The sequence below is a fragment of the Manis pentadactyla genome, chromosome 5 (assembly GCF_030020395.1).
Source record: "Manis pentadactyla isolate mManPen7 chromosome 5, mManPen7.hap1, whole genome shotgun sequence".
Taxonomy (NCBI): Eukaryota; Metazoa; Chordata; class Mammalia; order Pholidota; family Manidae; genus Manis; species Manis pentadactyla.
Window position 1 is genome coordinate 104,389,323 of NC_080023.1, and position 72,089 is coordinate 104,461,411.

General features: G+C 40.7%; 2 protein-coding genes across 2 annotated transcripts; both read right to left on the minus strand.

The window, feature by feature from the left end:
• Positions 1-31,993: 31,993 nt before the first annotated feature.
• Positions 31,994-37,091, minus strand: LOC130683971 (rho GTPase-activating protein 20-like). Its single transcript, XM_057503259.1, has 4 exons — positions 36,875-37,091; positions 34,064-34,176; positions 33,339-33,528; positions 31,994-32,119 (listed from the first exon to the last, which is right to left on the minus strand). The coding sequence occupies exons 1-4, from the start codon at positions 37,031-37,033 to the stop codon at positions 31,994-31,996; spliced, it is 588 nt and encodes a 195-aa protein (XP_057359242.1). The 5' UTR covers positions 37,034-37,091.
• Positions 37,092-39,015: 1,924 nt separating this feature from the next.
• Positions 39,016-49,856, minus strand: LOC130683972 (rho GTPase-activating protein 20-like). Its single transcript, XM_057503260.1, has 8 exons — positions 49,772-49,856; positions 49,574-49,699; positions 46,915-47,090; positions 45,427-45,588; positions 42,759-42,871; positions 42,035-42,224; positions 41,213-41,321; positions 39,016-39,101 (listed from the first exon to the last, which is right to left on the minus strand). Exons 1-8 carry the CDS (start codon positions 49,854-49,856, stop codon positions 39,016-39,018), a joined length of 1,047 nt encoding a protein of 348 aa, XP_057359243.1.
• Positions 49,857-72,089: the final 22,233 nt, after the last annotated feature.

Genomic DNA, 72,089 nt, shown 5'->3' on the forward strand with positions numbered 1-72,089 from the left:
TCTATAATTCCATAATTTATTGTCCAGTTTACTGGTTTATGGTGTTTATCATTGTTTTCTTTATTAAGGTCTTACTGATATACACTCTTATGAAGTTTTCTCATGAAAAACAATGTGGTTACTACATTCACCCATATTATCAAGTCCCCCCCCCACCCCATTGCAGTCACTGTCCATCAGGGTAGTAAGATGCCACAGAGTCACTATTTTCCTTCTCTGTGCTACACTGTTTGTCCTGTGATCCCCCACACACACCATGTGTGCCAATCATAATACCCCTCAATCCCCTTCTCCCTCTCTCCCCACCTGCCCTCCCACACCCATCCCCTTTGGTAGCCACTAGTCCCTTCTTGGAGTCTCTGAGTCTGCTGCTATTTTAAAACAGCTATTGTTTTCATTTGTCTCCATATACTGCTTGATCTCTGTTTAATTTGGTCATTGATCCATTGATTATTTAGGAGTATGTTGTTAAGCCTTCATGTGTTTGTGTGCCTTTTTGTTTTCTTTGTGCAATTTCTTTCCAGATTTATACCTTTTTGATCTGAGGAGTTTGTTGGTACAATTTCAATCTTTTTTAATTTACTTAGGCCTTTTTTGTGGCCTAAGTATGTGGTGTATTTGAAGGGGACTTAATTTTTACCCCCAGAAGTTAATTTTATTTTTAGACCCCCCCCCTTAGCGTAAGTGCTGCCATTTCAAGGATCCTACCTCAGCCAATCAGTGCTTCGGCTCTCTATTCACCAGTCAGCAAGAAGCCCACCAACCACCCTTAGACCCTGCCAGTCGACCAGAGCTACGACCTCTCACCCCACCAATTACCCCTATGCCCAGCCAATCGGCCAAGACCACACCTCTCACCCCACCAACCGCCCCTAGATCCCCAATAAAACCTTTGTACTTTTGAAACTCACTCTCTTTCTCTGCCATCTTGCCACTGCCCTGGTGCAGATGAGAGATTGAGTTCGAGCTAGCTCGAATAAAGGCTCTTTGCTTTTGCATCGGTGTTGGCTCCTTGGTGGTCTTCTGGGATTTGCGACTTTGGGCACAACAGTATTCTGGAAAATGTTCCATGTGCACTGGGGAAGAATGTGTATCCTGCTGTTTTTGGATGTAGAGTTCTGTAGATGTCTTTTAGGCCCGTGTGTTCTATTGTGTTGTTCAGTGCCTCTGTGTCCTTACTTATTTTCTGTCTAGATGATCTGTCCTTTGGAGTGAGTGGTATGTTGAAGTCTCCTAAAATAAATGCATTGCATTCTATTTGTTCTATTTAATTCAGTTAGTATTTGTTTCACATATGTAGGTAGGTGTTCCTGTGTTGGGTGCATAGATATTTATATCCTCTTGTTGGACTGACCCCTTTATCATGATGTAATGTCCTTCTTTGTCTGTTGTGACTTTCTTTGTTTTGAAGTCTATTTTGTCTGATACAAGTGCTGCAACTCCTTCTTTTTCCTCCCTATTAGTTGCATGAAATATCTTTTTCCATCCCTTCACTTCTAGTCTGTGTATGTCTTGGGGTTTAAAGTGAGTCTCTTGTAGGCAGTATATAGATGGGTCTTGTTTTTTTATCCATTCTGTGACTCTGTGTCTTTTAATTCTTGCATCCAGACCATTTACATTAGGGTGATTATTGATAGATATATATTTATTGCCATTACCAACTTTAGATTTGTGGTTACCAAAAGTTCAAGTTTAACCTCCTTACTATCTAAGTTAGGTCAACCTTAACTCACTTAGTATGCTATTAGAAACACAATCTAAAGGTTCTTTTTTTTCTCCTCCTTTTTCTTCCTCTTCATTCTTTGTATATTAGGTATCATATTCTGTACTCTTTGTCTATCCCTTGACTGACTTTGGGGGGTAGATGATTTAATTTTGCATCTGCTTAGTATTAATTGTTCTACTTTCCTTACTGTGGTTTTATTTTCTCTGGTGACAGCTGTTTAGCCTTAGGAACACTTCCATCTAGAGCAGTCCGTCCAAAATACACTGTAGAGATGGTTTGCGGGAGGTAAATTCTCTCAGCTTTTGCTCATCGGGAAACTGTTTGATTCCTCCTTCAAATTTAAATGATAGTCTTGCCAGATAAGGTAAAGTATTCTTGTTTCAAGGTCCTTCTGCTTCATTGCATTAAGTACATTATGCCACTCCCTTCTGGCCTGTAAGGTTTCTGCTGAGAAGTCTGATAATAGCCTGATGGGCTTTCCTTTGCATGTGATCCTATTTCTTTCACTCTCTGGCTGCTTTTAATAGTCTGTCCTCATTCTTGATCTTTGCCATTTTAATTAGTATATGTCTTGGTGTTGTCTTTCTTGGGTGACCCAGCACAATAATTTTGATGTTTAGGACTGTGATTTCTACAAAAAAAAAAAAAAAAAAAAATTGCATATATGCCAGTTTGGGGCCGGAAGGGGCCTGCAGAGGCTACCTTTCCTCGCTCCAGTGAGTGGAAACGGGGCCTGGGATCTGGGAGCGTTGGGTCTAGGCCCCGGATGACGCCCCATTGCAAACCCGGCCTGGTCCAACAGGCCTTGCCTGGATCGGACCATCAGACCGGCACAGGCCAGTTTGAGGCAGCCAGCTGGGCATGCGCAGGCCCCGGGGCTCTCCCAGGCCGGGAGGCCGGAGTCTTCAGTGAGGGGAAAGCAGCATGTAGGCTCCCACACATGCCTGCTGGGAGCACGGTCTCTGCGGCAGGCGGGAAGGCACCCGGTCCTTCTCCATATCAGAAAGTAAGGAGGCGTCAGGCGGGAGACCGCCTGGATGGGAGCCTGCCTGTGAGTAAACACCCGGCGCCCTCCATGCCAGCACCCAGGCCGCTGCTCTCGACTGCCTGCGCCGCGGAACCAAGGACGCCTACCGCCCACCGCCCAAGCCCACCTGCCTTCGTGCCCACGTCCGGCCCACCGCCTTCCGTGACCCCGGTGAGTCGCCTCCCAGGCCAGGGAGGAAGGGATGGGAGCGGGGTGCAGAATCCGAGGGGTCTTGGGAATTCCGCAGTGACAGGGTTTTAATAAAAATTGGCCATTCTAAATGGTGTGAGCTGATATCTCATTGTAGTTCTCATTTGCATTTCCCTGATGATTAGTGATGTGGAGCATCTTTTCATGTCTATTGTTGGCCATTTGTATTTCTTCTTTGGAGAAATGTCTGTTCAGGTCCTCCACCCATTTTTTAATTGGGTTATTTTTTGGGTGTCGAGGCATATAAGTTCTTTACATAGTTTAGATGTTTACCTCTTAACAGATACCTAATTTACAAATATATTGTCCCGTATAGTAGATTGCCTTTTCATTTTGCTGATGGTTTCCTTTGTGGTGCAGAAAAGCTTTGAAGTTTGATGTAGTCCCACTTGTTTATCTTTACTTCTGTTTCCCCTGCCCAGAGAGATGTATCCAGAAAGAAATTTATCATGTTTATGTTCATTAGAGCCTTGCCTATGTTTTCTTCTTAGAGTATTACGGTTACATGTCTTGCATTGAGGTTTTTAATCCATTTCGAGTTTACTTTTGTGTATGGTGTAAGGAAACGATCCATTTTCATTCTTTTTGCACAGTATTGTTTGCTGTCCAGTTTTCCCAGGAAAACATTTATTGAAGAGAGTGTCTTTTTCCCCATTGTGTATTCTTGCCTCTTTTGTCAATGACAAATTGACCATATAGGCCTGGGTTTATTTCTGGGTTTTCTATTTTGTTCCATTGGTCTTGGTATTTGTTTTTTTTTCTTACCAGTACCACTCTATTTTCATTACTGTACCCTTATAGTACATTTTGAAATCAGGGGCTGTGATATCTGCAGTATTGTTGTTATTTCTCAAGATTGCTTTGGCTATTCAGGGTCTTTTGTGCTCCCATACAAATTTTAGGATTAGTTGCACTAGTTACGTGAAAAATGCTGTTCACATTTTGATACGCATTTCTTTGAACCTGTAGATTGCTTTGAGCATTATGGCCATTTTGAGAATATTAATTTTCCCTTTCCATGAACATGGAATTATTTTCCTTTATCATGTCATCTTCAATTTCTCTCAGCAATGTTTTAAATTGATGTACTATAAGAATACTGGTCTTTCACCTCTTTGTTTACATTTAGTCCTGGGTATCTTATTCTTCTTAATTCAATTGTAAATGGGATTGTTTTATTAATTTCTCTTTCGTCTATTTCATTGTTTGTATGTAGAAATGCAATGGATTTCTGTAATTGATTTTTGTATCCTGTGACTTTACTAAATTCATTTATTCTAATTTTTGGTGGAGTCTTCAGGGTTTTCTATGTATAGTATCATGTCATCTGCAAATAGTGACACTTTTACTTTCTCCTCACCAATTTGGATGCCTTTTGTTTCTTTTTTCTTATTGCTGTGTCTGGAGGATTTCTGACACTATGTTGAATGGAAGTGCTAAATGCAAGCATTTTTATGTTGTTCCTGATCTTAGACAAAAGGCTTTTAGGTTTTTGCCACCGAATATACTGTTGGATGTGGATTTGTCATATATGACAATAAAAATGTATGTCATATATGTTTTTCTTATGTTGTTTTGTTTTTTTCATGAGTGGATGTGGAATTTTGTCAAATGCTTTTTCAGCATTTCTTGAGATTTTTACACTTCCTTTTGTTAATATAGTATATCCCATTGATTGATTTTTGGGTATTGCACTAGCTCTTCATCGCTGTAATAAATCCTACTTGATGAGGTGAATGATCTTTTTAATGTATTTTTGAATTTCATTTGCTAATATGTTGTTGAAGATTTTTTGCATCTGTGTTCATCAGTTATATTGGTCTTTAATTTTCTTTTTTTCTTGTACTGTGTTTGCCTCGTTTTGGTACAAGGGTGGTGCTAGTTTATAGAATGAATTTGAAAACTCCTTGCTCTTTAATTTTTTGGAATAGTTTGAATAGGAGAGGTCAACTCCTGTTTAAATGTTTGGTAGAATTCAGCTGAGAAGCCATCTGGTCCTAGAGTTTTGTTTGTTGATAGTTTTCTGATTACCAATTCAATTTTATTACTAATTGTTCAAATTTTCAGTTTGTTTCTGGTTCAGTCTTGAAAGAGTGTATGTTTCTAGGAATCCGTTTCTTCTAAATTGTCCAGTTTGTTGACATAATTTCCATAATACTGTTGTCTTTTAATCATTGTGTTTTTGTGGTGTCAGTTGTAGTTTCTTTTTCATTTCCGATTTTATTTATTTTGAGTTCGGTCTCTTTTTCTCTTGATGAGTCTAGCTAAAGATTTATCAGTTTTTATCTTTTCAAAGAACCAGGTCTTAGTTAACATTTATCTTTTCTATTGTATTTTAAGTGTATTGCATTTATTTCCACTCAGATCTATTATTTCCATATACGAATTAGGCTTTGCTGTTCTTTTTCTCGTTCCTTTAGGTGTCAGGTTAGATTGTTCATTTGAAATATTTGTTGATTCTTGAAGTAGGCTGTATTGCTATAAACTTCCCTGTTAGGACTGCGTTGCCTGCATCCACAGATTTTGAACCAATTTATTTCTATTTTCATTATTCTCCAAGTATTTCTTGATTTCTTCTTTGATTTCTTTTATGACACATTGGTTGTTTAGGCACACGCTATTCAGCCTCCGCATGTTTAAGTTTGTAACATATTTGTTCTCATGATTAATTTCCAGTTTCATACCTTTGCAGTTGGAAAAGATGCTGGATGTGTTTTCAGTCCTCTTAAATTTATTGAGATTTTCTTTTTGTCCTAACCTGATCTAATCTAGAGGATGTTCCACGTGTGCTTGAAAAGAATGTGCATTCTACTGCTTTTGGATGTAATGCTCTGAGTATACCTGTAAATTCCACTTGGTTTACTGTGTTATTCAAATCCATTGTTTCCTTACTGATTTTGTGTCTGGATGATCTATCCATTGATGTAAGTGGAGCGCTAAGTCCCCTATTATTATTATTATACTGTCAGTCTGCCCTTTCATGGCTGGTAATACTGTTTTACATATATTTAATGCTGCTGTGCTGGGTGTACAGAAATTTACAATTGTTACATCTTCTTGCTGGATTGTGCCCTGAATCATTATATATTGTCGTACCTTGCCTCCTGTTACAGTCTTTGTTTTAAAGTCTATTTTGTCTGATGTAAGTATTGCTACTACAGCTCAGTTTTTTTTTTCATTCCTGTTTGTATGGAGTGCCTTTTTCCATCCCTTCAGTTTCAGTCTATGCGTCTTTAGGTCTAAAGTGAGTCTCTTGTAGGCGGCAAATAGGTGAGTGTTGTTATTTTATCCATTCACATACTGCTTTCTCTTTGATGTATTTGGTGCACAGTTGTTCTGAGCCTCTCTCTCAAATGCCATCATTTTTACCTTACTGCAAAGTTATTTTGGAATCAACTGAAATATTTCAAGGTTTCCAACAATGGTATTTAGGGCTCACAATTATAATTAGTAAGATAAAAATATTTATGCATAGTTTTATAGTCCCTTTCTCCTGTGATTATTTTAAAGAATGTAAAAAGTGTCAATGTAATTTTTCAAAGGAATATTTCAACTTTCAACATATCTGTCTTTTATGGTTTTAATGCCTAAAAAGGTATTCTTGACTCCAGAGGAATTTTGCTCTTTGGCTATTAGGAAGTGAATTATCCTACGTATATGTACTGACTTCAGCTCTTTTGAGAATCAGAGTAATAGTAATTATACTTTTCTTGAGTGCTTACTATCTGCTAATCCCTGGAATAATCACTTTACGTGCATTATCTTATTTAATTTTCACAGCTACCCCTTGAGATAGTTATTATCCCCATTTTTTAGGTGAAGTAACTGAGGTTGAGGGATTAAGAGCAGAGAGTTGATAAACAGCAAAACTGTGACTAATCCAAGCCTTCTGAATTCAGGTCCCAGCACTTGTGTGAGAATGTAAAATCCCCTTTAGGAGATAGCTTGCCAGCATTGTTTGTTTGCATCTGTGGTCAGGGAGGAGTTCCTGCATGGACTGATACCAAGGTTGAGAATGGAAGAGAAAACCTGCTTTAGTGATTGAGGACCTGGGTGCTGGACACACAGTTCTGGGGCTGGTATCTCTGCTCTGTTACTTGTTACATCTCTCTATGCTTTAGTTTCTTGGTCTGTATAATGGAGAATATATTATTACGTAAGTCTCTGAGCATGGGATGAGGTTATCCATGTAAAGTGGTTTGCACAATGCTGAGGAAGCGATAGGAACCCAAAAAAGGTTAGTTTAAGACACTGGTAAAATTTGCTGGAAAATGAGAAACTTAGCTATACATACACTGGATTGGTTAGAAAGGCAAGGGAATTCCTAGCCCGCTGCCTATTTCTGCATATCCCACAATATCCCATGAGAAAATATCTGAATGGTCTTTTTGTGGCTATGGGTGAGAGAGGTTTCTTTCTGCTTTGGATAGCCCAGATGTCATTAAGCCTTGCTTCCAAGAAAATAAAGTACCAGTGAGTAGGTGTTTATGAAATGATAAAAGAAACTACATTAGACAGAATATATAAATCAGACTTGGTCCTAGCCCTCAATAAACCAAGGAAGGGACAAGCTAGCCATGGATGCTATAAACAGAGGTGTGCACAGGCATTGCACAAATGTACTCTTGGGGCTGAGGTCTGGGATTCTGGCTAGTGACTAAAAGGAAATACTTGAGGACGGTGTTCTGGATGATGATGATGAAATAGTTGTTATGTGCAACAGATGGGAATCATCTATTGTGGGAACAAAAAGCTGTTCTCCGCGCATAGGATATTTATGGCAAAATGTCTGGAATATGCGTTGCAATGCAAGAAAAACAATGATCTTTTTTTTTTTTAACACAAATGTAGGTTGGCTAAAATATAAAATGAGATGAGAGTGGTTGGATGTAGTAGAAGCATAGGGTGAAGGTTGCTAAAGGATATGGTATGGAACCCCATATCCTTGCTATTCACAATACGGACGGTCTACCAGCAGCACTAGCTAGCATCTTCTGGCAGCTTGTTAGAACTGTAGACTCTGGGAATCCACTGCTTTCTTACTAAATCAAAATCTGAGTTTAATAAGAATTCCAGGTATTCATGCAAGCTTGAAAGACACTGCTCTAAATCAGTGGTTCTCAAGGGGTTCCAGACCAGCAGCATTAGCATCACCAGGGAACTTGTTGAAATTACAGATTCTCAGGCCTCATCCTACACCGACTGAATCAGAAACTGTCGTGTTGGAACCTAGTAATCTGTGTTTTAGAATCCTCCAAATGATTCTAATCCATGTTAAAGCTTGAGAACCATTGCCGTACATGATTCTTCTCATTGGGGAAGATGGAAACACATACTTGAACCCCACATGGGCTGTCAGATGGGGAGTCTCAACTTTGTACAGTAGCATCACTTTTTAAAAATACTCATGGCAAACCACAGGACACACCAATTTAATCAGAATCTCTAGGATGTGGATTTAAAATGGTCCAATTCTAATATACACCTTAGGTTGAAAGATGACTATTTTAAGTCATCATCAAATCCACTAGCCAGTGCTACCAAAAAGTGGGATTCTAGTGTCCTTTTGCTTTGTACTGACACAGTGGCCTGATGTGTTCTGAGTACTTGTTGGGAGATACGTCTCATGACTCTCTCATGCTTCTCACAGCTTGCTGGGTGTACCATGAATGCAAGGTCATCACTACTTTTGACCTGGACCATTCTTAGGGCTTTCGTTTTCAGGGAGCACCTTGAGAAATGAAGTATGTTCTCTCTGAGACAAAGGGCAGGCTTGCTTACTTCTTGCTGTAAAATGGTGGGCTCTGCAACATCGGTGTTTTTCCTGGTAACACCACCTACTGTGTATGTGAGCACCCATCGGACCCCTCCTGCACATCACCATATTAGGACTCACAAAGCAAGGGAAGCAGATGCCCCTGCTGCTTCCTGGGATGAATAAAATGTCCTTTATTCCTGACTCAGGAGTCCCATATCTTCTACCATTGTTTATGAAGTAGGTTCAGGTGACCTTCCTAACTGGTAATTGGGTAAAATCTCACACCTGTAGTAATGCATACCAATCTAGTCCCAATACGCTGGTCTCTTCTGTTATACCTTGCTCTTTAGACAAGAGTTGAGTATTATAGAGACCTGGATTTGATACTCATAGATTTCATTCTTGCCTATGTCTGTGATTCTTCCTGTGACATAGTGAGTTGTAAGAAATATATATTTGTTTGTTCTTATGACCAAATATATATTTTCCAGGTATATTTGGTCTTCATCCACAGTTCCTGAAAACACTAAAGAGTCTTAAAGGCGAAACAGGTGGTTTGTCATGTTAATGAGAGACTTTTAGACACCCACCCTAGGGCAGGGGCTGGAAGCTGAATCAGCCAATGGCCAATAATTCAGTCAATCACGACTAGGCAGCGAAGCCGTCACAGAACCCATGAGAGGAGCTCTCTCACTCTCTGTGCTCTGCTCGGTTGGATCCTGCTCCTTGGTCCGTGAGAGCTTCTATGCTTGAGGAACCAGAGCACCTCCACGTGCCACTGAGCCAGACCCCAAACTCCACAAGGATAGAAGCTCTTTTATTTGGGACCTTGCCTTATGTCTCTCTTCATCTGGCTGTTAACTTGTATCTTTTATGATATCCTTTATTAAGCTGGTAAATGTGTTTTCCTGAGTTTTGTGAGCCGCTCTAGCAAATTAATGGAACCTAAGGGGCAGGTTGTGGGAAACTCCACAGTCTGTAGCCAGTAGGCCAGAAGCACAGGGAACTTGCCTGGGGCTTGTGACCGGTGTCTGGAGTGGGGGGTGGAGGGCAGTCTTTTAGGACGGAGCCTTTAAACTGGGAATCTGGTGCTGTCTTCCAGGCAGATAGCATCAGAATTGAGTTAACTTATCCAACACCGTGCTGGTGTTCAAGAATTCCTTGGTGTAAATACATGTGGGAAGACCCCTTCCCACATACCCACACACACTGGAATTGGGTCTGGGTACCCAAATGAAGTTACACTGCTGTTACTGCTGTGTGTAATATTTTTAATGTTACACATATGTGCAGGGAAAAAAATACACCATGACATTTGGTGTCAGAGATGTTGCACTCCCTTTTGTAGCTATTAGCTTCAATGCACTCAGGAATGGGCTCTCGTAATGGCAACCTTACTCCAGAGACTTTCTGGTTATCAGTATCTGCCTGTGGTATCTGCCAGTATCACTCTCTGGAGATGCTGTCATCTTCCCCAGGGATACAGATAACATCAGTATCTGCTTATGAACCAGACCAACCTAGGCCCAAAAGAGGAGTAAAATTTACTGTGTTAAAAGCACATAAATCTTTTTGGTTGTAAATAATAATAATACACATTTGCATAACATGTTACAGCCAGGAAGGTATTTTCATAAAAATCATTTTATGTATTTGTATTTCATATTTAATAACCTTGCATGAAATAAACTCATTATTTATTGCTTTGAACACATAAATGAATATACTCAAGAACTGAGAAATAGATGAAGGATAGGGAAAAGAAAATTCTGTTTGTGGACATAGGCATGTAACTTAACTCTCTGATAAAAAGTACTTTAATTATATTAACCATCTATGAGTAAAATTGTAATATTTCCAGAATCTCTCACCTGGCCTTAGTCCATCTCCATATCAGTAGGTGTTTCCATGGGGAGCTAGGGCATAGCTGGACCGGAGAGATTGGGTGGGGTCCCTTTTAGCAGTGGGTCGTGGGAGACACCAGAGAGCAGAAGTGGACAACGACTTGTAAGCAATACATGGGTTCCTTCCAATTTATTTATCCCTTTGACTGATTTTGGTTTCAAAGGTAATTTGCCCCGGGCTGGGAGAGTATTTTCCCACCAGAGTTAGACCATCCTTTATCATCACCATCTTTGTAATTATAATCATCATCATCATCATTTGTATTAAGTGAATTCACATAGTATTTTGTTAGAATGGTTAATTTTCTTCCCCGTAAAGAGCTCCGCACTAAAACAGCAAAAGTATATTATCAAGTCAGTCAGCAGCCTTTATTATCTCTGTTAATTCACGTATGGCTTGTTTTATCCTCCTTTAGTGCCTTCCCGTCCTGTCTCTTTGAATTTGGACAGTTCATCCTTCCAATCACTTACTGAGAACACACATCCAGAAGGAATGAGGAGTGATTTGCAGTCTGAGGGCGGAATGACTGCTCTCCGTTCCTCCTTCCTCTCAGGGAGACACTGCCGGGCTTGCTTACTGTAACTTTTGGCCACTCCGCTAAATCACATCTGGGGTGGTTTCTTGATGCTTGGGGCTAAAGTAGGGAAATGAAAGGAGATTTGAGGAAATACGAATCTTCAGTCAGCCTTCTCTGTCATACAGCAATAAGAGGGTTTGAAGAGAATGGACAAGGTAAAGAGCACCTGACTTTTATAGGGTATCTCTCTGATTCATTCCTGCTTCTGCCCTTGGGTGAAATTGGGTATTGTAAAGGGGTACTACAATTACAGGATTACTGTTAATCATAAATACAGAGAGTAGAGAAGTTAAAAAATTTGGTTAATAAACATTCTTAAGTCTCCCTTTATTGTCAGTACTAGAATTTTGCTTCCCACAAATAAGTTGAGGAAATATGCGAGATCTGCCCTCTGTTTTTTACAGAGCCGGGAGAAAAGCAGTGGTCACTGAATGGGCTCACAGGGAGGCCAGCTGGGAACCCTGTCATGAGCTGCGCAGTGTAGGAGGTTTGCTTCTATTCAGGAAAGAAAGACCGTGGCCCAGCATTTTCTATCCAGGAACACCTCACAGGTTTTCACATAAAAATGACAAAATCTTTAGCTATTTTCAGGCAATATGCTTTGCTGTTTTGTTGTTACATATAGAAAACAGCAAGACTTTATAGCACATACTGGGTGAGAAGCTCACTAAATTCTGTACAACTAAGAACAAACCTCAAGAGCTACAGAAATTACTTATGGGGAATCTTTACCAAAAACTGAAACTTAGAACAATGGCAGTTAAATAATCTAAGCATACTTGGTACTTATTTCAATTCCTGATTTAAACAACCACCACAAAATTCTAGGGAGTCTCATGAAATATGAATAGTGTGGAATACAGAGGAAATTAATTTACAGTAAAACACCTGGGCGATAAAAAAAAATAAGTAAAAGCGATTCTTCGATTTAGAAAACGTTTTCTTATCCCCCACCTTAAGTTGAGAGTATAATAACTTGTTCCTTAGCTTGAAAGAATGGAAGGAATGGGCAGAAGTACACAATATTTTTTATAAGATTTTCGCCTGTACTTAATCATACTCTTGAAAACTTTATTATATATTTTTCTCACTCCATAGCTTGGATTCAGTCACTGTCAGTGTTTTAACACGGGAGACCAAGTAAAGAATTCCTTTTTAGTATTTTAGATAAAAGAATTGAGTGAAACCAGCTGATAATTTCAATGAAGATTTGTACCTATAATGGTCAGGAGTCATCCCCAACCCTCTCCTGAAAGTAGGTTTGGAGCCCGAAAAGGCTGTTCCTCCCTGGCTGTGCTGCTGCTTAGAGGTTTTCTCAGAGCAAGTTGTATCTGCCTGTGGTTGAAAGTCTGTTCTCATTATGCTAGTTATTCATATCATCTAATTGCTTTTTCAAGGGATCGATTTCACATGATATTGTGCCATAAGGATGTCTCTGTTTCAGATATTTTAAACACTTCTTATGTCCTCAATGCATAATAAAGCATGACTTCCTGTTCACTTTTGATAGTTTCTGACATATTTACATTAGAACTCATAGTGATTCTAATAATTTTACTTAAATTTGTGTAAAACCCTTGTAACTTTTATAGGGAAAAGAAGGGTGATCAAAATATGATGCTCCATGTTAAAGTATGCTAACTGAAAAAAAGTTTGAATTAAAGATATTTACAGGACATCAAGATCATATTCACCAGCAAAGTGCTATGTTGTGTTTTAATTTTTAAAAAGTGACAAAGTAGAATTTTAGAATAAAAACTGAGAACTGATGTCTGAGGAAGAAGACACATTTTAACTTTATATGTAGGAAATATATTCTGACATATGTGAAGAATATCTTTTTAATGTTTGATTTTTGGAGAGAAGACAACTTTATTCAATAATATAGTAAAAGACTGGAGAGAGAGGGACCAAAATATATTTGGTTTAAGCTTTTGCCTAAAGACATATTTGAGTATTCTATTATTTAATTTTAACGGGTAAACTTAAAAAAATGTGTAGCATCTCCATTAATACCTGTTTCATTCTAATAACATGTTTTCGCTATCAGTATTTGTTTTTCAGTATACTCTTAGTGAGTATCAAGTATGCACGGTTTGTGCTAGGTTTTCAATGAGATTGCTTCCAAAGATGAATATGACAAGATGCCTGTCCTCAGGAGAGAGAGAAAAATACATAAACTTTTAATTCTAGCTGTGTAACTCGAATAGCAAATCTCAAATTATTTTGATATCAGGACTTCTTTAGGACTCTCAAAAATTATTGAGGATCCCAGAGAACGTTTTTTTTAGTACTCCTTATGATGCCGGGGTTCTTGTTCGCAGAGTTGACGAATGAACTTAGCAAACACTCAAGGTAGAAGAGTGAGGGAGAGACTTTTATTTAGAGATAAAGTGAGATGACAGAGCTCCTGGCTCACTCCAGGAGGGGACAAGAGAACCCATTGTTGTGCTTTGTCTCGGGATTTTATAGGCAGTTGAGGATTTTTGGGAACGTGATAAAGAGCTTAGGGGTGTGGACTTGTTGTCTTAGAATGTTCATCCTTGATGAGACATTAAGTGCCTTTTCTCATCAGTCCTCCAGGTAATTCTGCAAAATTAACATAAGAAATTTACTGCAGATTTCTTGCCCAGAATAGCAGCTTTTCTTGGTCTGGAAGCATATCAATCATCAATCAAGTCTGCCTGCCCTGCCCTCAAGGTGGGCTGAATTATTGTCTGTTTGCTAAAGAGTTTAAAAGGCAACCTAAGAGGGAATCTTTCTTGCTTTTACTGTGCTGTTTATGGCTGGGCTTGCTTGCCACTGTTAGGTGCCTAGGTTGCAAATCACCTTATGAGGTCTAAGGGAGGAAAAACAGCATATAGGCCTGGGCCTTCTAGCATGCTAATGTGAATCTTACACATGATTACAAATGATTAGCATAATAAAAACGTGGGCTATGCTGAGATACTTTATCTGGGAAATACGAACTGATCTCACTTAAGAATGACTCTAGAGCTTAATGTTTAACACGGAGTTTTGGTAGTGGGTTTCTTTGCATGTAGTTACATTGCTCTGACTGTGATGGTCTTGCCTTGCCTATTCTGGGGGCGTCACTATACTCTGTCTAAGCCCACAGTCCCTGTCTCCCTTTTATCTATCAATATTTACCACATTGGATATGAAGCAAATTTAAAATACCAACATACAATAATAATACATTCCTTTAATGTCAGAATAATTTTATCTCATGACCTGTAATCTTGGGAAAACTCTACTCTATGTACACTTGTGACAGCATAAGATTGATGAGGGAAGATAATATCTTATCACTATTAAGAAAATATTCTTGACTTTGTGAAACCTCTGAAAGAGTCTTTAGGAACCCCAGAGACCACACTCTTGCAGTCAGTGCAACAGAAAACAAAATGTTTGGAGTTACAGTGATGTGTAATTAAAATCCCATGAGGATACAGAAGGGGATAGGAATTTATATTAGCTATTGTTAAGAATTATTAATTAATACCACATTATCAATATTGTTCTCCATTGAGTCGAGATTACAATGAAAACCAAATAAAATAATTAACAATAGGAGTTTTTGCCAAGTAGCTCAGTTCATGAAACGACGGCATTCCCCTGCCACCTGGTGGCAGTGTATCCTAGTGAGGGATTGAAGAGGTTTGGAATGGTGCACAATTAAAATATATCCTAATTTAGATCTGGAATTTTTGAATGTGGACTCCACCCATCAAACATGGTACAATACACCTGTGTGGGTAAAACTGTAATATTTCCAGAATATCCCCAGTGTGGCCAGTGAAAAAGCCAGATGGCTCCTGGTGTATGACCGCAGACTACAGGGAATTGAATAAAGTCACACCCCCTTTGCCTGCTGCCGTCCCCTCTATAGCAGACATTCTGGACACCCTCAGCCATGAGCTGGGAACATATCCTTATGTAGTAGAACTTGCTAATGCTTTCTTCTCTCTTGACATACCACAGGAAAGCCATGAATAGTTTGCCTTCATGTGGGAGGCTGGCAGTGGACATTCACTGTCCTTCTACAGGGGTACCTCCACAGTACCACCATCTGTCAGGGACTGGTAGCCCAGGACGTGGCCACATGGAAGAAACTGCAAACGGTGTGGCTGTATCACTACATTGATGATATTACGCTCACATATAATTCTGTATCAGATTTAGAAGGGGCAGTTTCTAGGCTATTGCAACATCTACAGGAAAAAGGATGGGCAGTAAACAGCCCCAAAGTTCAGGGACCTGGTTTGTCTGTAAAATTCTTGGGGGTTGTCTGGTCAGGTAAGACTAAAGTTATTCCTGAAGCAGTCATAGACAAGATCCAGGCTTTCCCCACCCCTGTCGCTGTTGCAGTCTTACAAGAGTTTTTAGGCCTTTGCGGCTACTGGAGAGTGTTTATCCCGCACTTGGCACAAATTCTGAAGCCCTTATACCGGTTGGTATGAAAGGGCATCCGGTGGGACTGGGATGAGACATGTGCAGCTGCTTTTACTGCTGCCAAGGAGGCAGTCAAGGCCGTGCAGGCCTTGAATGTGATGGACTCATCAAGGCCCTGTGAGCTAGATGTTCATGTAACCAAAGATGGTTATGGATGGGGTCTTTGGCCACAGCTTGATTGGACATGCTAACCTGTTGGTTTCTGGTCACTACTATGGAAAGGAGCAGAGGTCCAGTACAACTTTATAAGAGAAGCAACTGCCTGCTGTGTGCTATGCCTTGCTGGCTATGGAGCCCATCACTGGAACAGCTCTGACCAAGGTAATAAGTACCTATCCCATTGCAAGGTGGGTTCAAGACTGGAACCAAAGGCCACAGAGTGGCGTGGCACTGATGCCTACACTGGCCAAATGGGGCACATATTTACACCAGCACTGTGCCCTCTCTACCAGCCCCATTAAGTGGAGAACTCCAGTGCTTACTGGGGCCAGTGACCTATTCCAATGGAAAGCAGGAAGAACTTGCTTTTGAGCCATTGGTAGCTGAGAGTCCTTATCAGGAGGGAACAGCCCCTATACCTGAAGATGCTTGTTATACAGACAGCTCTAGTCGTGGGCATCCCCCAAAGTGGAGGGCTGTTGCTTTCCATTAAGACTGAGACCATATGGATGGAGGTTGGAGAGGGGAAGAAGAGCCAGTGGGCTGAGTTATGGGCAGATGTGCCTCATGATCACCTAGGAGCCTTCCCCCATAGTCATCTGCACTGACAGATGGTCTGCCTATTGGGGCTTGACCTGTGGCTACCGACATGGTATCATGCCAACTGGATGGTCGGTTATTATTCCCTTTGGGGGCAAGAGTTGTGGCAAGACCTGTGGGCCTCTGGTCAGACTGAGACAGTTACCGCATATCATGTGACTGGCCGTTTGCCTTTGGCATTCCCAGGGAATGATGAATCAGACACATTGGCCCAGGCGCATTGACTAGAAGGAAAGCGTGCCTCTGATGTAGCCCAATGATTACGTCAGTGTTAGTTGCATGCAGGACAGAAGACAGTGTGGTCTGTAGCCCATCGCTGGAGCTTGCCATTGACCTTTGAAGAAGTCAGCAGAACCCGGAAGCAGTGCCTGGGTGCTCTGAGAAGAACTTGCACCGAGTCACACAGCATCATGGGACGATATTAAGGGGATCAATACCCCTTGTCAGGTGGCAGATAGGCTATATTGAGCCTCTGCCCATATCAGAAGGACATCGGTATGCCATGACTTGTGTGGACACGGCTACTGGACTATTGGTTGCTTTTCCTTCATGTCATGCAGATCAGCAAACCACCAGGAGGGGCCTAGGGCGTCTCTTTGCAGCCTATGGCTGGCTGCAGGTGATTGAGAGTGATCTGGGCACCCACTTTACTGGACATGCATTACAAGGATGGGTGCAGCAATTAGGAATAAAGTGGAAATTTCATGTACTATATAACCCTACTGGGGCAGGCATGATAGAGAGGGACAGTGGTTTGTTGAAATCTGGTGTGAAGTTGGACACCAATAGTCTATGGGGCTGATCAGTTTGCCTACGGACAGTACCACAGCATTTGAATAGGAAGCCCCGAAAAGGAGCCTTGAGCCCTGTGGACATGCTAACACATATTGCTGCCTTTCCTGTACAATTGTATGTGCAAACCAAAGAAGAGATATTGAAGCCAGGATGTGGCCAGGAGAGCGACATCCTGCTGTCAACCCCTACTGAATTAAACCCCGGAGATACTGTTAAATGGACATGGCCCTGAACATTCCGAAACATGGACCAGCGATGGCTGGCCCACCCGGCACCTTGACGAAAAGGCCTGGAAGCTGGTCTCATGTGTGTTCAAGGAGTAACAGCAGAGTGGCCCACAAATATCAAGACAGTATTCTCAAAATGTCCAGGCATCACTAGCATCATATGGGTAAGTTTTATTTGATCTTTATGGCCAGTGCATATACCTCCCATAGCCCTATATATTGACCCATCTGTAACTCCCACAGCGAGAGGGGTGAAAATCTGGTATACTAGACGAGAATGAGATTCCATTCCTGCCACTTTTTTATCACAGGACCACTCTCTTGCATGTATCCTACCTGATGGACAAGAATTTGCCTATGCTGGCATCATTAAAACATGTGTCTTACTGCCCTTAAGGTTATTTTCTTCTACAGCCCCTGTGGCCTGGATGCGCCTCCTGGCTGCAGCTGCCACGTGACCATTGCTCTGAACCCTCTACCTCTTCAGCGACTGCCCGCCCATGGAATGGGGGAGCTGTGGACTTAATCTACATAGGACTTTGAACCTAGCTGAGTCCTCCAGCTTGAGGATTATCATGATTTTATTGCTGCTGCTTTTGTATGTCATTAGTCTGGTCATGATGGTCCAGTCCTCACTGAGGGACCACTGCAGAAGAGGGGAAACGAGTAGATTGTAAGGCAAGATTTCTGGAGGGGTGGCCTGTGGGTAAAATTGTAATATTTCCAGAATATCTTGCCTGGCTTTAGTGCATTTTCATATCAACAGGTGTTCCTCAGGGGTGGAGAGTCATTCATCTCCATATCAATGGGTAATTACCTGGGCAACCAAGGGCTTATCTGAACCTGAGACCTTAGGGGCAAGTCTTGTTTACTTCTGCCTGAGCAGGAAAGAGAGGGCCGCGGACTGCAGTTTGTAAGCAGTGAAAAAGGTTTTAAACTTCATTTGTCCCTTTGACTGATTTTGCTTTTAGAGGTACATTGCCCCAGGGTTTCCTCTCCCTAGAGTTACAACCTTGAACCTCTGAAACATGCCAACTTTCATTAACAGTTCATCAATGCAATAAAAGCAATTAGGTTAAAATATACCTATGTTTTAAAGAACTGATAATTAGGCAGGATTTTCATAGTGCTTTGAATATAGTTGGTGCTCTGTCCTTCAGGGTGGCAAAAAGAGGAGCTTGCTTTGTGTTTCTCTAATGCATTTTCTCACAGCCTATGAACAAAAGAGATGGGTGTACAACATTTAGGTTTTGTGGACTCAGTCTTGGAGAGTTGAGAATATGCCCTAGAAGAGATCAGGATAATGGGCTCATCGATCCGCGCTCGGTTCTAACACGTGAGGAAGACATGCTGCCCCAGCAAGCACAGTACATCGGCACACAGATAGCTGGACAGAGAATTAAGGGAGCAATGGAGGGCCAAACGAACTTTGAGCCTGAGAAATATGGTAGGGTGATATGGATTGACTCCTCAGGTTGCTCCCCTTTTTTGGTTTAAAACATTATGTTCTCTGTATTATATTTTTCAATAGGACGTTAAGAATAGATTTTATCCTTTTACTGAGGTAACTTTGAGCTTTTGTGAAACAGGAACTTGATAATTTAAGATTTTTATAAGCTTTTTGCAAGCCTCCCAATGTTTAGAAGTACAATCTAGCATGGTGAGTACATACTCATCAACCTGTGAGTCCATAATCAGCTTTACAAAATACCTAAGCATGGATGGCTTTATGACAATACATTTCCCAATACTTCCTTATATAGTTTTTCCCCAAAATTGATGTGCCAGGAAACCACACTGAGTTCCCAAAACCCAAGTCCCACCTCATAAAGGATATGCAAATTCCTCATCCTCGTCTTACATCTTATTAAGGTGAATGGCCTGAATGGCAAATCAATCTAGGTGTCTATCAAAGGGGAAGGCTTTGTAATGATTAATCACAGCAGCGCGAATGTAGGGGGCTTGAGTCTTTTTAAAATTTATACGTATTTCTGTTAAGGATAAAACCTAGTGGTAAATCTGGTATATTTTCCTCTTAATAATGTGATGAGTTCAGATACGTGGTGTAGAGAGTAAGGGAGTAATATCAATTTTTCTTTAATCAAGTTTGCTTCTTTAGTCTCCTCTATTTCCAAAAATTCATGGCTACTGAGGAAGAGTACGCTGAGGAAAAAAGAAGGAGCATCAGTAACAAATATTAAATGCTTGCAAATGAACTTTTTTAAATGTTTAAGTAATGGAATTCCTTTTCCACTATTCTCAGTAATAATTCTCTAGTATTGGACAGCACCAAAGAACAGCTCAAGTATATAAAGTAGGAAAGCTTTTCTTAAAAATGTAATTCAGTATTTTCTGGAAATAGCAAACTTTAAAAAATATTTTGGGAAAAATCTCCAGATAAAACTTTAATGTGATCTCTTTCAAAGTCACTGTATATTTTTCACTAAAGTAATTAAAATCTTTTTTAAGTCATGTTGTTAAAGATTTATTCTAATTAACGTTAATCCTCATCTTACTCGATAATTAAAAAATATATTTTCTATGTCCTTTTGACAAAGGATAAAATATACTCCAGCTCTCACATCAGTTGCCACCTGAAGGAGGCCAGCACCAAGACCTAGCAGGGTAGGAGCAAGGGGTAAAACTACTCTTAGGTCTCATTGGCTGAACACAAGGGAAGGTAAAAGGGCCTTGCAGTTCAGCCCCCACAGCATGGAATAGTGCAAAAGGGTGAAATGAGGATCCAGAAGTGTTGGAAAATACCCAGAAACTGAGAAAATGATGGTGTATCATAATTTAGGTCCTTTAGAAAGTGTCTCCACAGGTAAAGATGAAAGACTCCTTGAGGAGCAATGCTCTGTAGTGCTGTACACAGTCGTGACTGCTTTTGTCCCAGATTATGTTTTGAAGGATGTTTGTGTAGCAGACAGCCTTAGAAGGTAGGAATGTCAGCACCCTGGTTGCAGAAGACAGATTTGTTTTCTGACCAAGATGGTAATGGTAATACTTTCCTGTGGGGATGAGGTTTGACAGGTTTTGTACCAATGCCTTTAAAATAGCGAAAGTTCCCAAGCTCATGGTTTCTCAGCTATAACACAGATCTGCTGTGTGTGCAGTACCCCCATGTGAGCTGGTGAGCACGGGAAGCCAATGTAAACAGAGAGCTAACACTGCCTGCTGTGCTGTCAGTGATGTCGTCCTTTGTCTCTGACAGAGGAGCCTGGTGTCTTCTCTCAGCACGTGTGAAATTGTGGCAGTTCACTTAGGAGCTCACAAGCAGGGTAAAAAGTCAATCAAGCCTTCTACAGTTCTTGAGAAGCCTAACACTGTACTTGGGACGTATAAGACTAAGGCAGTGAAAGTAGGGGGAAAGGACGGGTGAGGCTGGGAAACCTGTCTTGCTGTGCTGATTACCACACTGAATCACAGCAAGACACTAGCAGTCACAATTTCATCGTCGTGTAGCAAAAAGAAAAGTACCTTTTGGGCTTTTCTGGAAGAATTAAAAGAGGAACTTCTACTCAGAGTAGCTCATAAACGAGAGAGAGAGAGGAGAGGTCGTCCTCTCCTCAGCCCCTCCCAGGGCCTCTTCCCACTGGCCCAGGCTTGCCTCTGTCGTCATCAGCCCTCCCAGCCCTCAGGGCTGTGCCCTTGGTGGCTCCTCAGAGAACCAGGCGCCAGGCCTGGGAGTACAGTGTTTCATCCAAATATGAAAGTAAAGGACTGACTTTGTGTAAATAAATTGGTGACCAAAACCAAATGGATGAGGTGGACAAGAGAATTTGAAGAAGGTACATATGATTTATATTTCAAAATAATGCATAAAAATACATCTGCAAGTCAAACAGGTCTTAATTTTTTTGCTTTCTATAAAATTGAATGGGAACCTAATTGAGTTTTCAGCTGTTTACTTGAAACAATAAAAAGGACCCCTTAGTAACAGCTTATTAAGTGACTCTACTTTTTTGCTCATGAATCTGGAAGAGTTCAAAGAAATGGGTGTCAGTGTTTGCTATCTACTTATTTGTATGAATTAAGTTACTTAGTATTTCCAACTCTAAAAATAAAAAACTGGCATTTGTTCATGAGTAATCTTGTCTATTCATAAATAGTTGAACTAGTTGGGAAAAAGTAGCCATTTGTCTCATTAAGATTTATACTTCTAATAAAATTAAATGTTTAATGATTAGTTACCAAAATTTGTAACATGTTCATTCTATTACTTAGAAATTAATAATAGTTGTAATGATAACTCAACCCAGAAGAAAATTTAAAACATTTGAAGTCTTTTGGTCACTAGGAAGAAAACATTTCAAATTGCTTTGCATACTTCTGGTATAGAAGAGAATGACAAAATGATCAATTAAAGGCTTCCAATATAAAATATTTTATATTTTTGTAAAATTCCATGGCATGGAATTACATGTTCAAATAAAAAACCGAAATATGTTAATTTTTATCATTTCGCAACAGCGTATATCATGTATTTTGGGGGAATGGGTATCACATATTTATGATATTTAAACTCTATTAGACACTATTAAAGGAGCAAAGTAACTTTTATTCTCAATATTGGAGAAGTTCCATCTACTTAATGATCTGAGAAAATATTTTACGCCAACTAAAAATGTGTGAGGGAGTATATAGCTTTTTAAAAAAAATTTTAGGTGTAAGTGCATAAAATAGTTTGAAGATGTTTAGTCCACTAACCATGAAGGCCAAGTCAGATGTCATGTGAGTAAACCGCAGATAAGAGAGGTGAGAGATGTAGTCCAGTGTCACCTCAGTTATTCTGTGATAGAGGTGATAGAAGCTAAAATTACCTAATTTTTTAAATGCAAAAATGTTTTAAATTATAAATGTAAATATGTGTGCATAGTAAAGAGACAATAAAATAGACCACACACAAGATGTAATGCTACAAACTTTAGAATTATTGACTAATTTTACTTTTTTCTTTACATTCCTGTCTTTCACACATTTTCTAAAGTAAGCATGTGTAACTTAATAAGTTAAAGTACACGTGCATGCCATATTTCATCAGATCTAAGACACAACTGATTGGGAGACACCATTATCTTAGTATGTTCCAATAAGAAGAAATGCCATCCTTTGGAACTATGATATGATGTTAAATGCCATTCATTATAAAATAACTCAGAATTTCAGAAATGTTAGCAAGTGAAAAAATTGGCCTTTTTGAATATATGAGTATAGCATATAGGTACGTGTAAAATACAACTTTTTTCATATTCTGATGAAGTATAACTTACATATATTAACATCAGTTCTTGTTAATGTACAGTTCTGTGAATTTTGACAAAAGCAGAGAGTCATATAAGCAGCCACCTTGCCACCAAAAGCAGAAATGTACACCAAGATGTAAAACAGTTCGTTATCCTCTTGAATTTCTCCGTGCTCCTTTGTAGTCAGCCCCTCCCTGTACACCCAGGTCCTGGCAACTACCAATCTGTTGTACATACTATGGTTTTGCTTTTTCCCAAATGTCATATGAATGAAATAATGTGTAGCCTTTCGAGTCTAGCTTCTTCCACTTAGCATAATAAATTTGAGTTTATGTATATTCTTGAGTGTATCCAAGTTCATTTCTTTTTCTTGCTCTGTATATTCCATTGTGTTGGTGAAATACAATTGCTCAGTCATTCACCAGTAGAAAGACATTTAGGTTTGTTTATTTAGAGATCATGAATGAAGCTAGCTGCCGTTAACATTTATCTACAGCTTTTGTCCAAACATAGGTTTTATTTCACTTGGGTAAATCTGAGCAGTCTGGTTGCTGGGTAATATGCTGATTACATATTTAACACTATAAGAAACAGACAACCTCCTTTCCAAAATGGCTGCACCCTTTTTGCGTTCCTGCCAGCAGTGTATGAGAATTCCTGTTGCTCCACGTTCTTGCCAGTAGCGTTAGGTATTTTCAGGTTTTGTCGTTATTTCCATTTGGACAGTTTGGTGATAGCTCAAGGTGGTTTCTTAATGACTAATTAGGTACAACATCTGTTCATGTGCCTGTTTCCCATGTGTATATTTTCTTTTGTGAAATGTCTGTTCGAATCTTTTGACCATTAAGAAAGTGTGCATGTTTATCACTGAGTTTTGGGAACCCTTTATATGTTCTGGGTACACTTCTTTAATTAGATTGTGATTTGCATGTGCAGGAAGGTCCCACCTGCTGCTAACGGTGCTGTGCCAGGAGCAGCTCTGATCTAGCACAGTGCCTCTCAAACTCTCACATCCACAGAACCCCCTGGAGGGGACCCGGTAGGTTTGGGGTAGACCTGGGATTCTGCATTTCTAACCAGTGTCCAGAGATCTGATGCTTCTGTGAGCAGTTTGTGCAGGAAAGACCTCAAAAAAACACAGGATTCCAAGAAAGGATTACTCTTCAGCCGATACCGATGGATGAAAGATAAAGCATAGAGAATAATGGCATGAAGGGCAAAAAGAGAAAAATAATTGTACAGAGGGAATAATATAAGCAGAGATATAGAGAACTGAATCATGTCAGTTTAAAGGAAAAAGGCAATTAAAGATGTTTAGAGTAGGCGGTGAGACTGTACAGGTAGGCCGAAATCACAACATAAGAGACATCTTTGGGCTTTTCCTTTGGAGGGGTTGGTGCACATTGAGATATTTTAATCAAGGGAGTAATGGGATTAGATTGTCAGTCTAGGTACATGTGTCTGGGAGCAGAATGAAGGAGAGACCATAGAAGAGAGTGGAGGCTGGAATACTGGTTATTGCAGTGTGCACTGAGAGATGAAGGGTGCTTGAATTAAGGCAAATATAATTGTGTGGAAAAAGAGGAGCCAGAGTAAGAGATGTTTCAGAACTATCAACATGCTGAAGTAAAAATCCAACGTAGGGGAGAGAGGAGGAGGAACTGGGTGGTGCCTTTCACCAGGATAAAGAATGTATGTTTCAGAACTAAGTTTTGTGCAGAAGATGATGAGGTTCATCAGCTATGGTAAGGCTGAGGGACTTATATATACATCTGCAAATGACTGAAAGGCATTTGTAAGAGTATGGAGAACAGAGTGACAAATGGATTGAAGACATAAACTTGGGAGTAATCTGATTCTTTTTAATTTTATTCCTTGTGGTAAGAATACTTAACATGAGATCTACCCTCTTTTAACAAATTTTTGAGTGTACAGTAATAGTTTTGTTAACTACAGGCAGTGTGTTGTACAGCACATCCCTAGAATTTATTCATCCTGCATAAGTAAAACTTTATACCCATTTAATAACAACTCCCCATTTTCCTTTCCTCCTAGCCCCTGCCAACCACCATTCTGTTGGGGTGATGTTTGTTTTTCTCGGTTCTTGTCCCTGCCACAACAAAGAATTGAAGGGCAGAGACACAGTAGTGAAGCAGAATGAAAGGTTTATTCGAATATACTGTAAGGGAGGAACCGGCTAGAGTCAAGGTATATAAAGGCAGGTTTACTTGCTTATCTAGAGAAGGACAGAGAGTAAAGACTTACACTTAAAATCTGGAAAGTGGAATGGAACAGCATAGTGTCGAAGGTATCACTGGCAGAGCGCAGAGACAAAGTGTAATAAGTTGAACAGTAAAAAGTCTTTTGAAAATACACACTCCATGGAAGGGCAGTGTGGGCAACCTCAGAGAGAAGAAGGTACACTTAAGGGCTTAGGGTTCTGTCTTGTAAGGCTTTCAAGAATGGGATACAGGTAAAGGGTCAGGGGGCGTAGGCTTGTCAGGAGGTCTCATCTCATGATTCTCTCTGATGAGAGACACTATGTCATTGTCTATAACCCGTCCTCTAGGTAATTCTGTAGGACAAACCTTTGTTCCTTTCTAAGATAGTGGCTACTCCCAAGAATTTCAAACACATCAGTTAGAACTGTTTGTCTTGCCTTAAGATAAGTCTCTCCTGTTCTTATTATGCTCATCTCATCATGTTTTAGGAAAATTGCTCATAATGCTTGTCCCTCGTCTCTGTCATATTTCACCTGCATTAGCTAGAGGAAGTCTCAAGACCAGCACAGATTCAGAGCATGTGGAATGAACTCACATTGCAAAGGGCCTGAGTCCTTTCTAGCTCTCTGGCTTAATCTGCTTAACTCCCTGCGTTCTTGGTGGGCCCCACCCTCTTTTCATCCTGCTCATCTGTCTTTCTGCCTAACAACTCTACTTTCTGCTTCTGTGACTGACTATTTTAGACATCTCATATAAGTGGAATCACACAGTATTTGTCCTCCTTTGACTGGCTTATTTCACATTCATCAAAATTTTCTCCAGTTCATCCATGTTGTTGTATATGGCAGGACTTCTTTCTTGTTTTAAGGCTGAATAATATTCCATTGTATGTATGTACCACATTTTCTTGACCATTCATTTGTTGATGGACATTTAGATTGTTCCTATAACCTGGCTATTGTGAAAAATACTACAGTGAACATGAAAGTGTAAATATTACATCAGGATCTGATTTCTTCTGGATACATGTCTAGAAGTGAAATTGCTGAATAATATGGCAGTTGTATTTACATTTTTTTGAGGAACCATCGTACAATTTTCCATGATGGCTGCACCATTTCACATTTCCTCCAACAGTGTACCAGGGTGCGTACTTCTCTACAAGATCTCCAACACTTGTTATTCTTTATCTTTTTGATAATGGCCATCCTAGTGGGTGTGACGTGTTATCTAATTGTGGTTTTAATTTGCATTTCCCTGGTGATTAATGACCTTCGAGCACCTTTTCTTGACCTGTTAGCCATTTTGTATGTCTTCTTTTGAGAAATGTCTATTGAAGTCCTTTGCCCATTCTTTCTTCAGGCTGTTTGCATTTTTGCTATTGAGTTGTAGGAGTGGAGCAACCTGGTTCTGAGTAGTAGCTGAATTGAAGTTTCTTGAGAATATCTCCAGGGAGTGCCAAATGGCAAAGAAAACAAACAGCCAAAGAGAGTATCAAAGAGACACTCACGTTTAGCAGATAGAAGGAGGAGGGAATCCAGGGAAGGAAAGTGAGATACCTACCCCAATAGAGTAAACTATTGTAATTTGAAATGCAGCAAAGATTCACTATCAGACTGAAGGAGTTGATTTAAAATGATTTCTTTCAGTGTTTAACCAAATGTTTGATATTATTCAGTGGTGAGGCCATCTGGTTCAGGGGTTTTGTTCTTAGGTAGTTTTTTGATTACCAATTTCATTTTGTTCCTGGTAATTGGTCTGTTCAGATTTCTCTTTCTTTCTAGGTCAGCCTTGGAAGATTGTATTTTTCTAGAAATCTGTTCATTTCTTTTAGGTTATCCAGTTTGTTATCATATAATTTTTCATAGTATTCTCTAATAATTCTTGTATTTCTGTGGTGTCCGTAGTGATTTTTTCATTCTCATTTCTATTTTTGTTTATGTGTGCAGGCTCTCTTTATCTCTTGATAAGTCTGGCTAGGGATTTATCTATTTTGTTTATTTTCTCAAAGAATCAACTCCTACTTTCATTGATTCTTTCTATTGTTTTATTTTTCTTGATTTTATTTATTTGTGCTCTGATCCTTACTATGTCCCTCCTTCTAGTGACTTTGGGCCTCATTTGTTCTTCTTTTTCCAGTTTCATTAATTGTGAGTTTAGATTGTTCATATGGGATTGTTCTTCTTTCCTGAGGTAGGCCTGTATTGCAATATACTTTCCTCTTAGCATGGCCTTCACTGCATACCTCAGACTTTGCATTGTTGAATTATTGCTGTCATTTGTTTCTATATATTACTTGATCTTTGTTTTTTTTTTTTGGTCATTGATCCATTGATTATTTAGGAGCATGTTTAGCCTCCATGTGTTTGTGAGTTTTTTTTTTCATTTTCTTTGCGTAATATATTTCTAGTTTCATGCCTCTGTGTTCTGAGAAGCTGGTTGGTACAACTTCAGTCTTTTTGAATTTACTGAGTTTCTTTTTGTGCGCTACTATATGGTTTATTCTTGAAAATGTTCCATGTGCACTTGAGATGAATGTGTATCCTGTTGCTTTTGGATGGACTATTGTGTAGATATCCATTAGGTCCATCTGTTCTAGTATGTTGTTTAGTGCCTCTATCTCTTTGCTTACTTTGTTTCTGGTTGCTCTGTCCTTTGGATTGAGTGGTGTGTTGAAGTCTCCTAAAATGAATTCATTGCATTCTGTTTCCCCCTTCAATTCTGTTAGTATTTGTTTCACATATGTAGGTGATTCTGTTTTGGGAGCATAGATATTTATGATAGTTATATCCTCTGGCTGGACTGACCCTTTTATGATTATGTAATGTCCTTTGTCTCTTGTGACTTTCTTTGTTTTGAAGTCTATTTTGTCTGATAAAAGCACTGCAACTCCTGCTTTCTTCTCACTATTAGTTGCATGAAATATCTTTTTCCATCCCTTTACTTTCAGTCTGTGTACGTCTTTGGGTTTGAAGTGAGTCTCTTGTCGGCAGCATATAGATGGCTCTTGTTTTTTTTTGTCCATTCAGTAACTCTATGTCTTTTGATTGGTTCATTCAGACCATTTACATTGAGGGTGATTATCGATAGGTATGTACTTATTGCCATTGCCTGCTTTAGATGCATGGTTAATCAGAGGTTGAAGGGTAATTCCCTTACTATCTAACAGTCTAATTTTACTCACTGCATATTCTATTATAAACACAACCTAAAGGTTGTTTTTATTCCTCCTTTTTCTTCCTCCTTCATTCTTTGAATGTTTTGAATCATATTCTGTACTCTCTGTCTATCTCTTTGGTGACATCTATTTAGCCTTAGGAATACTTCCATCTATAGAAGTCCCTCCAAAATGCAGTGTAGAGGTGGTTTGTGGGAGGTAAATTCTCTCAGCTTTTGCTTATGTGAAGATTGCTTAATCCATCCTTCAAAGTTACATGATAACCTTGCCGGGTAGAGTATTCTTGTTTCAAGGCCCTTCTGGTTTATTGCATTAAATATGTCATGCCACTCCCTTCTGGCCTGTAAGGTTTCTGCTGAGAAGTCTGATGATATCCTGATGGGTTTTCCTTTGTATGTGATCTTTTTTCTCTCTCTGGCTGCTTTTAAAAGTCTGTCTTTATCATTGATCTTTGCCATTTTCCTTATTATATGTCTTGATGTTGTCTTCCTTGGGTCCCTTTTGTTGGGAGATCTGTGAACCGTCATGGCTTGAGAGACTATCTCCTTCCCCAGATTGGGGTAGTTTTCAGCAATTACGTCTTCAGTGACACTTTGTATCCTTTTTTCTCTCTTTTCTTCTTCTTCTTGTACCCGTATAATGTGACTATAGTTCCTTTTGGTTTGGTCACACAGTTCTCTCAATATTCTTTCATTCTTAGAGATTCTTTTTTCTCTCTGTTCCTCAGCTCAGCTTCTTTGTATTCCTCTTCTCTTATTTCTATCCATTTACTTTCTCTTCTCCTACATCTCATCTGCTCTTAAATCCCTCCATTGTATGTTTCATTTCAGATATGGAATTTGTTATTGATTGAATCTCTGACTTAAATCCCTTCCTGAGTTCCTGAATATTTTTCTGTACCTCCATAAGCATGTTTATGATTTTTATTTTGAACTCTCTTTCAGGAAGATTGGTGAGTTCAGTTTCATTTGGCCCTTTTTTTGGGGTTTGTGAGATTTTGTTCCGAACCATGTTCTTTTGACGTTTCATATTTCTGTGTGGTGCCCACTATTGCCCAGAAGCTTCAGTCTCAGGAGATGCTCAGTCCCTAGAGTGAGGTTGGGGGTTGTAGGTGAGTGGAGCTGGCGCCTGAGGGGAGGAAAGAGCTATTTCCTGATTCCTGTCTGCAGTGACTGTCTCCAGTGTCAGGGCCAGTGGGCCAAGCACACAGGTGTAAGCCTTTGTGCTTGGCATCTCTAGCTTTTGTAGGTGGGGCTTCCGTCTGGCTGGCCTGACAGCGGAGCAGTGACTGCCCATTCGTGAGCCTGTGCTATCAGGCCAGGAAGGAGTCTCAGCAGGCTGCATTTCACAGTGGGGGGCCTCGGAGCTGAGTAGGCAGCCGGGGGGATGGGGCGCCTGCAGGTCCTCAAAGTTCCCAAGCATCTGGGTTGAGCACACCCAGACAACCTTGTCCAGCTCTCCCCTCCCCCAAGCAGCAAGCTCCGTGCAAACCCTGACCCTTCAGCAGCCCTCTCACTGCTAGGAAGCCTCTCAGACTGCCTGCCTTTTCCTTGTCCCAGAGTGGCCGGGTGTGAATCCCATCCTCCACAAATGGCCGGAATCTCAATCTCTTGAGCACTCCACCTGTCCCAGCTCCCCAACCTCCAGAGCACCACACAATATAGGTTTCTGCTCACAGAGCAGATCTCCAGGTCCAGGTGTTCAACAATTCCCAGTTTCCACCCCCTCCCCACTCCGTTTCTCTTCCTCCCGCTGGTGAGCTGGGGTGGGTGAAGGACTTGGTTCCCGGCAGATCAAGGCTTTCATACCCCTGTTTTGTGAGGTGTGCCTTGTTTGTGAGGTGTGTATGCAGTCGGGTTCAGCTTTCTTTCTTCTTGCTCTTTTATGGTTAATTGTATTAATTAACCATATTTTTGTACCATTTGTGGTTTTGGGAAGAGTTCTCTGTCTCACCTCTCATGCCGCCATCTTGTATCCGGGTAGATATGTATTTATAATGGTTATATCTTCTTGTTGGACTGCCCCCTTTATCATTATGTAATGTCCTTCTTTATCTCTTGTTACTTTCTTTGTTTTGAAGTCCATTTTGTCTGATACAGGTACTGTAACACCTGCTTTTTTCTCCCTATTGTTTGCATGAAATATCTTGTTCCACCCCTTCCCTTTTACTCTGCGTATGTCTCTGGGTTTGAGGTGAGTCTCTTGTAAGGAGCATATAGATGGGTCTTGCTTTTTTATCCATTCAATGACTTAGCTGCCGTTGTCTGGGCGGCCCTGGGATAGCCTAGTGTATTGCAGCACTTCGCAGCCATGCTGGGTGTGTTCTCATGCAAGAATGGCGCCACTTTGTGCCTTCTTGACATTGCTTTGGCTTCAGCTGCCTGTGCCGTCTACCTGCATACCAGGAGCAGTCTCTGGAATAATCTCCTTAGCTTCTGTGGGCAGGGCGGCCCTCCACGTAGCCTAGTGCACTGCAGTGGGTGGCAGACACGCTGGGTGTGTTCTCCTGCGAGAATGGTGCCCCTTCGTGCCTTCTGGGCCTTGCTCTGCCTTCCTCTGTCTGTCTCGGTTAGCTGCGTGCTGGGAGGAGACTCTGTGTGGTTCCTGTGGGGTGGGGCTGTTCTCCAGCTGCTCTGGAGCTGTGGCAGTCAGCCAGTTTGCTTGCAGCTCCGGCCTTTTTACTAGATGCTCAGTTCTTGCAGATGTAGATGTACTCTGGCTGTTGTACTGTATCTTCTGTTCTCTCTTTTAGGAATAGTTGTATCTGTTTATTTTCAAAAATACGTATGGTTTTGGGAGGAGATTTCCACCACCCTACTCACGCCACCATCTTGACCCCTGCTCCAGTAGCTGAGGTTTTAAAGCATGTCTGGCAGGACCTCAGCATCATGCTCCAGTTGCACCATTTATGAATCACTGTCACTGTCACTGTCACTGGCTGAGATGCAAGAAGACTGTTCTGTTGTCACTAATGAAAGGAAAAACAAATAGTTGTGTTAGTATAAGCAAATGCTCAGATACAAGACTAATCTAAACCCCTGATCAAATGTATTTTCCTAACAATTGACAAAAAGTAGTTGAATTACAGTAGACGTAAGAAACATCAAGATGTGAAAGGGTGCATGATACACGTTTGCAGGTTGTGAATCTAAAAATTCTGCATTATAATACAAACTGCTGCTAGTTAGACATGATTAGCTAGGATCAAATAACTTTTAACATTTGTGTTAAGGCAAATTCCAGTATTTTTCTTTTCATTTATATTTATAATTTAATCTACACAACAATCCTTGGATTTACACATAATTTTCCATACACATTGTGCAGACGAGGAAACTGAGACTGAGCTAGAATAACTGGCCAGAGATAACATAGCTGGTAAATGGAGGCACAGGAGTTTACACTATAAAGAAGTCAGACTTTGTGTCAGTGATGCTGCTTCTTTCCAGCCTGTGTCAAAGAGCACTGGAATCCTGTGGTGCCTCAAGGGCCACAGAGTAGAAAAAGGCGGGTGTGTTGTGGGGTGAATCAAACAGGCTGTGCTCTAGGCCCTTCAGTCACTCCACTTTCAGCCAGAGTACATCTCTTATGATTATGTGTATAAGGGGTCCTGCTGCAAGCTTTGTTTGAAAGATTCCCAAACACTGAATCGTACCATGATGTCTCCTAATGCTGGTAGCGATCTGCACTAGCAACCTCTTGAAGTCAGGGACCCTGTCTTATCTTTTCTTTGATCTCACAATGGTGGGAAACCTCCCCTGAGCGTGTGCCTGCCTTTGGGAGGAGGAGCAGGTGGAAATCACTGCCTATGGGAAGTGTTGCTGCAGGCTCCAGAACAGCGCTGTCTGAGCATCTCCCATGATCCCTGGCAACCCTGCTCACCGTGTTCCTTACGAAAGCCAACTGAATTAATTATTCACAGTACCTGTAGCCTCACTGGTACCACCGTTCACTGAGCTCTTCCCCAGGAGGGAAGTGGCATCTTCACCAAATATCTTGTGGCAGTTTTCAATGAGAAATTCTACCAGAGATATCTGTAACACAAAAGGGCAAAGACAGGGTGCTCTTCTTCACATGGCAATGTTAGAAATCCCATCTCACATGTGAATCTTGGGTCTAACAAAAAATGAACAAGAATTCTGAGGAAAATTCGATAGTTGATTCTAAAGAACCAAGAATAATCCAGTTTTGTTTAAGAAATAAATGATACTTCCAAGACTACTTTGGCACAGATGTTAAAAAGGTTTCAATGTTTGAATGAAAGTTATGATTTCTACCCTAGCTTAGTAGGTCACATTTTTAAATCAATGCTTACATCTTTAAAGATAGATTAAACTGCAAGGAAGTCACATAGGATGCTTGGGTTGGAGATGTATATATAATCTCTTGCTAAGCTTTATTTCTTATGAAGAACTTTCCAGGTCTTTTGAGATGCAAATGATGTAAAACACCTTATTAAAATTTATGAAGCATCCAATAGGCCAAAACTTGTGAAATTCAGTTATTAAGTGTGGAAGAACCCTAAACTTGGGAAGCAGAGATCTCTGTGGGTTCTCTGTGATGGAAGATCAGCAGTTGGAGAGAAACCATGGCTGCCTGTCTGAGGGCAGTCCCTCCTCATGCACTGCTGCGCCTCATGCTTGCTGTCTGGCCGAGCTGGGGCAGACCTATGATCTCATGAGGCATGCTGTGGCTCCATTAGGATGCTCCGGAGTGTTTTACTGCTTCCTCAGCATGTACCAAGTGAAAGGGTAGGCAAGCATTCTTGGGAATGACCCACTGCTGACAGAGGAAGGCCAATGTGTGTGGAACATAGTACCCAACCGTGTGGGATGTGCCACTAACAACCAGAGAGGTCCTGGGTGTTCCCGCCATTGTACAGTGAGGAAAGCGCCGCCTGGAAAGCGTGCCCACGGTTACAAGTCCTCAGCGAGCAGGCCAAGAGCTGAAAGTTGGCTTGTCAAACTCCAAAGCCCAGGAGTCACATCACATCACTCTTGTCTCTCTATTGTTTAGTCAGTGTAGCACTGACCCTCTTGGACAGAGAGAGAGAGAGAAGTGACTCAGCTCCTCTCCATTTCCCACTGTGCAGCCCACTGTCCTGTACACCACTAGATAAATGCCCGCCGATGGGCAGGGGGGCAATTAAAATGTGCACTTTTAAAAACTGGTCTGTCCGAATTACTAGCACATGTTTCAGATTCAAGGTGGTGACTCAGCCGCGCAGGACATAAAAATAAGAAATCTCCTTACCCTTTTCATCAAGTACATTCCTGCTTCTGTGCTGCAAGGGTTAGGTAGACAAAGAAGGCTCGGGGCTATATGCTGTGATAAGGCAAATGCGGTCATCTCGTTGTATGAAGAGTGCTGCTTGATGTTGTATAATACCTCGAAAAGACACTGCAAGAGCACAGCATTGGCTCTTGGCAGCTGGTCTAAAAGCCTAAAGACAGAAAAATGAAATTTTAAGTGAGGGAAGTCATTTGGATGTGGAAGTGGGAAACACAGAGGCAAGGAACAGAGCACTTTGTCCACCAAGTACGCAGCCCACTCTAGCAGAGCTCCAGGTGTGAATGCATACAGAAATGTTGGACTCAATTCAATTCCTGAACCGGGTAATAACTTCTCCGGTTAAATAAGTGCTTGGCCAAAGTGAGATCATACCACTGGCAAAGTTGTCCACTAGCATCTCTCGTAGACTTGTGGGTCTATTTCCTATCAGTTTCATACATTCAGAAGGTGTAAAATGGTCAAGGAAACCATACAAGTAAGCTTAGGGAAAAAGAGTTCAATGAGGGCAGTTAAGAGGTGCATGTATGTTTAAAATGGCCTTCTGGGTGTGATCAAATGAAAACCCTTCGGATTTCATAACTATTTTAGTGGTCAAAGCTGTAAATGAAAGGCATATTTTCCTAAGGGTATGTCATTTGTAGTTCTCAATGTGAGCCTAGTAGAGTAATTAATTGTTGCATCATTACCTCCGGGTGGCAGTTATTTTCTCATCCTCCCTCTTCCCTTGACAAGGAACAGCAAGCCATCTATCATACAGACTGGATGAAAAAAGACTTCCTTCGATGTTTTGAAGAAAATCCTTACAAAAATAAAGAATATTATTATTGCAGTCAATACATATTGGAAAAATTGCAGAGAAAAACCTTGAGTGGCAAACTTCAGTTCAGTGCCCGCTACCTTCAAAGCCACCCAAACCATGAACCAGGAGAGCTCGGTTCTGACTCTGCTCTGACTTGCACACCCAAAGCAGTACATTGGATTTTCACCACAATTTAGGAGCATAAAAACAGAGTCTAGGTTCTGTTGGCAATGAAGATAAAGCCCCTTGTAGCCTCTGGAAGTGACTTTTTGTGTACGTTTTAGCCAACTAGCACAAACTGACCAGGTCTGGTGATAAAACAATTCAGCCTCTTGAGAAGAAATACATGTACCCATCTTGCTTGTTTATTTGAGACAGTGCTTGCTCTGAATTCTAGCAAGTAAAGTTTTTTAAGCAAAACATACACGCGCATGCTATTGCACAGATATTAAGAGAGAACCAGGCCTTCCGCCCGGAGGAATCTGTGCCCGTTGGGAGAAACCTGCTCTTTTAATAGTTCGATTCCTCCCTTTTGTTACCCTATAAAAGTCCAGTTCTGCAGCCTTATAAGCAGCAGATGTTGGAAATACAGCCAGATCCTCAATGCCTAGCTACCTGTTACCCTTTTCAGTCCCTGAGTAGCACATATATATATTCCCCCCAAAAGGGGAAGTGTCTCAAGATTTAGATACATCACAATTTCATGCCTCTGGGTTAGGGATAGGCAAATGTAAGTTTCCTAAGTGGAGGCCTGGAAATCTGGCACCACAGAAGGCTGATGAACAAGTGTTACCATTATACGTGTGAGCCTATTAACATTTACGAAGCTTTAAAGTTCTGCGCAAGCCTGAGGGCCTTACCAGCATCACAGGGATACCTCGCTTCCACTGACTTCTCTTAGTTTTAGCTCAGTCAAAAAATGTCTGCAGGGAACCATCACAATTACAATCCAGTAAGTGTTCCCTCCTTCTAATGCTTACAGAGCCGCTCTTTGTGCCAGGTGCTCTTTTGAGTGCTGGCGATAGAGCAGTGAAGGAAAAGGGGAAGTCCCAGTCCTGTCATTGCTCCACTGAGTCACTGGCACACTGTCCCCACCCGGGACAGAGTTCTCAAAGCGTTTGCTGTGGAACCATCCCAGTATATTTGAAAGGAAGAAGCACGACAGTCCTGGCTGGCTCTGAGAGTCTAGCAGGGAGCACAAGGGCCCTAGCCTCGTGCCCCAAACTGCAGCTGTCATGGCATTTGTGTCCCCTCTCTCTCCTTTGACCCTGTGCTGCACAATCCACTGGTGGCCAGCTGTGCTGAAGCCAGAACGTGACCCGACTGTGCCAAGGGTATTTGTTGTTGCACGTCTCTTTTAAGACAGCTTAGGGGGAAAATGAGTGTGGCCCTGAGGAGATAGTCCTTTCTCGTTGAGGCCTATGTCTCCAGTTAGTTTCACATGGTATTATCAAGGCCAAAGTTGCAAAGTCTGATTCTCCACCAGGATCAGTCAACTTTAGGAAGAGAACACTTGAGGAATATCTAAGAACTGTACCTATGAGTGCCACCCTCTGGCTAGTTTGCGCGTAGAACAAAGCTGACTATTGCTAGAAAATGAAAGCATTTCCATGTGCGCACCCTGCAGAGAGCGGCAGCAACTTTTCTTGTCACATACCCAGTGTATATTATTGTGGTCCCTGTGGGGGTAGTCATCAACTCTACGTCGTTTCTAACTGTTGCTATTTATCATACAGTCTCATGGAGGACAAGGAAAGACCAAATGTAACTGACATTTATGTGATAATTTTCCTAACCTGTTTGCAGTCATTACTACCTTAACATGTTGTGGTTCAGAACTGCTAACAAGCTCTAAGATGGACTGATGATACCCTGTCTCGGCTCTCTTATTCTCCTTATAGACGTGTAACTGATACTTGTGATTTAGATGTGTCCCTTCACAATTGATCTACTTTTTGTGTAAACATACTGAACATTAAAATTTCCAGTCGAACTGTAGCTGCTGCACCCAGTTTTTACAAGTCATGTTTACCAGGCGAGGCATGTGGTGGGAGCTGATTTCCGTGGGACTGTGTCTGTGGCGGTGAGCTAAACAAATCAAGTTTTAACAGTGGATGCCAGAGGCGCTAAAGGTAAAAAGACACCCACATGCTGGAGTCAAAGCTACGTGACTCTGACAGTAAAAGGCATGAGGGTAACGGGAAGGAATCATGATGAAGCGACCAGAGATTTTGGTGGCTGCACTGAGCATTTTTTGATGCATTTTAAGTCTAATTTTGCATACTACGGCAAAGTAATACAGCCATCTCTGAAGATGAATATAAATTTTCCTTTGGAAACTTTCCCTCCTTAGAAGTATGGGCAGGAAGTCATCAAATTAGGACGGTTGTTCTGGTAAACATTTTGTGTATGTGTGGAGGTTGAAATTTATTATTTTGTTATAATTATCATGGTTATTTTGCATAGAGTGCTCAGGAGGTATGATGGGGAAGGTCGTGTGTGACATAAGAGGAAATTATATCTAAGCAGGCTTTTAACGATCAAAGTAGCTCTGTGAAATTTTGACTTTGTGTTTTATAGTTTTGCACAGTCTTAACCTATTATGTTTTTGATAGCTCCTAGGCCATCGTGATAGATGATACCAATCATACAACTTCAGAGTTAGGCTGTGTGTGAACACTGCTAGAAGTCTCCCTACCTTTAAGACTGCCACTATCACAAAGATGGATTCACTATTCCAGTTCACTTTCTTTCCGGAATTGAGCTTCTCCTTTAGTTCTCTGCCAGATTTCATATGGGTTGGTGTTCTGAACACTCCTTTCCTGAGAGGGCCTTTTTCATTGATAAAAGCAAGCATACTCTATAGGAAGAAAAGGAAAGACAGACATATGGCAGCTCGTCTCCAGAGTGTATGTGGACGCATTGTGGTAGTGGTGGTGGGACTAAATGTGGAATCGTTTTTCCATTTCTCTAAATACATTTCTACCCAACAGTCCACTCTACATTCGTATTCTGAAACACTTCAACCACTTATTTTAATCAGATTTTCCATTTCAGGGAATTTATGCTTTTTCATCAAAGTTGTCTGCTTCAAGGCCTTTGTGGAATCACCCTGTCCTCTTCCATTCATTCTTCATTAGTCCCTAATAGAGGTAGACGCTCTTCCCCACGTCTGTAAATCATTTTGCCATACTCATTTCCCATTTGTTTATTCCCTTTTGAGCAAGTATATACATACCCCATTCCCACTTCTTGTATTTCCTTCCCTCTTTTAAAATCAGGCCCCAATCCCTGGCCGCCTCCTCCGATTACATTCCGTTGTCAACAGTGTTTCTTTCCTGTGGCTGTATCTCCAGGGCCTCTGCTTGCAGTGTGGGAGATAATAGGGCTTGGAGTCACATAGTCCAAGGGCTCTAAAATCTGGTGTCCAGCCTATCTTCTATGTGACCTGGGGCACATACATACTCTGCTGACGCTCTTGGTGTGTGTCTTTGTGTGGATGATGATACTCACAGCTACGCCACCCCCTAAATTTGTGGGGAAGGATGCGAGGACCTGGGCAGTAGGTAGCATGATAAAGTCTTTCAATCTGGAATAAAATTGCCTGTATCTACTACAGCACTAGGAAATGTACTGGACACTCAGTGAATTCTAACAGCGTCAATCAGTGCACCATTGAAGACAACATAGGCCCAACTCAGTGGCTTTCACCTGACCTGGGCTGTTTGGGTGAAAGTGTGCATATTGGCCAGAGGATGAGTCTTTATGCTTAAGCACTTGACATGCACGTCAAATCCATGGGATGCAATTTTGAGTTGTATGATTGAGTCACTTGCTGAAGGAGACTTGGACTTACTGCAGAATTAAGGAAGGAGATGAAAAGGGAATATGAGGATGAGGAGGACTCTCAGAGATTCATACACACAAAACCCATTTTGACGGACCTGAGCAGGCGTGTGTGGGATTTCCTGAAACAAGTGCCATGGACAAGGGTACCTTTTCCTGTGGTATTTGCCTTATAACTCTGCAGTACCTAAGTCTGATTTGATTCTTTCATGTAATTTTAACAGTCTCTTAGCCAGAGCCAGGAGCTAACAATCTCTCCATTTGGGGATAGACTGGAGGAGAAGCCGTGGGCTCCCGAGCTCTCCTTCCTCAGGAGGGCTACGCAAGACTGCAGTGAGACCTACCAGAATGGGGTTGAGCAGCTTATCATCACCACAAATGTCCATCATAGAAATGCCGAAGAGCTGTCTTGGCTTTGCAGGTGTTTGAGGGGGGCAGGGCTGGTCCTGTGAAGTGCTGGAGTCTTGCCAACACGTCTGGTGTGGAATAGCATTCTTTTTAATTGTCTTCCAGCAGGAATCTAAGGAAGAAGTGGGATGATCATTACTGGCAGTTTAATTCACTTCACCTTATTTCCACCATTGCCATTGCATATCACATTTGTTTCAATGGGGAGAAGAGAAAGAAACTGAGTCACTGGCCATTTGGAATTTCCCACATTCTGAAATGGGCCAAGTGCATCCTTGTGGTGGTAATGCGTTCTTCTTACCCGTATCCTGCAAACCAGTAGTTAAGCCTCCAGGTTTGACTGGACTCAGGGTCCGTCCTTTCAGGGGCATCTACTGCCTGCTTCACTGCCTCACAAAGCACTCAACCTATAGCTGTACAAGTTTCTTGGTACTAACCATGTGCAGTGAATTTTGGTGTCAGAGCCCATTTTGAAAGCTAAGAAAATTTGGTATTCAAATGACGCAGAGTGTGGGCAATATCTACCTTCATAGGAAGTCTCCTGTGACTCTGAGATTTCCTGTTGGGCTTTCTATTTGACCAACGTCATGAACTTTCTCCTGTCAAAAGGATCTGCTCTTCCTGACACACCTGCTTGACCCCAGTCTTCCGCCGGCCTCCGGCCCTTTGCCCTATGGGGCCACAACCCTCAGGCAGCTCCATGGATGACTTTCGGCAGTCGAGGTCCTTGGCAAATAGTCTTTACATGCTGACTGTGTTATAAGATTCCAGGTGGCCAATTTTCTTGATACCCACCAAGCTGCCTAGGCATGATTTCTAATTACCCAACAGCTCAGGGCACTACTGACAAAGAGCTTAACAAACAAAGGGTGATGTTTCGAGCTTAACGTTCCCACTGCTCAGCTGTGGATGTTTTCCTAAGAAGGCACCTGAATGTTCACTTAAACCACCTGCTTACAAAACCGAATGCTTTAAAGAAGTCAGCAGTGGAGTTGAGTTGTGGAAAGATAAGCACGTGAGTAATATTTCACCAAATATCCCCAAACGCCCATCCACTTGGCTTTTCACGGACGTAGTGAGTGAGTGCCCTGCCACGTGCACCCACAGGGAGCAGTGCTTGTGACGCTGGGTCAGCGAGACCAGGATCAAGTAACCAAAAGGCTCCTGGTTTCCCACTTACTTGTGTAAGCTGCTCAAGAGTCTTTGAGCTTCAGTTTGCTCAACTTTAACATATATGAAGCTCCTTCTATCTTAATGGTGGACTAAATAATATGACGTACAGCTCGACACCAGTCGGGGCTCACTCGGCCTCAATAAAAGTAACTTCCTTCACTCTGAGGGCCTAAGGCAGCCTTGACACCCACAGCAGACCACCCCCATTCTCCACTTGCTCTTTCGGCTTCCAGAAGGTACGTGGTTGTGAAGGAATAATGCCCCCATTCTGCCTAGTTAAGGGTCTTTCTTCCTGCCCTGAGATGCACACCCCAACCGTTTTAAAGAGAGAGAAGGAAGAACACAAATACGTTTTTCAGTCCAGCAGGAGGATCCTGTGTGTCAACACGTATGCATCCTTATGCTACATGTGCGTATGTAGGTTGAGTTGTATGTGACCTGGTTTCCCTACTTGAAACCTGGTTTTGTTATTTCTAGAACTATCTAAATGTAGTCCATTATCCAACTTCCTTCAGAAGAATCCTGTATCCCTTGATATACAAAGGTACATATTCCAGCTACTCTGTGAGCACAGACATAGAGCAAAGTAGACACTGAGCCCTGTACTTTCCAAAAAATAGTTTCAGGCTTAGCTGGACCTCTCGAAATGTATGTTAGTTGGTGTTAAGAGTTCATGTTTCCTCTGTGGCTAATAAAAAAAAATACACTATGGCCCTGAAAAATACTGGAATTATTAAGGAACCCCTAGGCTCTGTCATATGGTCCTGGCAAGATATGGGTTAGTGTTTCCTCATGCTCAAAGTAAGCTACGAATATTAAAAACTTAAAGTTTTGAACTTTGTGCTTATAGAGTAACAATCATAACAATAAAAAATACTTTAACTTTGAATTGTTCTGGCTCAAATGCTTCCCAAATTAATGGCACATTTTCTTCTGAAAACATCCTGAGATTTAGGCATATATATATATTTTTTAATCCACATTTCAGAGACAAGGAAACAGACTGAGAGTAACTGGCCCAAATAACATAGCTGGTAAATGGAGGCACATGAGCTTACACTCTGGAAACGCTGTTTGACTGTTTGACACAAAGTCAAGTCGGACTTTGTGTCAGTGATGCTGCTTCTTTCCAGCCTGTGTCAAAGAGCACTGGAATCCTGTGGTGCCTCAAGGGCCACAGAGTAGAAAAAGGCGGGGGTGTTGTGGGGTGAATCAAACAGGCTGTGCTCTAGGCCCTTCACTCACTCCACTTTCAGCCACAGTACATCTCTTATGATTATGTGTATAAGGGGTCCTGCTGCAAGCTTTGTTTGAAAGATTCCCAAACACTGAATCGTACCATGATGTCTCCTAATGCTGGTAGCGATCTGCACTAGCAACCTCTTGAAGTCAGGGACCCTGTCTTGTCTTTTCTTTGATCTCACAGTGGTGGGAAACCTCCCCTGACTGTGTGCCTGCCTTTGGGAGAAGGAGCAGGTGGAAATCACTGCCTATGGGAAGTGTTGCTGCAGGCTCCAGAACAGCACTGTCTGAGCATCTCCCATGAACCCTGGCAACCCTGCTCACCGTGTTCCTTACCAAAGCCAAATGAATTAATTATTCACAGTACCTGTAGCCTCACTGGTACCACCGTTCACTGAGCTCTTCCCCAGGAGGGAAGTGGCATCTTCACCAAATATCTTGTGGCAGTTTTCAATGAGAAATTCTACCAGAGATATCTGTAACACAAAAGGGCAAAGACAGGGTGCTCTTCTTCACATGGCAATGTTAGGAATCCCATCTCACATGTGAATCTTGGGTCTAACAAAAAATGAACAAGAATTCTGAGGAAAAATCGATAGTTGATTCTAAAGAACCAAGAATAATTCAGTTTTGTTTAAGAAATAAATGATACTTCCAAGACTACTTTGGCACAGATGTTAAAAAGGTTTCAATGTTTGAATGAAAGTTACGATTTCTACCCTAGCTTAGTAGGTCACATTTTTAAATCAATGCTTACATCTTTAAAGATAGATTAAATTGCAAGGAAGTCACATAGGATGCTTGGGTTGGAGATGTATATATAATCTCTTGCTAAGCTTTATTTCTTATGAAGAACTTTCCAGGTCTTTTGAGATGCAAATGATGTAAAACACCTTGCTAAAATTTATGATGCATCCAAAAGACAAACATCTGTGAAATTCAGTTGTTAAGTGTGGAAGAACCCTAAACTTGGGAAGCAGAGATCTCTGTGGATTCTCTGTGACGGAAGGTCAGCAGCTGGAGAGAAACCATGGCGGCTTGTCTGAGTATGATAAACGGCTGCCACTCCAGGTGCGTATAGGTCAAGCGTGCACTTTTAAAAACAGGTCTGTCTGTATTACCACCACACATTTCAGACTCAAGGTGGGGCCTCTGCCCCTCAGGGCATAAAAATAAGATATCTCCTTACCTTCTTTTTCATATTGTTTCCTAGATCTGTGTTGCAAGTACCAGGCAGATAAAGAAGGCTCGGGGCTATATACATCGATAAACCAAAAGCTGTCATCTCGTTGTATTTGGAGTGCTGCTGAATGTTGCGTAAAACTCCAAACAGACACCGCAAGAGAACAGCATTGGCTCTCGGCAGCTGGTCTAAAAGCCTAAAGACAGAAAAATGTACTTTTAAGTGAGGGAAGTTGTTTGGCTGAGGAAGTGGGAAACACAATGCCAAAAAACAGAGCGCTTTGTCCACCAAGTACGCAGCCCACTCTAGCAGAGCTCCGGGTGTGAATGTGTAGAGAAATGTTGGACTCAATTTAATTCCTGAACAGGGTAAGAACTTCCCCGGTTAAACAAGTGCCTGGCCAAAGTAAGGTCGTATCACTGGCACCCTGGTCCACTAGCATCTCTCATAGACCAGTGGGTCTCATTTCCTATCAGTATCATACTTTCAGAAGTTGTAAATTGGTCAAGGAGTCCGTACAAGTAATCTTAGGGAAAAAGAGAGTTTGATGAGGGCAGTTAAGATGTGCATGTATTAAACTGGCCCCCTGAGTGTGATCAAATGAAAACCCTTTGGCTTTGGTAAGATTTTAGTGGTCAAAGCTGTAAATGATAGGCCTGTTTTCCTTAGAGTATGTTGGTTGTAATTCTCAGTGTGAGCAGAGTAGAGTGATCAATTGTTGCATGGTTACCTCCGTGTTGCAGTTATTTTGTCATCCTCGCTCTCCCCTTGATCAGGAATGGCAAGCCATTTATCATACAGACTGGATGAAAAAAGACTTCCTTCGATAGTTTGAAGAAAATCCTTACAAAAATAAAGAATATTATTATTGCAGCCAATATGTATTGGAGAAATTGCAGAGAAAACCTTGAGTTGCTGACTTCAGTTCGGTGCCCGCTACCTTCATAGCCACCCAAACGTGACCCAGGAGAGCACAGCTCTGACTCTCCACTGACTTGCACACCCAAAAGCAGGGGCTTGGTTTGCCTCAATAAGTTAGGAGCATACAAGCAGCGTCTGGGCTCCGTTGGCAGTGAAGCCTCTGGAAGTGACTTTTTGCGTACGTGTCAGCCAACTAGCACAAACTGACCAGGTCTGGTGATAAAACAGTTCACCTTCTTGAGAAGATATACATGTACCCATCTCGCTTGTTTATTTGAGACACAATACTTGCTCTGAATTCTACCAAGTAAAGTATTTGAAGCCAAACACACGGCAAATGCTATGGCACATATACTACGGGAGAACTTGGCCTTGTGACCTGAGGTATATGTGCCCCTTGGGAGAAAACTTCTGTTTTTATAACTTGATTCCTGTAACCCTATAAAAAGTGCAGTTCTGCAGACTTATAAGCTGCCAAAGTTGGAAATACAGCCAGATCCCCAATTCCTAGCTACCTGTTACCCTTTTCCATCCCTGAGTGGACCTCCCCCTAAAAAGGAAAGAGTCTCAGAATTTGAACAGATGACAATTGCAGGCTTCCGGGTTGGAGACAGGGAGATATAAGCTTCATAAATGGAGGCTTGGATATCTGTCACTACAGAAGGCTGATGAACAAGTGTTACCATGATACAAGTGAGCCTATGAACATTTATGAAGCTTTAATGTTCTGTGCAAGCCTGAAGGCCTTGCTAGCGTCACAGGCATACCTCGCTTCCACTGGGCTCACTAATAGCCCAGGACTTCTCTTAGTTTTTAGCTCAGTCAGGAAATGTTTGCAGGGAACCATCACAATTACAGTCCAGTAAGTGTTCCCTCCTTCTAATGCTTACAGAGCCGCTCTTTGTGCCAGGTGCTCTTTTGAGCCAGGAGGAAGCACAACAACCCTGGCTGGCTCTGGGAGTCCAGCAGGGAGCTGGAGGCCCCTAGCCTCGTGCCCCAAACTGCAGCTGTCATGGCATGTGTGTCCCTCTCTCTCCTTGATCCTGTGCTGCGCAATCTACCATTGGCCAGCTTTGCCGAAGGCATGTTGTGACCCGAGCTGGCTGTGCCAAGGGTATTTGTTGTTGCACCTCTCTTTTAAGACAGCTTAATGGCCAACTCCGTGTGGTCCTGAGGAGATAGTCCTTTCTCGTTGAGGCCTATGTCTCCAGTTAGTTTCACATGGTATTATCAAGGCCAAAGTTGCAAAGTCTGATTCTCCACCAGGATCAGGCAACTTTAGGAAGAGAACACTTGAGGAATGTCTAAGAACTGTACCTATGAGTGCCACCCTCTGGCTAGTTTGGGCTTAGAACAGAGGATTAGGCGAGAGCCTGCTGACTCTTGCTAGGAAATCAAAGCAGTTCCGTGTGTGCACCCTGCAGAGAGCAGCAGCAGCCTTGCTACTCACATACCCCGTGTATATTACTGTGGTCCCTGTGGGGGTAGTCGTCAACTCTGTGTCCTTTCTAACTGTTGCTATTTAGCATACAGTCTCATGGAGGACATGGAAAGACCAAATGTAACTGACATTCTGTGATAATTTTCATAACCTGGTTGCAGTTGGTTCAGAGCTGCTAACAAACTCTTAAGACGGACTGATGAAATCCTGTCTCGGTTCCTTTATTCCCCTTATAGACATGTAACTGATACTTGTGATTTAACTGTGTCCCTTCACAATTGATCTATTTTTTGTATAAACTTATTGAACGTTCAAATTTCCAAACTTGGTGTAGGTGCTGCACCCACTTTTTACAAGTCATATTTACCAATGGAGGCATGTGGTGGGAGCTGATTCGCATGGGACTGTGACTGTGGCAGTGGGCTAAACAAATCAAGTTTTAACTGATTATGCCAAACTTTCTAAAGGTGAAAAGAGGCCCGTGTGCTGGAGTCACTCTATGCGACACTTGACAGTAAAAGGCATGAGAGTAACAGGGGAAGGAATGATGATGACGTAAACAGAGGTTTTGGTGGCTACTGTCAGCATTTTTTGATGCTTTGTAAGGTAAATATTAGCATGCTATGGCAAAGTAATACAACCATCTCTGTATTTAATATAAATAGTCTTTTGGAAACTTTCCCTCTTTAGGAATATTGGCAGGAAGTCATCAAATTAGGATGCTTGTTTTGGTAAACATTTTGTATACATGCAGAGTTTGGAATTTATTATTACTTTGTTATTATTATCATGGTTATTTTGCATAGAGCGCTCAGGAGTGATGATGGGGAAGGCCGTGTGTGACATAAGAGGAAATTATATCTAAGCAGGCTTTTGATGATCAAAGTAGCTTCCTGAAATTTTGACTTTGTGCTTTAGTTTTGCACATGCTTAACCTATAATGTCTTTGATGGCTCCTTGGCCGTCATGATGGAGGATAGCAATCACACAGCTTCAGAGTTAGGCTGTGTGTGGACACTGCCAGAACTCTCCCTACCTTTAAGACGGCCGCTGCCACAAGGACGGATTCACCATCCCAGTTCACTTTTTTCCCGGATTTGAGCTTCTTCTTTAGGGCTCTGCAGGATTTCCTATTGGTCTCTGGCCTGAAGACGCCTTTTGTGAGCGGCCCTTTTTCATTGATAAAAGCAAGCATATCCTATAGGAAGAAAAGGAAAGAAAGACATACTGCAGCTCATCTCCACAGGGTATGTGGAGGCATGGTGCTAGAGATGGAGGGCCTAAATGTAGAATTTTTTTTTCCATTTCTCTAAAAACATTTCTATCCAACAATTCCTTCTACATACATTCGTGTACTGAAATACTTTAAACACTTATTTTAATCAGATTTTCCTTTCCAGGGAATTTATGCTTTTTCATCAAATGTGTCTGCTTCAACGCCTTTGTGGAATCACCCTGTCCTCTTCCATTCATTCTTCATTAGTCCCTAATAGAGGTAGACACTCTTCCCCACATCTGTAAATCCTTTTGCCATACTCATTCTGCATTTGTTTATTCCCTTTTGAGCAAGTATATGGATACCTCATTGCTACTTTTTCTATTTCCTTCCCTCCTTTAAAATCAGGCCCCAATTCCTCACCACCACCTCTGATTACATTCCATTGTCAACAGTCTTTCCTGTGGCCGTATCTCCAGGGCTTCTGCTTGCAGTGTGGGAGATAATAGGGGTTGGAGTCACATAGTCCAAGGGCTCTAAAATCTAGTGTCCAGCCTATCTTCTGTGTGACGTGGGACACATACATACTCTGCTGACGCTCTTGGTGTGTGTCTTTGTGTGTGTGAAGTACAGAAGATGATAATCACAGCTACCCCAACCCCTTAATTTGTGGGGAAGAATGCGAGAACCATGGCAGTAGCTAGCGTGAGAAATTCTTTCAATGTAGAATAAAATTGCCTGTATTTACTATAGCGCTAGGAGACGTACTGGACACTCAGTGAATGCTAACACTGTCAACTCAATGCACCATTAAAGATAACGTAGGCTGAAGTCAGTGACTTTAACCTGATAGTTGCCATTTGGGTTAAAGTGTGCATGGCCAGAGGATGAGTCTTTACACTTAAGCACTTGACATGCAAGTCAATTCCATGGGATGCAATTTTGAGTTGTATGATTGAGTCACTTTAGCTGAAGGAGACTTGGACCTACTGCAGAATTTAAGGAAGGAGATGAAAAGGGAATATGAGGATGAGGAGGACTCTCAGAGATTCATACACACGAAACCCATTTTGACGGACCTGAGCAGGCATGTGTGAATTTCCCGAAACAAGTGCAATGGACAAGAGTACCTTCTCCTGTGGTATTTGCCTTATAACTCTGCAGTACCTAAGTCTGATTTGATTCTTTCATGTAATACTGAAAAAGCCTCTCAGCCAGAGGCATTTGGAGCTAGATTTGGAGGAGAAGCCTTGGGCTCCTGAGCTCTCCTTCCTCAGGAGGGCTACACAAGACTGCAGTGAGACCTACCAGAACGGGGTTGAGCAGCTTGTCGTCGTCACAAATGTCCATCATAGAAATGCCAAAGATCTGTCTTGGCTTTGCAGGTGGTGGTGCCGGGCTGGGGTTGTCCTGTGAAGCGCTGGAGCTCTTCCAACAGGCCAGGTGTGCGACAACACTCTTCTTAACTCTCTTCCAGCGTGAATCTAAGGAAGAAGTGGGATGATCATTACTGGCAGTTTAATTCACTTCACCTTATTTCCACCATTGCCATTGCACATCACATTTCTTCCAATATTGAGAAGAGAAAGAAATTGAGTCAGTGGCTGTTTAGAATTTCCCACATTCTGAAATTGGCCAGTTGCATCCTTGTGGTGCTAATGTGTTCTCCTTCGCCGTATTTTGCAAACAAGTAGTTAAACCTCCAGGCCCGACAAGACTCAGGGTTAGTCCTTTCTGGGGCATCTACTGCCTGCTTCACTGCGTCATGAAGCACTCAACCTGTAGCTGTACAAGTTTCTTGTTACTAACCATGTGCAGTGAATTTCAGTGTCAGAGCCCATTTTGAAAGCTAAGAAAATTTGGTATTCAAATGAGGCAGAGTGTGAGCATCATCTACCTTCATAGGAAGTCTCCTGTGACTCTGAGATTTCCTGTTGGGCTTTCTAAGTGACCAACCGTGGTCACTTTCTCTTGTTAAAAGGATCTGCCCTTCCTGACACCACCTGCTTGACCCCACTCTTCCGTCAGCCTCTGGCCCTTTGCTCTGTGGGGCCACAACCCTTAGGTAGTTCCATGGATGACTTTCTGCAGTCAGGGTCCTTGGCAAATAGTCATTACATGCTGCCTATATTACAAGACTGCAGGTGGCCAGTTGTCTTGATACCGCACCAGCTGCCTAGGCATGATTTCTAATTACCGAACAGCTCAGGACAATACTGACAAAGAGCTTTACAAAGAAAAGGTGACTGTTTTGAGTTTAAGGTTCCCATTGCTCAGCTGTGAATGTTTTTCTCATAAGGCACCCGAATGCTTGCTTAAACCACCTGCTTGCAAAACTGAATGCTTTAAAGAAGTCAACAGTGGAGTCGAGTTGTAGGAAGGATAAGCACATGAGTAACATTTCACCGAATATCCCCAAATTTCCATCCACTTGGCTTTTCACGGACGTAGTGAGTGAGTGCACTGCCACGTACACCCATAGGGAGCAGTGCTTGTGACACTGGGTCAGCGAGACCAGGATCAAGTAACCAAAAGGCTCCTGTTTTCCCACTTAGTTGGGTAAGCTACTCAAGAGTCTTTGAGCTTCAGTTTGCTGAGCTCTAACATAAATGAAGCTATTTGTATCTTACTGGTGGACTAAATAATATGACGTCCAGCTCAGCACCAGACATGGCTCACTGCAGCCTAGATAAAAGTAACTTCCTTCACTTTGAGGAACTAAGGCATCTTTGATACCCACCCCCATTCTCCACTTTCTCTTTTGGCTTCCAGAACGTACGTGGTTGTGAAGGAATAATGCCCCCACTCCGCCTGGTTAAGGGTCTTTCTTTCTGCCCTGAGATACGCACCCCAACCATTTTAACGGCAGAGAAGGAATGATGCAAGTACGTTCTTCAATCCAGCAGGAGGTTTCTGTGTGTCCACAGGTACACATGCTTACGCTACATGTGCATATGTAGGTTGAACTGTATGTGACCTGGTTTCCCTACTCGTAACGTGGTTTTCTTATTTCTAGAACTATGCGAATGTAGTCTGTTATTCATCTTTTGTAAAAACAATGCTGTATCCCTTGATACAAAGCTATATATTTCAGCTACTTTATGAGTACAAACATAAATTAGACACAGTGAGTCCTGTACTCTCTCAAAAGTTTTTTTCGTCTTAGCTGGAATATTTGTAATATAGGTTATTTGGTCTTACACTTCATGTTGCCTCTGTGGCTCCTAAAAATATATGCTTTGGCTATGAGTAATGGGAATGATGAAAGAAGGTAAATTTTAGGAATGTAGGATTTCTATATGGTCATGGCATGATGTGGTTTAGTGTTTCCTCATGGTGGAATTAAGGTATGAACACTTAAAAAACAAATTTTTGAATCATTGTTCTTATAGAATAACAATCATAATGTTAGAAATGCTCTAAGTAGAAATTCTTTTCTGGCTCAAACACGTCTCAAATTAATAGCATGGTGTGTTCTGAGAAGGACACATCATCGGGAGCATTTTGGCATGGCAGAGATAAAAATCGTTGAAGAAATCATAATAATAATAAGCCCCATCCGTAAATTTCTATCCAGTTGTAGCTTCCACATGCTGTGAAGCAGACATGAGTGATCTCATTGTGTGGGTAAAACTGAGAGTTCAATTTCACCTTATGTAAAGTCGGTAAGTCCTGTAATTCTTTACTCCCCCTTAATTCTTTCATCCCAGGTCTCTCTAATCAGGCCATCATTTGATCACGTCTTGTGATGGCCTTTAGAAAACCATGTCATGGGAAAAATCCATTCCCCGGATATATGAAGCTCACACTCTAATAAGACAGAGTTGTGTTCATAACGTGATTCAATGTTGGAAATGCTCTGGAATTAAAGAGAAGGAAGAGACCGTCTACCTAGAGGAATGAAGGGGGAGAAAACCCCTCCTAGCAATGCGTTGGGTGCTTCCGTGTGGGAAGGGACCGGGCTCACCTCTCTGTTGGTTCCTGGCCAGGTGCCTGGGCTTCAGGATGAAAGAAAAGATAGAATCCTGCAGTTCCTGGGGCACGAACGTAGCAGGAAGAAGGCTCGTTTTAATTCCGTAAGGATGTTCATGCCCTGCGTGGAGAAAAACCTAAATATAGATTCCGGCTGATGGTGGTGGGTAGGGTACAAACCTACCTACCTTACCATGAGCATGTGCACCATACTGGGGTGTGCTGCCATTCTCCTGGGCTTCTGGAGAAAGAATGCTGTGCCTCTGAGTCAGCATCATATTCCCTCACCTGGGGGACACCCTGCAGAAAGCAGGTGCCCAAGCAATAATTTAAAAAGAGAAAAACAAAGCTTAAACATGGTGCTTTGCTTGGAATACACAGCCCCATCAGGGAGGGCCGTGCACCGTGTTGGCTTGTGCTGTGCTTCGATCTGAGACTATTTAACGCATCCTAGTTTCTGTCTTGACACTAACTAGGTGTGTAAGGCTCAGGCAGATTGCCCCTTGGAACCTTACATACATGCTTTCAAGCACTTGCTTATAAGGATCAAAGTAAATATAGTAATCATTGGTAGTTAATACATTTTAAATAATCGTATATGTTAAGAATTGTTATGATCACTGTTCTCTCACTCAAGGTGTCAGCTTAACAAAGAGAATTTCCATTTGCTTTTGTCAGTTCTAAACCCAGGGCTACTCAAGAGCAGCAGGGAGCCTTTATGCTTCCCTCCCACTGTCCCCCTGCCCCTAGGAGGCTCCCGCCAATGGTCAGATGGAAGGATGCACACTGTGTTGGTCACCCAAAAGCAGAGTGCAAAACATTTGTTTACAGAGTGGGAAACTGCACCCAAAATCGTGGGGAGTTGCCACGCCCAGAAATTTGTTTTGCTCTTTCATGCTTTAAATTGCTTCCTCTCCATAGAAAACTCAGAACTCTGGGCTCATGACCTGGCTTTCATTTTTCCAGGATAGAATGAAAGTTCCCTTTCTTTCAGCTCACATGTATTATTGAATGTAACTTGAGGAGCTCTTGTTTTCCTTTTCATCTGGTGCACATGCAATGTCAGTACCGTGTTTAGCACAACAGTCACAGCGACTTCCATCTTTTAAGGCAAAAGAAGCTTCTGTGACAGCAATAAAATACAATGAAATCACAAGTATAGCCAGGAGTTAGTTCACAATTGAGAATTTACAGCACGCTAAGAAGAGTATTCAGACCGGCTGCTAAGGGATCGTCAAGATTGGGCAGTCTCTTCACATTTTTAGAGCCGGCTGTGGTACATGATGTTCTAAGCATAAAAGTTACCATCTATATTGTTTTATCTAAGTTGATGCATTTTATTAAAATAAATATACCTAGGGTTTTGATGTTTTTCACTTTATTGCTGGCCTATTATTAATTTAAAAAAACCATGAAGCAGGTGGGCACACCGTCCTCAGCTATGCACTTGGTGACTCTGTATTCTAAGATGGGGGATATCTGTTTCATGGAGAAAACTTGGTTCTTTAGATTTTTCCAGATCACTTGAAAATATTCTTCAGATCATTGGAGAAAGAGTAATAGCCAATGGATTGTCGGAAGGATTAAAAATTAATAATTATGTAAGAGGAAATGCTCTAAGGTTTCTAGCAAGAATCGTTGTCACCATTACTCTGTTGCAAGGTCTCTCTCAGATCCTGTGCAGGTGTTCATTTTAATCTATTTCCATTTCCACACTGATCAGATGTGCTGATCCAAGAATTATTATTTTGAGCTGACTTGTAATAACTATTTTAGGAGAGGTGTAAGCTCTGTATCAATAACCTTGAGAACAGTACTGGTAAACTCAGCCTGAGAGACGGCAAAGTACATGTGGCTCAGTCAGTAAAGACTTGAGGAATCTAAATGTGATCATCTCATTTTCTTTGGGACACTGAGAAAAATTCTGGGCCCAGAGCAGACGATAAATAAATATTTGGATTTGGTTTCAGAGACATGATTAGATTTTGGAAGGATCTCACAAATTAGAGGCTATTTAAGAGGAAATGGGACAGAAGAATACTTGAATATTAACCATATCAATGAACACTCTATGAGACTTTCACTTTTAAGGGTATTTAAACTTAAGACCAAAGAGCCATGAACTTGAGGTTTTAGAGTGAGAATTTTGAGCCCCATCAACCCCATCTTAGATTTTCCCTGACACTTACCAATGAGTGGATATGGTGTCTTTTCCTTGTCAGAACTGACCCAAAGCTGGTAATCTTTCTCAGAGCCCTTGGAGACAAAAAGAACTATGTTTCACAATAAATCTTTCATAGTAGTACTTGAAGAACACATTTCCTTAGCATTTCTTTGTTTGCAAAAAGAAAGAATTGAGTCCAGTATAAATTCTATTTATTTGTTCCATGGTGGGTAGCTGCAGTTTTTGAGTTAATGCTGACTTGAGTCACCTTTTGTGGCCCAGTGACCATCGCAGAGTCTTGTCCCTTTGATAAAGGCCAGGGATGTATGGCACCACAAGGCAATCAGTCCCTCACTTTGTGGGTGTTCCGTGGCCTAGGCCCCTTTCACTAAGGAGGAAAAGGCTAATCTCAAGAGTCCTGCCTCGTGTTGTCTCCAGACTCCTTGGGGAATGTTGGTTTTTGCCTTCAGATGTCCCTGCCCAGACAAGAACGTCCTCCAGAAAGCCACACATCCTGCCATGATTATTCCTGAGCAAAGTAAAACCTGAAAGGTCTCATTAGCTCAGCAACCCTGAGCAGAAGGAGACAAATGCCCAAGAGGCCTTGAGCAGATGGCAGCGTGAAGTCAGCCCACCGGCTTTGGTGTGGACAAGCCCCACTCTTGGGACATGGACTCTAACTTAGAGCACAGGTCAGATTCAGAAAACAGTTAGTCCCTGCGGTAACACCAGCGTTCCCACTTGAAACAAGCAAGTGTAAATTATAAAGACTGCTGGACTCTTTCAAAGAATCCTTCAGGAGACGATGAAGCAAAAAATGTTTGAAGTGGAGTTGATGATAGTTATTATGCTTGCCTGTACTCCTGATTAAAATCATGGCCTTGCCCAGATGAAGAAGGGTCCCAAGCATGGAAGCAATCTGTCTGTCTATCTGTCTGTCTCTCCCTCTGTCTCTCTCTCTCTCTCTCTCTCTCTCTCTCTCTCTCTCTCACACACACACACACACACACACACACGCACACACAGCTAAATCTGCTCAAAATCGTTGCAAATAGGATTAAAGAGCCAATAAAAATCTTTAAAGGCAGGGATTGGAAACACAGTGTTGAAATCCTTTAAATAAAGCATGCATATATAGCCAAATAACCCTCAGTTTTTCATTAAAATAGAAATTTTTTCTTGCCTAGTTGAGCTTGATCACCTTAAGCAAAGGAAAATCACACACATAAAATGAAATGAGTTATATCATTACTCAGTCTCCCCAACTTCATCCCTGAAACGACCTGCTCTCTTCCAAGATTTATTTGTTATTCAGGGCATACACATCATACAGGTTAGAAATCAATATAATCTGTGTTTTATTCAATGCCTATATTCAATTTTATTTTAAGTGTATTAATAAATTCCATTTGTACAGAAATCCTTGATTTATTATGCAAATTCTAGTTGCCCAGAGTTTTTAAGGGGCTTTATTGTGCCATTGGGTCAAGCAAAACTTAAGTAACAATTTTGTAATTCTATCACAATAACAGGACGTTTCCCATTTACAAAGAATTTTATATAAGAAACTGTGCATTACAAATGCTTCCTGTAGCTCTGTCCATCGCATATCTCTTTCCCCAGTGTCAGCAGCTCACTCCAGCCCCATCAAAACATGAGGGATATGACATTTAAGGGAAAACAAGGTGAAAGTGATGTGTATACAGATGTCCCCAGATTGCGGTCTTATTCAAAACTCGCCTCCTGTACTTGTTCCTAAGAGGCATTAGGTATCTCATTCTCAGGACCTGCAGCAAGGGGCTGTAGCTTCTAGCCAGGTGATCTCTATTTCAGAACAACAAAACATGTCATTTGAGATGCATGTTTCTTAGACTGAGTCCTCGGGTGATGACCAAGGTAAACAGGGATGGGAGAGGAGGGATCGGGAAAGAAGATTCAGGAAGAGTAGCCTCGTAGAGGAAGAAATATTTAGAATCTTATGAATTGTCTTATATATTTTCTTTGTTTATATTATTTATAATAAATATGCAATGTGAGTAGCCCTCTAAAATTATAGCCCAATTTTATGCTATGACTTTTAATTTGCACAAAATTTAAATCGGGAATACAGGAATAGTACCCATGTATAGGCTAATAACATAGGTTTGCTACCTTCAATTTCTACATTTGGGGGACAAAATAAGACTTTGATATCTATAATAATCAGCTGTCTTAGGATGGGAACTGCATCACACACACACACACACACACACACACACACACACACACACACACACACACGAGCTTCCAAAATCAAAGTTGGTTTTTAAGTAAAAATAGCTTGCAGGTAACTTACAGTTATTCCTAGGACTGGTAGTGACATGTTGATTATGTCATTCACTGTGTCTGAATTTGTTATTCTTATAGTTATAGACTGTAAAAAAGAAGTAAGAAAATTGCCATGAATGAAAAAATTTAAACTAGGTGAATAAATAATTATTGGCAAATTATTATCCATATTCTAAAGTCAAAACTTGTTATCAGGCAATAACAAAATAAAGCACATGCAAAGCAAACCCTATTTACAGTTTGTTTCCATTCCTTTTTATAACATGAAGGTAGTAGGAAGCATTTCAGTAAAACGTGTATTTCTCTTAGAGGATTTGTGGCGCACAAAATGTAACAGCTTCATTAAGAAAGAGAAAGACTAAGAACTCTGAGAGGGCACGTGGGCTTGTCCTCAACATCTTCAGGTTGTGAACATAATGGAGGGGGGAACAGTTGAAAAAGGAGGAATTGGATGCTTTTCTTTCTTCCTGCGTTGTGTTTTTATAGTATGGCTTTGTTTCTTTGCAATTATATACTCAGCTTCCGTAAGAACAGAATAAAAACTGGCTATAAAAGACATAAAAAAATAGTGTACTTTCTCAGCGTCAGACATCATGAGTACTAAGATTTTCATTGTTGAAATCTGTTGAGACAAAACCAACGAGGATAGCAAATGAGACTGAAAATGTTAGAAATTGAAGTTCCGTTCTCAAACCTGCCAGTGAACAAGTTATTTTTACTAGCTTTCTATCATGTTTCACACTGAGAAACTGCTCATAAAAACAGAACAGTTTACAGAAAATTCCCTAAAAGGGATTAATAGGATACTGAGATATCTATCAATCTGAATTCCAAAAGATATTTTAAAATAAGACAATATGTAAGTAAGAACATTTACTATGTACAATATAACATTATAAGATAATCAGGCGATGAGGCAAGTGTCCTCTGATAAACACTGCTTAAAGAAGACAGACAGTGTAAGTGGACACTCATGGGCCTTAAAAATTAAGAACAAAGTTAAAAGAAAGCCTTTTCATCTATTAAATTTTTCTTTTCGTTGTATTTTTTTTCTTTTTGAATTCAATTGCTTGATATGACACATGGCCCTGAAAAATTGTTTGATAATGGGACTTTTGTAAACAAAAGCATTCATGGATTTCAAATTACTTGTAGCACTAAGGATTATGAATATGTGTTTCAGAACCAGAAGTAGAGTTCACAGCACTATGCTAAATTTTATAGGAGTATTCAAACACTGTGTTTTAGCTTGAGACTTAACAGTTTTTTTTAAAAAACAGGCTTTTTAAAGTTTCTTTTTAAACTTTTGTAACAGTTCTATTTTTAAAGATGTCCAAAACCTCTTCAGTACAATTTAAAAAGTCTCCCATGACATTGCTTGTAAGGTAAAAAAGACAAACAAACAATCTGTTTTGAAATGCTGGTAATCACTCCCTAATTTATCTGGCCTGTAAGATAATGGTTTTTCACAGCATAAGGAACATACTGTGTTCAAAATAATAATTACAGGGTTGTATGTATGTCTTCCTGCATGTTGTCTCTTCTCCAAAATAGATAAATTCCAGTAGATAGTGCTCTTTGTATAAAAATAGCTTGAAAAAAAAAACCATTTTGTCAAACAATTTGAAAAACAGAGATATGACCTATTTTTCCGTTTTGACCTAAAGTGTTACATGATATATAAAGAACCAGAAAGATGTGATCAATTCTCAAGAGTTCAGGCCAACCTTGAAATGTCTGGATGTTCAAATTATTAGCCAAAACAACTATGATAATTATGTTCAATGATATCAATGAAAATATGCTAATAATTAAAAATATAGGAATCTCAGCATAGAAACTCAAAATAATTAAAAATGGAATGTTTTCATCAGTAAAATATTTGAAAGAAAAAGTTTATTGGTTGGGCTAAATTACAAAATGAAGATGACAAGTGGAAAATCAATGATTTGAGAATAGGTAATAGAAATGATCCAGTCTGAAAAAGAAAGAGAGAAACGAAGATTGAAAAAAATTAACAGAGCCTGAGAAATCTGTAGACAATATCAAAGGCTCTAATATACATGAATCTGTCAAGAGCATAAGTGAAATACAGACATTGTGAGATAAAAGAAACAAAGAAAAATTGTTGGTACAAGATGTTCTCAAGAAATGCTAAGGGAAGTTTCTCCAGGATGAAATGAAACAGTATTAGAGGGAATCTTGGGTCTTCGGGAATGAATGAAGAACATAAAAAATGTTTATTTTGTGTAAATTATGTGTAAATAAAGTTCATTTTTTAAAATTTCAAGGTGATTTTCCATGAAAAATTCTGACTGTAACCCACTGCCATGGTGGAAATCAAAGCAGGCAGAGACAAGACTGTGCTTTGCTACAGGAGAATTGTCTGGTCTCATATCCCTCAACTAATGCATCTATCTGGCACTCAGAAACAGCATGACTTTTGCTACTGTATGGGAAATAACTTTCTTAAACTATCTTTTACCACCACCTTAAAATACTATTTTGTATGATGTAGAGCTACTATAAAGTATAACCGAGTATTATAAAGTATAACAGTGTCATAGAAAATACACAGAATATTTTGTTCCACATTGTACATGTCTTTGCTATTGCGCTATAATTTCAGAAATCAAGCTATGCACGAATAACTGGGGCTAATGGTTTGATGTTTTTCCCAATAGCATAAAAAGAATGAAGTAGAAATATGCTGATCCGTTAAAAGTATCATCCTCTCAGCTCAATTCACTCCTGCCATTTCTCAGAATGGAAGACTTTCAGAACTCCTGTGCTTTTCACATACAAAATAAATGTAATACCTGGCCCTTGAGTGGATCCTGTATTGGAAAGATGACATTCTTGAGGTCAGCTGACAGAATGGGATCACGAACAGGTTAAACGTTAACTTTACTAAGGTGTTAACTGTACGGTGGTTATATAACAGAGTATCTTTATTCTTAGGATATACCTAATATTTAAGGATGAAGGGCTGTGGTGAACGTATGACCCTTAAACGTAGGTATACACATACACACACAGAGAGAAAGAGAGAAAATAAATCATAAAGCAAATGGAATAAAATGTTACTAAATAGATGAATCTAGGGAAAAGGCCTATGGGGTATTGTTTATACTATATTTTTGAAGCTTTTCTGTAAGATTACAATTACTATACATAAAACACCATAGGGAATAAAAACTATGGAAACAACCCAAACCTATCTGTTTGTAAGTAGTGGCAACTAGAAAAAAATGTTTAATTCTAATAGGAAAATAAAAAAATCACTTAGTTACAAGAAAGCACTATAATTGCTTTTTGAAAGATCTTGAGAAACTTTATGGACATTAATATGTCATGCTCTTTCCATGCTTAATCACTGTACCTATTATGGATTCCCCTTTCTTCATATCACCTAGAATTCACTTTTTATGTACACAAAAATACGTGTGCCCAACATGGTACTTTCTGAATACTCTCTCCTCCACTCTTCCTTTCTCCCTGCCATCCTCCCGCGCTCGCTCTGTCTCTCATTCTGCCTACATCAGAAACTTGAAATTTAATTGTTGGTCTTAAAAGCACTTACAGAGGCACAGTTCTTGATGTCCTCCGTGAAGATTTTGAGGGAAGTTCTTTTGGGCAGGTCCTTCTCTTTGGCTAGATTGATGTATCTATTCAAATTCAATAATAACCCAAAATAGTAGGATGAGTTACCTATTTGCTTATTTTCAAATCAATCTATGTTGTTAATATTTTCAATATACTTTATTTTTAAAAGCATATAAATAAACTCAGCAAAATAAAATTGTGGGTTGGAAGACAACATGCAGACATATTTCAAGAAGATAAGATTTGGCCCAGGAATTTTTCTGGTTTCCCTTGTCAAGTGGGATTTGGGCAGCAGATCCATCCTCAAGGCTTTCGCCTCTGTGAGGGGGCCTGGCACCTTCCTGGGTCAAAGGTGGGAAGTAGCAGTTGCTTTGAGACTCAGTAGTGTCGCCTGTACTTATGAAGACTTAACACGTTTTGAGATGAGTGTTAGCTCCAGGAATTAGGTTGGAGGGAAGGGGAAGGTGAGGATGAGAACCAGTACTTCCTCTGAAAGCAGCACAACCTGCATGGAAGTGAGAGAACACTACTTGCGGTAGCTTCCACAGTAAATCTAAACAAGACATTATTTGAGGACAGTTGAACAATTTCTGCTAAGGAGAGGGAGAAGAATTTGGGGGCGCTGCTCTGAAGGAGCATGGGTTAAAGATTTAAAATATGTATATTGACAAAATACCTTTGAAGGAAAGAGTACCATTTTTCCTTTAGTTCTGGAGATCTGCAATTTAAAAAAGTGGGAGAAAACATTAAATGACATAAAATACTTCGAGTGACATATTAAGATTGTCATTCCCTATAACCATAGCAGCAGCCATTAGTTAGTGATGTGGACGTATGTGTAAACTGTACTCTCCCTATAATTGGGCTTTTGATGGACCCTGCTCTTTCACAAGCAGTATTACAGTGAAGGGAAACAGATCCTAAAGTGGAAGAAAAGTTGGTTTGGAATCTAAACACTTCATTGCAACTCTGTGATGCAAGCTATACGATCACGGGCAAGTCACATCTTCTCTGAGCTTCAGTTTCCAGAATTGGAAATGGGTCAGTTATACCTCAGTGTTCCTGCAGCTGGTAGTGCTTTTCAAATGCAAAGATGATTACAGATGATACAGATTAAATTGTACTTAAGAAACTCGGCATTTGGATGGACTATCTTCACCCAGAAACAGAATATCCTTTTAGGGAAAACCCTCAATATTCTATATCTTTATACATATAGAAGATTGTAATGCATTCAATTAGTTTCTAGAAAGTTTATTCTTCATTCTATGATTCTCTGACCAAGATCAATCCACCTACAACTAAATTACTAAAGATTAGTACTTTCTCTGCTCAAGTTTCTACAGCATGTGATATCGAAAAGTGAAAAAGCTTTGAGGTTCATTTATACATGGATTTATTGCTTACTAGTACTTTTTTACTGTGGTAAATTACACATACCATAAAATTGGCCGTTGGTGTTATTTAGCACCTTTACAGTATTGTGCAGCCACCACCATTAATGAGTTCTGAGCCATTTTCATCACATAAAGCAACCCCTGGGTTCTTCAAGCAATTATTTCCATTCCCCCTGTCCGCAGCCACTGTATCACATTTTGTTTACCCATTCATCAATTGAAAAACACTTGGGTTTTTTCCATTTTTTCTGCTATTGTGGACAATGCTGCTGTGAGCACTCATGTACAAATTTTTGAGTCCATGTATGTTTTCATTTCTCTTGGGTATATACCCAGAAGTGGCATCGCTGGGTCATATGGTATTTCTATGTTTAACATAATGAGGAACCATCAAACTTTCCACAGTGGCTGCCACATTTTATATTCCTGCCAGCAACATAGCTCCCTGGCCCGCTACCCCCATCACCACTCTGGACCTATTTCTGGAAACTGGAATGCCCACTTAGCTCCCCAGCCTGAATATGTACGTGGACACAGCTGCTCATTACTCAGCCCATCTGTAGGAGAGTACTAACTGCAAGCAGCACGAGCACCAGGTGCCAGGCGTGGTTATATGTATGCACTTACTCAGCTTTTTACCAAGAAAACATGTAAACCTGGCTTCTACATTCATCCCCTCATTAGGAAATAAAGTTTCTGAGAAACTCCCTTATCAAAGACTATATCTTCCCAACGGAAACTTTCCTCTCACTTGCAACACGAAGACATTAAGCAACAGGAACTGCTAATCTTTAGAGAAATCTGTCGTGGAAAAGAAGACATGCTGAGAATGGTACAAAGCCATGCTTCTTCCCAGTAAACTTTGAAACATTTTCCTGAAGTCAGCAGTTGCATTATAGAATTTAGTAAATGTAGTAGTATCATCATTATGACGACGTCTGAGACTTTGGTGGAGTGGGGCGCAGGGGAGAAGGAAGAACACTGAGAGCGTGTGATGAAAACTCGAGATGTAAGACAAGAATGAGACTTGGGGTGTGGCTGCTCCAAAGAGCAGATGCAAGTGTGGCAGGACCCCTGGTAGCCCAGGAGTGCCCACTCAGGATAAGAGGCCACATTCCTCATCCTCATGCCAGTGTAGGAATATATTTTTGAAAACTAACCTCTACTCCACGGAGTTACAGATTTGCTTTAGACTGTCACCTCCCTATAGACACCAAATAAGATCATAGGTACACAGAAATTCAGATAACCTAGTATTTGATGCCATGATTAGTTGTATTTATATAATACTAATTTTAAGGGAATTAATTTGGAAGTATAAAAGCAATTTTTCAAACTTGAATGGACTTTATTATAGTACTAGCTCAAGACAGATATTCTAGTGATTTAAAAAACACATAAAGCCCAGGGCCCTAGGGTGCAGGATGCCGGAGAGGGGCCCCAGAGCCTCTCTCTCTCAATGCTGCTTCCATACACCCTGAACATACACATTCCCAAGTAACTTGTAGAGCCCATTTGAAAAACCTCTGAGCAACACCAGAGGAAATTACTCCAGTAGTTCCCACTGTTTACTACGAATGTGCATACATTTTGCACATATAAACATTATTTAGGGAAAGTGCAAAGCAAACAAGTGTCGTGACCAGAGGTCAAAAAGTGAGTCACTGGCTCGTGACACAATCAGAGAGTTTTCCTTTTTAACTCATGTAAATATAGGACCAGTCTGTAAGTCATACCTGAAGGTGGCCACGAAGTTCACGGTGGGCCAGCCCAAGACGAAGGACCTCTGGCCATCGATGTTAGCTTTCCCCATAGAGTCAGCAGTCCACACTGTGTTCAGTGGTACTTTATTTTTTATCTTAAAGAAGTGTTTATACCTAGAATGATAACCAGATAAGACTTCAGTTTGTTTAAATGTTATGTGAGCAGTTCACGTCAAAATGTCAGGTCTCATTGCTCCAGGGAAAAGCGTGCCTCCTTCATCTCTATTATCCTGTGTGATTAGCACAGCAGATGGTTAGGTGGGCCTTTATAGAGTGTGTGGTGAGCAAAGCCTGACCCAGGAAAGCCCTGACAACACTGCCTTGATGGCAGCAAATAGCCATTTTTCTAATGCTGACTATTGAGTAAAGACTAGACTATATATTTTAGAACTTTTGATGAGAACCATTCTTTCATTTTTTATTGATGTATTTGGTTTATTATATATATATATATATAATCTTTATATTTATTAATTTACTCATGTCTTGCTTACTCAAGAAGTATTTGAGAGGTGAACAAAGATCCATGATACATGGTTTATAAGAATAATTATGCAAATTTTCTCATAAAGAGGCAGACTGGGGAAAAAAAACTTGGATCAGAGGAATTTAACATTTTGCACCTTAATTTCTAAAAAGATTTTATAGCCTTATAGCATAAGCTATTTTAAAATCTTTTCTGAAAAGATTTTGTTCACACCATTTTCTCTAAGGGTCCTGTTAAAACTGAAAAATTTAGTCCACAGATTGAACCCAACTTAAAAATGAGCCATTCAATCCCAGACCAGTGGCCAGGAGGTGTTACATGTAGATGGTGGAAATCCTTCCCTTTTATTTCAGGGAAGTCAGGTGACAGACAATTTCTTCCTTGTCTCCTTTGACCTCTGACATGGAAACCACCATATGTCTTGTTTTATCCATAAATTTAATTCTCAGGTAGGCCTGATGTTTAAATAGTTACAAGCCTTATGAAGGATTCCTAGGAAACATGCCACACCACTGTGGAACTCCCTACTGTTCAGAACCACATGTGGGGAACACTAAAGCTAAAATGAGATCAGAGACACCTCGTGCAAAAATTCCTACGAGTCCACTGATTCCTGGAACAGCTAAAGCTGGGACTGTTTAATGGCATTTATGAAATGAAACTGGTTTTACAGGAAACCCAACTGAAGGATAATGTAGATTCAAAGGTTAGGTCACAACAAATAGAAACAAGATGGAAATACATCTTGTGATACACGATGGCTACTTTCTACATTTTACTTCAACCCTTTTTACCCTGTGTCTGAGAATTGAAGATTTTTATGAAACACAATTATCAGATATAATCATTTTTTCTAGATAGTAACTCTAAAGGCATTATCAAGTTAAAAATGGTCACTGGCAAAGATAGATACTTATTTGCTTGTTTTTATAGATTTTTAAATTCTCTAATGTAGGTACCCAAGCGTATAGACACCTCAGGTATTGTGTGGAAACTTCCAAATATGTTAACCTGGAAAGAGTCATTTCAATAATTCCCTCCATTTGACAAATTGCCAAGATCACCTACTCCTTTGCAACTAAACCAAGTTATCCAAAAGCCCAGAACATGGTTTCCACTCTCTTGTAACATTTACTGGGCCCTTACCATATGCCAAGCACTGCTGTAAGTATTTTATAAACATCCTTTCATTTCATCCTCAAGCAACTACATCAGGTACTCTCTGTTGGCCTATTTTACAAGTGAGGAAGCTCACAGACAAGTTAATTGTCCAAAGTAACCCATTTGGCTCTGAGTATCAAACTACTCTGTGAAATAAGGAACATAATCCCATCTCACAGGGTAGTTGTAAGGGTAAAGGGAACATAATCCCATCTCACAGGGTAGTTGTAAGGGTGAGACAAGTAATAAGCCCATGATAAATTATTAGTATTCATGTCACTCAGATTAAGAATAGAACTTGCCTGCCTTATATTTGACATGGCTTAACTGTGGGCGAGGGTGAGGGTAGTAAAGAAAAGAGTTTCAGTTTTCTCTAGTGACTGAAAGGCTTCTTGATACTTTGATAAGTATTCTTTGTCTTTCATGTCTTTCATGATGGGACAAGTAAACAGACGCCCTTCCATCTGCCTGCCTTCAGATACTAAATGAGCAATCACCATGTTTTGTCTGGACTGGGTATTAGTTGCATCTGTGTTCAGAGTTGAGAGGAAAGTGCACCCAGTGGTCCCTGCTCCAACATGGACTCCTAGTCTGTCTGCTGCATCTCTCATCGTCACTGCCATTCCCAAGATGGAGCCCTTGTTACCGTTCACCAGGACCATTGCCTCCTTAACTGTCTCCTTGCCTCCCCACCAATCCATGATCTGCCAACAGTCAAGAGAATTTGCTAAAAATTTAACCAGATATGGCCTTGTGAAAAACCCTTAGCCTACTTCAAGCCCTGCTGTGGCGTGTGGAGACCCAGTGTGACTGGATCCCTGACCATGGAATTGTGTCTGATTTCACACCCATGCTTCAGGCTCCAGGCCCACTGGCCTCTGACCCCTCCCTCCAGGGGGCCAACAGCACCTACTTAGGGCTGCTGTTCCCTCAGCCTAGAAGGCTCTGCCACCTTGCATAGGAATGGGGGCTGCTTCTCATCCCATAGGTTCACTTTAAGTGCTGTCACTTCAGAGAGGCCCTCCTAGACGACCCCTCTCTAACGTGGCCCCTTATTCTTCTTCTTCACATGGCACTAATCACAGTCTGCAGTTGAACCCCTCTTGTTTGTACCATCCGTCTGTAAGGCCCAGGCAAGAGAGACTCTACCCGTCACATTCTCAGTTGTTTCTACAGTGGCATGGCACAGAACACGACCTGAGTAGTACTTGCTGGATAAATGATCAAAACATTTGTAAAATGAAAGAAAAAGCACTTAACATTTTCATGACGGTTGATTAGTAAAAGGGTTAGTGAAAGCAATTTTATGGTAATGAGGAGAACAAGTGGTGTCTGCTTACTTGGTCTTACACAGAAGCAATGCATCACTGAGCAAGAAGAGGTGCCGCTGCTGTCTCCTACGGCCTCTTCTAAGTTCCACTTGGCCATGAAGCAGAAGGGAGCCCTCACATGATGTAGTTGCTTCACTGTAGGTGTCCGCCACAAAAGGAGGGCTTTTCCTGCAACATCAAACACCAAAAGCAGCTAGTCACTGGCCAAATACATGATAGTATTTTTTATGCTATCTGCCAAGGTTGACACAACACTAAAAATTAGTCTCGACCCCCAAACATGTTCATTGCTGTAATTTAGGGTCACCAAGTTACAGAAATGTATTGAAACAGATGAGGTTACTTAGGGAGTTGATGCAGTTGGAAAAGAGTTTCCAGGAGAAAGCCCTGGAGCAGGCAGACTCTAGGGGTGGGAAAAGAAGAAAGCAAAGCCCATAACAAGCTGTTAGGAAGGAGAGATCCAAGAGGCCAAGGGCATTACAAGGAGATGTTAAAAAAAAGAAAGGGAAGAGAAAAGGGACAATTTGTGACAGTTTATCAAGTGATACGGAGATTTGTGAGGAAGTGATTATAATTTGGTTTCATGTTAACGTAAAAATCTACACAATGGAGGATTCCAGAAAATTAACCTCAGTTTTCTCTATGTCATTGTCAAATTTGGGGGGACATTCTCAGATTTCATCAAATAATACTGGGAATATCAAAAATTTCTAAACCCAAGTAAGTGCTTAGCTATTATTTGCCTGAGCCATGAGTGGGCTCTAACAGGACTCTGTCCGGGATAGGGACGGCAGCCCGACTGAACAGACCACAAAAATTCTTTCATAAGTAGGGCAGCATTTCACAGACCTACTGGGGGTTTTCACCCATGAAGCCAGGCAAACTGTCTTCCCCAGAATGTAAAGCCTGCTCTCTCATGCTCAGCAGTATGAAGCTTCAGGAACATGAGTAGCTTTTCATGAATCCAGCTCTGAAGTTAAGAATTAGTTCATACATTTTAGACAAAAGAGAACACTTTGTGACTCCCCGTCTGCTTTGATGACCGAAAGTAGCATATTAGAAGAGTACCTTATGCTCTGAGGCCTTGAATGACCATCTAGTCGCTTTTTGATTGCCGAGAACATCCTTTTTTCGTCAGTTCCTGGCAATGAAAACCAAGAGTGTCTACAGTACTTGGCTAAGCACTGAAGTAACCGAAGTAAGCCTGTGGATTCCAGTAGTCAAGCTCTCTGGCCATGATGATGTCAGAGTTCTAAGGCTCATGTCATAACCAACCAACTGACATACTGGTTTCCATGACTTTGCTTCCATCTGTTGATTTTTTTAAATTTATCTTTTTATTTTGAGATAACTGAACACTGACATGTAGCTCTAAGAAGTAATACAAAGGGATCAATCAACCTTTTACCCAGTGTCCCCATGATAATGTCTCTCTGAACTACAGAACAATTTCCTACTAGCATATTAACACAGATACAGTCAAGAGGCAGAACATTTCCATCACTAGGATCCTTTCTAGGACCCTTTTACAGCCCCCCCAGACTCCTTCCCACCTCTACCATCTCTTTAATCCCTGGCAAGCCTAGTCTGTTCTCCATTTCTGAAATTTTGCCATTTCAGCAATCTTATAGAAATGGTATCATACAGCACGTAATGTTTCTGGACTTGCTCTTTTCCACTCAGCATAACTGGAGAATCATCTGGATTGTTGTAGGTATTACTAGTTCATTTCTTGGTATCTCTTAGTGATGCTCCATGATATGGATGTATCAGTTTGTTTAAACAACTGTTGAAATACTGTGGGCGGTCTGCAGCTTGGGGCTACTACAAATAAAGCGGTCATAAACATCTTTGTACAGGTTTTGTGTAAACATGTCTTCATTCCTCTGGGCTAAATGCTCAGAAGTACGATTGCCAGGTCATATGGTAGTTGTATGTTTTGTTTCTTAAGAAACTGTCAACCTGTTTTCCAGAGTGGCTGTGCCACTTCACATTTTCACCAGCTCTGGATCAGTGATTCAGGTTCCCCACACCCACAGTAGCGTCTGGTGGTGCCATGTTTTATTGTACGCTGTGTAGTGATGTGTCCTTGTGAATTGCATTTGCAGTTCCCTCATGGTTAATGGTGCCAAACATGCTGTCACGGGCTTATTTGACATGTGTGTATCTTCTGCAGTGTAACCTAACTCTAATGCAATGTATAAATAAAATAGACAATAAAATTATATATATATTAAAATTATATAATAAATATTTAGGAAAAATTTATAATATATATATATGAGGCTATATTTATCAACTTGGACTAGGAAAGGATGTTTACACAAGACTTAAAATGTACAAACCTTAAGTGTGGGTGGTGGACATCAATGGATATGACCATGTTTAAATTAAGTATTTCTACGCAAAGAAGACATGATAGACCAACTTAAGTGGTGGCAGGTTAGAAGATGTTATCAAAATTTAAAACTGAAAAGTAAGTAACGTATTAAATATATGGGGAACTTCTAAAATCTTCAGGAAACAAAAGTTGAAAAGGAATATAAAAAAACAATTCATGGAGGAGGAATCCTAAATAGCCAATAAGTACATAAAGAGTTGTTTAGCTTCACCTGAAATCAGAGAAATTCAAATTAAATCAGCATAGTACTGGTAAAAGTTCAAAAGTCAGCTAATACCTAATACAATTTGGAATAAGCAGAAATACGAAATTTCCTGCACTATTAGTAGGGGAGTAAAGTAGTAATACTTAGTGGAATTAATTATTCACATATTCTATATACATCATTCTCACATCTGAGTGTATGTGGTGTACAAGTCCTTGTGGGTGTGGTATGTTTTTTTCATATCCAACAATAATACTGTTATACACAGTAGAAATAGTATAACTCCTTTCAGATTCTTGGACCTATTCCAATGTATGAGTCGGCGGGAGGATGTCCTCCCACACATAGCACCAAGCAATCTTTGAACACCAGCAGGGTGTCTGAAAACTCAATTCTGACACTATCTACCTGGAGACAGCAGCAGATTCTTCAGATTAAGGGCTCCATCCTACAAGATGCCCTCCTCCCCCAACTTCAGATGCCAGTCACAAGCCCCAGGCAGTTTACCTGTGCTTCTGACATAACGGCTACAGATTGAAGGTTCCCAAGCCCTCCCCCTGAGGTTCTATTAATTTGCTAGAGCAGCTCACGGAACTCAGGAAAACACTTATTATGTATACTGTTTAATATATATTTTTATATTGGATACTGTAAAGTATACAAGTTAATAGCCAGATGAAGGGATACCTAGGGCAAGGCCCCAAATAAAAGAGCTTCTATTCTTGTGGAGTTTGGGTCTGGCTTGGTGGCATGTGGGAGCATTCTGGTTCTCCAAATACAGCACTCCCTGCAACAGAGAAGCAGGATCCAAGAGAGCGATAAGCCTTCTAAGGTTTTTTGTGAGGACTTCATTGCATAGTCATGATTGACTAAATTATTGGCTATTGGCTGATTCAGCCTCCAGCCCCTGCCCTTGGGTGTGGTCCAAAAGTCTCTTATTAATATGACAAGATACCCATTCCACCTTTAAGACCGCATTGTTTTCAAGAACTGTGGATGAAGACCAGATATACCTGGGAAATGCATTTTTGGCCATATGAATGTGATTCGAGTGACTCAATATATTGCAAGGGGTATTTATGAAGATAATATTAAGGCATTATTTGCGTTTGCAGGAAGTTAGAGATAGCCTTGATATCTGTCTCTGGGGAAATGGATAATCAGAATGTGTGGTGTTTACATAAAATGGAATACAATACAGCAATAAAAAGTAAAACATTTTCATATGTAGCAACATGAGTAGATCTAAGAAATAGAGAATGAATTCTACAGGGAAAAACAACTTACATACCTTTGAAATACATAGAGAAAATGACAATTTATTTTTCCTCATGGCTATATTTCCAGATGCCTAAGGGTACATATTGAATATACTAATGTGAATATCTCTGATAGGAAGGACAGTGTAAATGAGAATGGGTAGCACAAAGGGGAAAGGATGAAGTAAAATGAGAGGGGCATTGTGTGGGCTTCTGTTTCACCACCAGGGGCATAAGAGGAAGTACACAGTTTTGAGGCAGTATTTGTTTTTTTCATAGCATTATTATTATTATTATTTTAATGTATCATTGATATACACTCTGATGAAGGTTTCACAAGAAAAACAATGTGGTTACTACATTCACCCTTTTTATCGAGTCCCCGCCCTACCCCACTGCAGTCAGTGTCCATCAGTGCAGTAAGAGAGGCAGTGATGTTTCAGTTGCAAGAGTGGCTTTGGATCCCACCTGTCTTACAGTTAGTCTACTGCCGGAGTCCAGCTCCAGCAGGGGGGGGGGGTGAATCCCAAAAGGATGAGACGGAGTCAGTGCACGGACAGGACACAGAGTCAGATGGAGATGGTCTCTCTCGACAAAGTGCCGATGACAGCTTTATTTATATCGTTTTGCACAGGAATATTATTATTTTTTATTGTTCTTTTGATTAATTGGTATAGACAATTGATTAATAGGTATAGGCAAGCTTTTTTCTTTCTTCTTCTTTCTAATCTATTCATGGTTGGTCAAGTGTTAGACAGGTGATCGTTTTTCTGTTCCTTGACCGAAACTTTTCCTAGCAACATGGACTCTATTGTGTTTTACGTTTCTATGCAACGCAGTTTCTAAGTAGTGCATGTGACCGTAGGAGTGTGCAGTATGTAGCAGTGACTATGGAGTCTATCAGCTCAGGGTGAAATACAGGTCACCTACTACTACAGTTAGCTAGTCAGGTATCATCATCTATATTTCTAATGCAATGGGTACATTTTATCTCCTCATAATATATATTCTATCGTAGGCAGATGCAAGATAAAGATAGGAAGCATGATTTAGTGCTGTAAGAGAGCAAGTGTAGATGATCAGGTCTGTACCTATAGACTAGGTATTAATCCAAGCTGGACAAGGGCAATAAAACATCCACGGGTGCAGAAGATTTCTCTCAATACTGGGGGGTGGGGGCTGAGGTTCTAAGCCTCACCTCTGTTGGCCCCCATTTTCTCACCTGATGACCCCCCTGCGACTGTGCCTGTCTTAGGTTGTTCCTCCCTTGAGGAATCTTACCCGTCTCTGGCTAACCAGCCATCTTCCGGGGCCATACAGGGAGATGTAAAGCAGGTAAGTGAGAGAGAAGCAATATTCTTTGAAAATGTTAGCTTTTTACTTCTTTGCAGATTTATGCTCTGTGGCTTCTATGCCCAGCACTTGTCTTGAGGTATCTTTACTTCCTGGAAAATTATGGTATTTGGTAATTTCACATATAAGGCACAAATTTTAGTAAATGGCTGTAATTAGGAAGGAAGAAGAAAAGTTGTAGAAGTAGCAAATAGAAGAAAACATGAGAAGGTTGATTAAGTGTCAGAGTTATTCTATTCAGTATTCTCTCATAACTCTATTTCTATAAAGCTCTCCATCACTAATTTCACTAGCATTGCAAACAAGGGGGCATTTCCACTTAGGTGGAGGTGGGGTAGTCAATGTTTGACTAGCTACCTGAAGGTTTTGGTATTCTATGCCAAGATTGCCATCTGGCCCCTGCATGTTCTATTCTTCAGGACCACTGCCCTGAAAAGCTTCTGGGAAGTTTATGTTCTCCTCCTTTCTGTGCTGCTTAGCAAAGGTTAGCTTAGCCCTTGGCAACAATGCAAGAAAAAACAAAGCCAATAGTATAATGGAGAAAAACAAAATCAAAGTGGGTAATAGAGGGAGCCAGGTGTGAAGTCCCCTGCCTTGTGGGGGTCTTCTTTCAGCCTGAGCTTCACTACACAGCTTGAGTAGCATGGCTCCTGGCAGTCTACCAAGTGAGACATTGAGATCTCTGTGTACTGGCAGAAAGTGAACGGCAGTACATTAAAACTTTTATCTTTACCATAACTAATTTTTACTATTGCATTTCTTTTCAATTTAGGATGGTAGGCAGAAAAAGAATTACAGGGGAAACTGCTTCTATTTCAGTTTCAGTGTTTTGAACAATCTTTTGAGTCTGATATTCTTTAGAAACCACTCATGAGTTGCTTTTTTTTTAATTTGCTGCTTCTTAAAGGTTCCTTTAAAGAAACTTGAAAATACAAGGAAATGAATGACAGTTATCTTATGATTCCTGCAATTTGGTGGGATTGATTTAAGATAAAAGTGCCAGTAAAAGTTTTCCTGCTGAGCAGGAACACAAAACTTGGATTCGATGGTCCTGATGACCTGTTACACTGGCAATAGCATATAGGAACAGGCACACATTCTGGATCATATTCCTATTTTGAATTTTTGGACAATTTAAAAGTGTGCATTCTGCCCCCATAATCTTCACTGTGAGATAGATTTAAACCCTTTTTTGATCCCGGGCCTGATATCACTCTTGGTGCAGAGCCACTGGCTGCTGGCTGAAGATAGCTGGTGTCAGATGTGTGAGAGACTCGTTGCTTAAAGAAGAGTGCAGGCTGTGGTTGGGTACATAGGAAGAGAAAGATAAAAAGATGCCCAGTATACAACTGTGGATGTTTGCATATCTGATTTTTGTTATTTAGACAATACTGCTTCATGGAAGAGAAGTACCACTGTTAGAGTCCAGTCAGGAAAATAAGGCCCACACTACGTAGTTTAGTAGAGGGGATTTAATATAGGAAGGAACCTGTTACAATTTGGAGCCACCTCCTGTACTGTCTATAGTGTCTTTGCCATCAGGCTGTTTCATTTCGGGGAGAATGAACTAAGAATGTTTTTCAGTTGTTTCTTTTTTTAAGGATGTTATTTTTCACATACAATTTTTTAAGATGCGTATTTAATATAGTTTTTCTAAAAGCTTTTCCTTATTTTTCCTATTATGAAAATCATACTAAAAGAACTTAAAATGATAAAACCAGTAATGCACATTTTAGAAATGCACATTTAGAATTTTAGAAAAAGGAAAGAAAAATGTTTAAATTAACACTTACTCTAACAGAGATACTCGCAAAGTTTTAGTTGAAGAGCTTACAGAAAAATCTGTATGCGACCATAACACTCTTATCACTAGTTTGTTTTTTTTGTTGTTGTTTTTCCATTGAACATATTTTTGTTTTCTTCTTAGTTCATTAAGTAGTCTCCAGAAACTTTCCCTTTGGGGGGCTTCAGGATGTTCCAAGTCTAAATTTCTTTCCCATTTGCCTATTATTGGACACAGTTTATGTCCAACTCTGTTATTTCAAATAAATCTACAAAATAACAGTGTTGTAAATTAGGTTTTTTTTTTTGCCTCTGTTATTGTTTCCAAACTTAAAAATCTTTTCTCCTTTTTGGCTGTTTTTTTCCCCTATATTTTCTTCATTAGGTTTATGAGAAGAGGAAATTAGCTCTAATCAAGTCTTAATGAGTAAATCAAATGATATGTCTTCTTAAAAATAAAGGAAAATTAAAACTTTAAGATACAGTTGCATAAAACAGATAATTCCAGCAACCTCTTAAGACCTTTAAATATCTGTTAGGCCCCTTAATGTTCTCTTCATTTTCTCTATCTTTGTTTTTCCATGAACCCAGTTTTCTTCAGTATCATCCACAAGGAAAAAAAGTCTGATTCTTTTGTATAGATTTTTCACCTTATCTAATACTTAGCTAGAGGCAATATTATTTTCTATTATTTCTTCAATTTTAATGAATTGCATTTCAGCTAAATCATAAGCTTGGATACACATCCCTATACTTAATACTCTTTTTGTGGGAAAGTGTGTTAAGAGTCTAAGTGCACATTTATAAAGGGACTTTTAGAAATGCAATTTCCTTATAAGTAAAGGACTCCCAATATCTAAAAAAGTAAGCCATACTTAGGTAACTTCATATTTTATAATTCAGATATTACTTAAGAACATTGTGCTTAAATATGTAATTCATCAGGTCAAATGTAAATGTTGTCTTTACTTAGAGATATGTGTGTGCGCACATTAGATCGTGGATATGGTAAATTATTTGAAAGACATGGGCAGTGGAATTTTTAGCAGAACCCTTACATTACGTTGATCTCCAAAAGGATTCCTTTTGGAGATAATAGTAAAGCATTACTTGTGTCAGCTGGAACTAGTGGTTACCAAAGGGGAGGGATATGGGAGGGCGGGTGGGGAGGGAGGGAGAAGGGGACTGAGGGGTATTATGTTTAGTACACATGGTGTGGGGGATCACAGGGAAAACAGTGTAGCACAGAGTAGACAAATAGTGAATCTGTGGCA

What these genes read in the sequence shown, in the direction of transcription:
- LOC130683971 (XM_057503259.1), bottom strand. Translation starts at nt 37,033, where the DNA reads ATGCTTGCTTTTATCAATGAAAAAGGCCCTCTCAGGAAAGGAGTGTTC. An exon ending in TGATAGTGGCAGTCTTAAAG is followed by an intron (nt 34,177 to 36,874) that starts GTAGGGAGACTT and finishes TATTTTTGTAAG; the next exon opens with GATTTTCTTCAAAACATCGA. An exon ending in AAAATAACTGCCACCCGGAG is followed by an intron (nt 33,529 to 34,063) that starts GTAATGATGCAA and finishes TTCTGTCTTTAG; the next exon opens with GCTTTTAGACCAGCTGCCAA.
- LOC130683972 (XM_057503260.1), bottom strand. Translation starts at nt 49,856, where the DNA reads ATGATGCTGACTCAGAGGCACAGCATTCTTTCTCCAGAAGCCCAGGAG. An exon ending in GTATGGTGCACATGCTCATG is followed by an intron (nt 49,700 to 49,771) that starts GTAAGGTAGGTA and finishes TTCTCCACGCAG; the next exon opens with GGCATGAACATCCTTACGGA. An exon ending in AGCTGCTCAACCCCGTTCTG is followed by an intron (nt 45,589 to 46,914) that starts GTAGGTCTCACT and finishes TTCTTCCTATAG; the next exon opens with GATATGCTTGCTTTTATCAA.